The 72,089-nt window shown below is 37.8% G+C and overlaps 1 protein-coding gene across 3 annotated transcripts; it reads right to left on the bottom strand.

The window, feature by feature from the left end:
- Positions 1-16,402: 16,402 nt before the first annotated feature.
- On the bottom strand, positions 16,403-67,942 carry MTNR1A (melatonin receptor 1A). Of its 3 annotated transcripts, none has more exons than XM_061371401.1 (3): positions 67,717-67,942; positions 62,801-62,982; positions 16,403-19,897 (listed from the first exon to the last, which is right to left on the bottom strand). In XM_061371401.1, the coding sequence occupies exon 3, from the start codon at positions 19,761-19,763 to the stop codon at positions 19,029-19,031; it is 735 nt and encodes a 244-aa protein (XP_061227385.1). In that variant the 5' UTR covers positions 19,764-19,897; positions 62,801-62,982; positions 67,717-67,942; the 3' UTR covers positions 16,403-19,028. The 3 variants fall into 3 exon arrangements, 2 of the variants coding, with proteins under 2 accessions (XP_061227385.1, XP_061227389.1); XR_009728183.1 differs by lacking the exon at positions 16,403-19,897 and adding an exon at positions 57,746-57,862; XM_061371405.1 differs by lacking the exon at positions 62,801-62,982.
- Between the last annotated feature and the right edge of the window lie 4,147 nt (positions 67,943-72,089).

Genomic DNA, 72,089 nt, shown 5'->3' with positions numbered 1-72,089 from the left:
CTTATCTCAGCCCGTGGGAGTTACATTCTTGTAACTTGTCATAACTTGTCAACAGAGCTTAAACCATGACAGCCAGTTTGAGGAAGACACTTTCATTCTGAATGCATTGATATAAATAAATAAAAATTCATGGTAAACTTTATACATCCTTGAAAACAGTCTTTAAAAGGAAAGGTATTAATTCAATAATGCAAATCTAGAAAATACGTTCTATGTAAAAGTATGCTAGGTATTTCAACAGATACCAGCAGGGAAATTCTGAACTCCAATCACCTTATACAATTATACTTCCTGGATTTATTTACTTATAGAGTAAATATATATGCCCATTTTCCCAAGTGATTTCTAAGTGTCAGCATTTGAAAGGAAGCTAATAGGGTGATACAAAGGGATATGCAGGCATGAGTATACATTTACCTTGCAAGATTTTACACTTGATGCTGCAAAGCCATAGCTTTGAGCAGGGGCACTGGAAACTAACAAATTTTAAATACAAACCAATAATAAACTACAGACTAAATATGGGTATACATATCTGCAATCTCACAAATGGAAGCTGATATGATTTAATGTCCACACTTCTGTGAAGAAAAGGAAAGCAATGGCACATCTGAATCAAATTGCAATATTGATTTTTCTGAACACAGCCACAGAACTATTTTCTTAGTATTATGTCAGCTAAAGATATGACATTTGCATCTAAAGTTAATAGTTGATGTTCTAGGTATAGAGCACATCTTACAGAACGTATGTGAGAAAAATACTGCATGACCTTCAGAATGTTAATGTGCATAAACTCAAACAGTTTCTCTGCTCACGAGTGTAAACTCAGACTGAGAAGGACAAAGTAAATGATCAGCCACAACTAAGACTGAGTGATAGCCCAGGCTTACACTTGGACTTTGGAAGATCTAATGCAAGTGAACCAGAGCTTGCCCAAATTAGGCAAGACGGCTCTGCGAACCAGACTTGTCAGCAGAGAGGTAGATGTAACTCAATCTAGGTCAGCATGTAGTGGCGGGGTTTTGTAAAATGGGACAACTGATAAGGCTGATGTCTCTGATGAAGGATTAATACCCCCATAGTGTCAGGTGACAAATTTTCAAGACTGGAAAGAAATATGGCTGTCTGCTGGCACAAACCTTGAACTAAGCAGACTTGGCCTGATGGTAGCTAAGGAGAATCAAATTTGGTGCTAGAAGCAGTCCAAAGAGAGTCCTGTCTGAGCGAACACTGTATTTAAAGACTACTGTGAAGTAGCTGAGCCAGCACAAACCATGCAGGCTGTCGCCCTTATTTTTTAAGCTGTGGTGATTTTTTTTTATGAGAACAATTATTTACCTCCCACTCCTCAATGAGGTCATAATCTTCTGAGGAACTACTAAGTAGATCATAAAATGAGGAGAAACCATTAATTCTTTGGATTTAGAGTTGAAATTCCTAAGGCCTTAGAGTTTCTGGCTGAGGATTAAACCACAAATATTTTAGTTTATTTAAAAGAAAAAAAGAAAAAAAAACCTGCTAGACATCATACTTTAATTGATTCTTGTTTTTGCTAATGACATCTAACAAAGAAAGGGTATAGATCATGGTTTGCTTGATTTCTTTTTACAGGAGATTGCCAACTCACTTCCCATGTTTATAGGAAATAGTTTCAATGGAGTAATTCTGCATAATCTGCTTCAGAAAACTACCAGTCCACCTATCTTAACTGAAACTGGCAGAAGTTTAGTTAGGTTTCAAGACCATTATCCTGGTATAACAGATTGATATTTTCAACTCAATTTTGCATATAGTTGTTAATTTATTTGAGTATAGAATCTTGCTGCATTTTTTGCACATTTTAATGTATTTTACGTTTTTATAAACCTAAAATATACTGTGTGTTTCAGAGAAAGAGACAGACAAAGAGAGAGAGAAAGACAGAGAACAGTTTTCATATACCTCCTCCAGCCTGACTAAGCAAAGCGTTATTGTGGAGAAAAAGAAAGTTCTGATTCTGGAGCCACATGTCCTAGTGGAAGGTATACCATAGCATGACTTTAAAGTGGTAGAGAGATGGTGCCTTCTCTCCATCATAATTTTTCTTATCTCCTAAGTGCCATGTTTGATAAGAGTCACGCTGGTACACGGACACAAGTGATCCTGGAGTCTAATCACTCTCTAGTTAGACTTTGAATTTCAGTGAAGATTTTTTTTAGGCACCACTGATACTCATCACAAACCACTCAGCAAAGAGCATTTCCTCAAAAAGCAAGTAACAAGGCTACCTCCAGGCCTACCTAAGAAGGCAAGAGTTAATTTTTTTCTCCCAGAAAATGTTGCTGTAGTAATCTAACTTGCAGAAACTGAACCTGAGCTGACTTTCTTGAGGTAAAATGCACAACCCACACAAACCGAGGTCGTCACTGGTTTTATAACGTTTGGGGAATCTCAGCCTGGTCATTTTGAGAACTAGACCAGTGGCCAAATGTCTTGGTTCTTATTGCAGGGCAGGTGTAAAGAAGGCTGGAATCTGAGGGTGATGAAGAGGAAAGGAGGACATCGTAAAAATGACCTTGTAGAGTCTGAGAGAGAAGATAGATTTGTGACATCTTTGAAGATGGGAAGATAGGAAAATAAAATCCTGCTTTGGGTTTTGCAAGGGAAAAGGATGATCATTTAACACTATGAAATCTGTATTTGGTTCCTGCTGTCTGATTTATAAAACATGTTTTCAGTGTGATTCTCCTCCTTGGGGTGAAGAAATCAAAGCCTTTTTCATAACTCTAGTACAGAAACAGAGTGTTTAAATAAGGCAGACTGCTGGAAGCTGTCCAAAGAGCCTGTGATAACTCTGCAACAAAGACATGACTGGCTCATGAAACACAATAAAGAGCAAGAGGAATCCTAGCATTCATGGAAGCAAATCATCTCTTTTCTATTAATTTGCTTTTCATTATCTTTCAGTATATTGACAGATAAACAACCTTTGCTGTACCTTTAAGTAAAAAACAACAAAAAACACCAGAAACCCCAAAAAACCTACTCTAAGTAGCTTCCTCTTTCTAAACTACGGCAGGCAGAAAACATCCTACTGAGTATTGATTTTATTGGATGGCAGGACGAAAACCTGCTTTCTGATGGAAGTAAGGAATGTGAGCTTGCAGTCACATGCAGGGGCCATTTGACAGAATGACGCAATGGATACGTCCTGTGGTTGCTATGGTGATGGCTCATCTGCTTATATTTTCAAGAAATAGGGCTTTTCATTATTTCCTCTAAGAAGAAAAACTGCTAACTCATATTAACAAAGTGATTTGTTTTTGCACTAAAGCACAGTTAATGCAAATACTATTGCTCAGTTTTAATTTGGGCATGAAATTAATATCCTAAAGCGAATAATACAAACAAATAACTTTTGTATCCTCTACCTAGCTACTCCAGTAGCATTTTTTATCACAGAAACTGTTTACCTCTTCTGTGAACCTCCAATATATCTGCAGTAAATTGAATTTCTGGAATAACTGACACAAGGTCCCAAAATACTGTGGTAACTTTAATGAATTTTATTTCAAAGTAGGATTTAATTTGTTTGGGGTGGTTTTTTGCCCAAGTCATCCAGATCTCAGAGCTGAACAGATTTTACCGGCACTTTCTATTAATAGTATTCTGAATACTTAAGTGAATTCTGTTCAGCTGTGGCCATATTCTATTTCTATTTCCATTTATTTTCTTCAAGTACCCTCTGACCAGCCTGTGTTAGTGGGAATGTTTACAAGAAGCTCACAGAAAAAATGCACAGCTGAAACTCCTGAATATAACGTTTGTTAAAGTACAAAGGGAATATTTTTTTCAGAATTGCCTGCATTTACAATCCAGGACCAGCAACAATAACATGTGACTAACCAGCTACTTTATAGCACTTGATATTTTAACTATTTGATTTGAGATGCAAGACTATGCTTCCTTTAAGCAGTTGAAAAATCAGTAGAAGAATGTTAAACAAAAAAGCAGAGGAAATAATGTTCTCTCTGCAAGTGTTCAAAAAAAACCACCAAAAAAACAACAAACCAGCAAAATTCTGTTAAGATCCTTTGCAGATACATCAGCCATGCCATAATTAAATGTAGCTGTTGCTTCGTTTTAGTACTGCTCATGCTGTTTCAGAAATCCAGATAAAATAAATATCAAGAACAACATGACATGGAAATTGTTACTGAAATTACAGACATATCTGCAAGTCATTGAAGCCATCCTCTCATTCAACTCATTCAAAATCAGAATGCATGACCATGTAATGATATCAAATGCTGTAAGGGACTCTATGTCCTCCAAAAAGTATTTTCATAGATTAGGATATCAGTAATTGCACTGACACTTATTTCCAGATGTCCCCTTGTTAAGTATGCCAGATAGGGAAAGTAAGAAATCTGAAAATATATTTTAGGTGGCCTGCAGCCCCAAATCTGGAGGTACCTATTGTAGCATAAGCTTGTTCGCTTTGAACCAATTGTGGTATTTGTTTTGAATTTTCTCCCAGCTATATTGCATTACATAGCATATTACAAACACAAATAGTTACAGTAGTGCACAACTGTACATTTTGAATAGAGATAGTCTTCCTGGATATAACAGGCATTACTTTTTTCAAAAATAAATGAGAATGCATGAATTCTCGCAAATGCCTGTAACCATGTACCTCCTAGTCACCATCTTAAATGCATCCTTATGTGATTTCCACAGATAGTCCATTTTATTACAATGATAGTACTGAGGTTGCAAAAAAACAATGTCAGCTTTATACAATAGTGTTGACACACACAATGAAGCAAGGATTCATCGACTAGGATTTGTGGGACCAACTAAGGATATTCTTTCAGAGCCATTCCCACTGCAGGGCACCTGTGTAAATTCTGTGACATAGTAGGCTCTCCTATGTGTTGGATAGTAGCTCAATCTCTCTTCCTAGTTTATAAGTTTATATATTTAAAATAAATAATCTGTTTATAAATTTGAGGGGGTTTTGTCAAAATTTTTTCACCTCTAATTTCTAAGTGTTGGTATGTGCCTAATAATACAAGTATGCTGATTACATTTGCAGAAATAATCCAGATTGACCTCAGGTGAACTAACTGCCTTCTTTATGTTTGAGCAACTATATCTCACTCTGCAGTTCCCACCGGCTCACCCATTTCCCCTCATTAATCTAACAGCTAAATTTAGGCAAACAAATGTAAAGACTTCGAGGTCGCCTGTCATCTAAATTGTCTTTGTCATGGATGCTGACGACTGGGCCAATATAGTTCTGTACCTGATGTTCAGCAACCTTTTACATGTCATCACTCTCTAGCTAAATTTCACTTAATAATCTTGAAGCAGGGCTTCTGGTCTGGCAGGGAAGCTCTCCTAACTGCACAAAATACCTACACCCTCACCTTGGTGCTGACATTTGCAGATGAACACTAGGGACATGAAGTCCATATGCAGTATTGCTTGCCAGTGCTGAGAGATCTGTGCCTGGTTCCTGCTGGTGACATTTCTGTTTCTAATCTAGCCTCAGCTTCTGCTTTAGCAGAGGTGATGTCGGTCACAGTTGGCTAGTCAGAGTGCCTCCATGCTACAGCAGGAGCAGGTGGTCTGCTTGGCCTGACATGTTTTGCCTGAAAGAGTGTGCTGGACTTTAATTGAAAACCGCCTTCCTATTTGTCTTCCCATAACAGACTGACCTTACCCACGTTTTTCTGATCCACATTCTTGTCAAGCACCCACATGTACACCAAAGCCCACAGGAAATGTCTATAAATAAGCCATTGCCTGGCCTGTGAATTGATCAAGCTGAAACCCACTTCTTCCTGGGCTGCACTGCTCACCTGCTGCTGCTCTTCAGAAAATGCTTGTGGATACACACCATACTTTGGCTTTTGGGTAGTACGCACCTATTCGAGCACTCTGCAAAACAGCCTTGGTCTTCATTTCTAATATCCTGATATTCATCTGCTTCATGCAAACAGCACCATGCAGGAATATTTTGCAGCCGACTTGGTCAAGGTAAAAGGCAAAGTCCTAGTGCAGAATCCCGGCATTGCTAGCTGAAGCCCAAGTGTTTGATTGGATAGGGCAACCAGGAAGCTGGAGAAGTGGTGAATTACCTATGCCCGGGCAAGGTTATGTGTTCTTGCTGGCATCCACCCCCTGCTTTCTGAGGGCCTGAAGCCTCTCACAATGCTCTTTTGGCTCAGGTTGTGGTAGGAGTTGGAGCCACATAGCTAGTTCATCAGTTGCTGTCTGGAAAACAGCCCCAGAGCCAGACACCCCACAGTGGTTCACAGAAGCTCTGACACAACCTTTAAAATCCTATACACACTTGTCAACTCCCATGCTCTGCAGCTGCAGCAGTATATGTACTTACTTTAGCAGAGTATATATATTGTGGTGCATGTAATTATCTTGTGTTTCACTGTGTGAAAGTGGTGGGAGAGCTTAGTTAGATAAAGGCCAAGAGTTTATCCTCTGCTGGGGTAGTGTCCTGGGTTCAGCAGTAGCAGTGATTTTTCTCCTTCTTGGTAGCTGGTGCAGTGCTGTGTTTTGACTTTCAGGCTGGGAACAGAGCTGAAAACAATGATGTTTTGGTTTGGCCAAAGACTTGGTGAGCCTCATGCTCTGCCAGGGAGGAGGGGAAGCCGGGAGGAAGCAGAGACAGGACACCTGACCCAAACTAACCAAAGAAGTATTCCATACCATAGCACGTCATGCCCTGGATGTAACGGAGAGTTACCTGGAAGGGCTAGGTGGACTGCAGGGTTGGAGGAGGTATCAGTCAGTGCTTGGTTGGGCTGGGGGGGCGAGTTAGCGGTCACCTGGTGATGAGGTCTTGTATTCTCTTCCCTTGTTATTTCCTTTATTGGTGGCAGCAGTAGTGATCTGTGTTATACCTTAGTTACTGGACTGTTCTTATCTCATCCCATGGGAATTGCATTCTTTCTGATTCTCCTCTCCATCCCTGCAGGAGTAGGGGGAGGGCAAGGAGGGGGGGGGGGGAGTGGGTGGACAAGCTGTCTGGCTGGGGTTAAACCACGACAGGTAGAAAGAGCAGTTATCATCTACACAGTGAGTTAATTTGGTCCATGGGTCTGATTCATCATTCTGCTACCTCAGTGTTGCTTTGATGTAAAAGCAGGGGATGGTTCAAAATACCAGAGCACTCCTTCCTACTGTGTTTTATTATGGTGCTTCCTGAAGTTCCTTCATGTGCTTCACCTTATGACTGAAAGTATAGCAATAAATAAGTTTCCATGAGATCCTATCAAAGTCTGGATTCCTTCAGACAGGCAAGCTTGCCAAACCTTACTATTGTGCATATCTCAGATCCTGAAGCAAATGTATGCAGCTACAGGCAGACTGAAAATGGCAGCATTTTCTGTGGCCTCCAAGAAAAGATCTTTAACAATTTAGATGGCTGGGATCTTTCCAGTACTCTTCTGAAATTTGATGGCTGGAATTAAAAACTAATATACAGTATAATTGCTAACCATTCGGTAAAAGTGCCTCTGGAAACAAAATAACTCATCTCTAGACTGAAATAGAGTTGCATTGTTACTTCTGAGTAGCGCTTTTCATTTCTATGGTACATATACATTTGTAGGAAAAGAAAACTGAACTATTTAAACTGTTAGAAGAATTGCATCCTTTATTAGATAAATCTTAAGAAAAAAAAAGTCATTCATCTGTTCTTTATTCAAGTTTAGATAGTTTTCTTACACACTCGAACCCATAAAATTTTTAACCTTGTATTTTGAATTGAACAGGTACTTTGTCACGAAGTTTCTTACTGTAACTTAAATAATTTAAATGACAGTATATCTATTGTTGCATTAAAAATATAACTAAATCCCAATCCAAACTACATATACATTTAATTGTCTGCTGCATTCTAGTCAGTATGTCATACTGTAATGGAAATATGTGTTACGAGTTTTATAATTGCCTTCTGGCCAAAGAAAAGGAAATTTAAAAAAATTCTCTTAAATTAAAATAGGCAATAGAAAACAAATTAAATTATAATTTCATTTAATTTAAATCTCAAATATAAATTTACAAAAATTTTCTCAGCTCCAGGAAGTCAAATTTCTCTCACGGAGATGTCCCCATTCTTTTCTATACTAGGAATATTCAACTCATGCAGGCTCTATAAATTCCAGAATGCTTTAAAAAATTCATGTGCTTTCATGTAACCACAGTGGTGTTTCACTAAGTTAAATGTCTGTATTAACACTACTCAAATATAAACATGTGACAAACCTATGCCTCAGTTTTCACATGAATTGGCTTAGAATCCTGCATATGCTTGACGTTTCCCAAGAATTTAGAAAGAAAAAATCATAAATCATTCTATGACCTATTACAGTGTGATAGGATGAAAGACTGTTAATGTGTAAGCAAAAACCAAGATTGCAACAATAGCAATACTAGGTAAATAATGGGGTTTAGATTTTCATTAGTTTCTTAAAGTTTTGAGTTGAAGATGGATATCTTATATGTTAACATCTTGTGGAGAGTTACAGTTAAACATATTTTTAGATTGATGTTTCAGTAACAAAGTTTAGGCAAAGGATGTGCAAGCACCTTGGTTTAAGTAAAGTACTCTGGGGAATGCAAAAAGAAAAAAAAAACAAAAGAATAAGGGCTCTTTAGTTTTACACCAGTAGGTCTAAGAACTGCTTCCAGTTGTTGGGTTAGTTTAGAAGAGTTTAAACTTCCAAATAAGCAGATTAATTATTCCACTCCTGTATCTTGGATGTCTCCAGTGTTGATTAAGTTAATTTACAGTGCAAAGATCTTACTGAGCTCAACGTTTATCCTGTGAGTAGGTACGCATTTGCCAGGTGAAGGAATGACTGGACATGAGTCATCTAAGAATTTCATTTGCAGTTCCATACTGGAGAGGCTACAGTTACGGACTACATGCCAGAACAATTTACCTAGCATGTGGCTAACTCCCTTGTTATTTCTGGAAAGACCCTCCACAAGAACTTGGAGGCTTCTCATCTATAATATGCACAGGATTAATTATCCATGGGAATTTGAATGGATAAAATTAGTAGTTAGTGCTTCTCATAAACAAAAACAGGACTAGAGAACTTACCTGAGAGTTTGCTTAGTGCAAGAAAAAAATCATACTGGCTTTATGAATGCAGGTAGTTGCATTTAGTTCTCAAGAATCAACAAAAAATTGTATGTGTTAGGCATGTCAGACTGCCCTGATAGTAGAATTAAGTTTTGTCAAAAATAGACTAAAATTATAATTTTTATTTGAGAAGGCATGATGAGTTTGGTTTTGTGTTATTTTGTTTTGAGTTCTTGATTCACTTCTAATGAGCTCCTACATTTTTAAAGCCCTGTTTCTTTTGTATGGGTATGAAAATGTGCAGTGTTTAGGATTGCAAAGTTTAGCCAATAACTCTTATGCATATTTGAAATTACTGTTTATTATTGGGTTGTTTTGGATTTAATTTTCAAAGCAATAATTTGAAAACATCTAAATCACAAAAAATTTTAACAATGATTCCTAATCCTGGAACTGTTATGTGAGGAGGGTTCTGATAAAATTTGTCAGAAGTTGTATGTGGTTGTAAAATCCTGAATGATCTTATTAATCCAAATCCACAAGATTCTCTTATTATACTGGCACATATGTCTTCTCTACTGGTTGCTACTATGGGCTATCCCCATGTGGAATCCTCATGGTGCCCTCATGCTTCCACAGTCAGACTTTTGGATCTGCTTTTGCAGTCCGCACGCTGGAGGGAAGGGATGTCATTGAGAAGGACCTAGACAAGCTCGAGAGGTGAGCCAGCACAAACCTCATGAGGTTCAGCAAGGTCAAGTGCAAGGTCCTGCACCTGGGTCACAGGAATCCAAGCACAAATACAGGCTGGAGGGAGAATGGATTTGGAGAAGGACTTGGGGGCTTTGGTTGATGAGAAGCTCAACATGAGTCAGTAGTGTGAGCTCACAGACCAGAAATCAATCATATCCTGGGCTGCATCAAAAGAAGTATGGCCAGCAGGTTGAGGGAGATGATTCTATGATTATTCTCTTCTACTCCACTCTTGTGAGATTTCACCCTGTAGTACTGTGTTCAGCTCTGGGCCCCCCAGTAGAAGATGGGTGTGGGTCTGCTGGAGTGAGTACAGAGGGGGGCCACAAGATGATCAGGGTGCTGGAGCACTTCTCCTGTGAAGATAGGCTGAAAGAGCTAGGCTTGCTCAACCTGGGGAAAAGAAAGCTCCAGGGAGACCTTAGAGCAGCCTACAAGAAATCTACAGAGGGACTTTTTACAAGGGTGTTTAGTGACAGGACAAGGGGGGATGGCTTTAAGCTGACAGAGGGCAGATTTAGATTAGACATTAGGAAGTAATTTTTTATTATGAGGGTGGTTAAGCACTGGAACAGGGTACCCAGAGAAGCTGTGGCTACCCTATTCCTAGCAGTGTACAAGGCCAGGTTGGATGGGGCTTTGAGCAACATGATCTAATGGAAGGTGTCCCTGCCTATGGCAGCGAGGTTGGGACAAAGTGATCTTTAAAGTCGCTTCTAACCCAAACCATTCTGTGATTCTATCATTTGCAATAAGTACTTCCTGAAAGGAAATTTTGCCAGCTATCACTAATTGCTCCTCTTGATTTTTACGAATGGTTGTACAGACCTGTTTTGAGGCAAGTACATCAGTATTTTGAAGATCAAAATGTGCACATGTGCTGAATGTGATGTATGAGCTAGCTGAACCTAAACCTTTCCTCTGGGTCTTCCAATCGGCATGCACTCATGATGCCCTGCAAGCCTTATAAGATCTATAGGATCCATCACCAAAAAAAGTTAATTTTCTCGTACAATTTTCTCTATCAATTTTAATACTACAACTGTTCAGGGTGGAGAAAAAAAAATAAAAAATGAAAAGGGATTAGACATTACGTAAGGGTAAAAAAGGCCCCAAATAGTTGCAAGAATAACATCAGTATTTATTTTTAAAATATATAAAATATACCCAACACGAAGTGGAACTATTTCATTAATAGTGTTAATAGTATTTTACTAATTTTTGTTGTATTTTAATATAGAAATTTTCCTTAGTACTATATAGTAATACAGTTCTCAGTGAAGACCATACACATGCAATTCGTTTGTGACAGTTTCCTCACAACTGATCCTACCTAGGATCATTTGCAAATAAAATGAAAAGAATGACAGAGTAGAGGTATTAAAAGATAACTGAGTGATTTATCTACCCAACTGTCCACAAGCTACTTTGCATTCAAATGATAAATGAACACTGAAGTTTACTGAAGCTTCTTATGCTGTTGTGCAAGGGAGATGTACATGGAGAGTGCTTTTCCTGATTTTTATATACGTGTCTTAGAATAGGTCTTCTGATTTCAGCATGATTATAATATTTGGTGGTTTTCATCTACAGTTACAGGACAATATCGCTCTTCAGTGGAAAAGAAAAATTGTCTAGTCCTCCAGGTTTTAAGGAAAGATTGAAAGTAAGAATAGGATCACATCTTAAAGACCTGAAAATGGAAGACAAACTGAAGTATTCTATTTTTATTATTATTTGAAATCACTTCTTTTTTAAAATGCCATTCTCAGATTTTTGTGTGTTTGATTCATGTCCTTTTTAAAGAATTAGGGCTGGCAATCCCAATTTTCAAAGGGATCCACAGGACCCATTGCAGTCTATTCCTTTTAATTCTGATTAAGTCTAACACTTTTCCCCAAAAAGAAATCAAATTAATGGTGTGTATTTGAGTAGGGAGAATTTATCTTACACTATTTTCAAGTAAAAGCATATATGTATTTGATGGCTGGTTAAAGGAACAGTTTGGGCTGCCTCTGACTTGTGCTGCTTAACTGAAATATAACCATCCCAAGAGTGTAATTCCTGTTGCAGTGGAGTAGCAATGCATATCAATGTTGAACAAATTTTTAGTGCATGAAAGGAAAATATACTGGGTTAGCTCTAAAACACAGGAGGGACCTTGAAGCAGGGAGAATATAACAACTCAGGCTTGAATTTAAACACAACTTACCCATTCTTTCATTGCATGTCCATTTAAAAAAAAGACAAACAGCGATGCCCTGATGATATATTTCATCTGAATGAGACCACAGTGTCCTCCAGCCTTCCATTACAAAAATGACTGTCATGACTGGGTAAAATTCACTGGTAACACTTCAAAAGTTTACATTCAGATGTCCTGTTCAAATACCAACCAATTCAAACTTTATCTGTCAGATGTGCTGACATAGAAGTGAAATAGGAAATTTCAACAGAAGGAATGGTGTTAGATTAGTATAAATTTCTTATGTACTACTTCAGTTCATTACCAGAGCTAAAATGCTCACTTTCTAGGAGCAGCAAAGTCAGAAAATTCCAAGTTTTCATGCCTGAAAACTAAAGAAATTCTGCCAGTTAGATTCACTTTCTGTTGCTGCAAGCCCTGAAAATAAAAATTCACAGGGTCTACTCTTGCAACTGCATTAATACCTTGATTCCCGGTGTTAGCAATTGTGCTTTCGGTTGCCTAATAAAGAACTGGGGTTTGTAGGCAATAAAATGAGACAGGAGTGGCTTTTACTAGGAGGTTAGTGAGGTGCATGTTAACCACAACTTCATAAACACCAGCAAAACCTTTCAGAGTTGTTTTGCTTTTGCGCTAAGTGTTCAAGGAGTTTCTGCTAGCACCAAGCCCAACAATGTAGCACATTGGATCAGGAGGTATAGCCTGGAGTGAGAAGCTGGTTGTGCCTGCAGAGTAGCCAGTGATGGTCACTTTGCTTCTCCTCAAGCTGGCAGAAACAAGTTCGTAGAAAATCAGGCTGAGAGAGAAGGCACATGCACAACAGGGTACAGCCATTCTTTTCTGGTTTTCTACATACAGCAGTTAACAGTTCTTTTCTTACTGGTAACAATGAGCAGCCCTACTAGTTTAGTTTATAAGATATTGTTCTATCCCACCTTCATGGAGCATACATGTACACACACACACACACACACACACACACACACACACACACACATACACGCACATTTCAAGTCCACTCCCAATTTCATGTTGATATCTCCACCAGCTAGAAAGCATCAAGGTTGAATGAAATGAAGAGTAGAATAACAGGTGAAATGCTAGTCCAATAGTTCAGTATAGCTTGATTTATTAATTGGTATTGATAAAACAAACATAATACATATGATTTTCATATGTTTTAGTCATTCTCTATGGCTGTTACTTATTCTTTACTGAATGCAAACTTACTTTTCATAGCTGCCTACAATTATGTATACCCAGCTGTATTCAAACATACTTGGAATGCATTATTAGCGTTCTCCTTAAACTTTTTCTTCTTCCAAAATAGAAGGAAGAACAGAAACCACAAATGTTGCAGACAGATGCTAAATGACTGTTTTCAGTATCATGGAACACTGACCAGTTGTGATTCTGAAGAAAAAAAAAAACCAAACAAAAAAAAAAATAATGTAACTGATGAGGCTGAAACTGAACTCCTCTTCAAGAATGATTTCATGTGGCTACAGACACTGCTCTGAGTTTCCTTATTTCTACATTTCTACTATAAATGGAACTTTTTCATTCCATCTGCCCACACTATTGTCATTCTGCCCTTAAGTATGATTAGATGATTAGTTTGTGATCTCTAGTATTTGGCTCAAACATAACCCAATGACACTCTGCAGAGTTATTTAGGAGAATGCTCGACAGTCTCTTGACCTGCCTTCCTCAACATCTCATCTGTGAAAAACAGTGACAGTTGTTTTTCTGATCAGTGTATTACTGTTTATATGCAAGCAATGTCCTAAATAAGAAGAGTATGAAAAATTATTCTAATTATTTGAAAATAATTTTGGAGATTTGTTCATACTGTATTTCAAGTTTCAATACAAGTGTTTTTCAGCTGCTTCTTTGACAACAAATCAGATTATTTTACTTTGAATTCTGCTGCTGAGAAATAATTCATTAGGTAATATTATCTGTATTATGGAAACACTTAGACATTAAGGAAATATTCTGAGAAGATCTGTTGCTTTTCTGTATTAATAAACTTACTGATTAGCTAATTCTTTCAGGATACTGTCCTAATTGTTCTGAAATCAGTTTCTGACAGGAGTGAATTAATTGTGTAAGATAGATTTTGTCTTTTGATTACTGTTTTTCCAGACAACAGTTTTCTAGCAACATGTGAATCAAAAGCAAGATCTGTCTTGACGGAGTAAATCAGAAACAACAGAAGAGATGGGAAGAGTCCTATTCAGGACCAGACTGACTTACTCACTGGCCCTTAGATTCGTAATTAATTGAAGACATATGTGTAAAAGACCTTTAAGACTATTTGGGGTAACAAAATGGCTACCATGTGCCTTCATGTTCCCTGGACATCCATGACAAAAAGTACCCAGTAAACATAGAACTTTTCACCATGGTCTGTCATTGATGAGCTTCAAATTCTGCCCCCTGTAGGATGAGGGAGTGACTATTCTATTACTCCTATCGGACATGCTGTTAAGAATAAAAACAAGAGTACTATAAACAAATATACACACAGAAAAACTGCACCCATGCTGGTCCTTTCCTTCAGGCTTGGAGATTTCACTGTTTTTTTGGGTTGCAGAAAACTTTATAGCCTTTTCTTCATCTCAACAGATGTAAGCACAAAGATGACCCAGAGGTACCGTGGAAGTGTGAGTGAAAAAACAGGAAAAAGGAGTACATGCTATGATGTTTTGTTTATAAAACTATACTCAATGTGTATTCATACATGTCTTGAATCATTGCATTAGTAACAATTTTCTGTAATTGGATAGTCTGGATTTGAAGTGATATTTTAATTGTAACTGGACTAAGAATAACTTGCATTTTTTTTTTATTAGACCATTAAAGCATTTAGTCTAGCAATAAAATCTTGGTTTCATATATAAAATGGGCTCCCTTTTTCCATACCAGGCGCTTGATAGTAACATCCAGAATGATCCCTTAGTATTTGTAATTGCTGACCTTTTCCTGAAACAAGGTCTAATTTCTTTCTATAAAATCTTAGGTAGCAGACATTTTTGGCAAATGATTCAATACTTAGTGATACCTACTCTGAATCTGATTTCCCTTCCTGGCATTCACAGCTCATAGGAGATTTCAAGTGCAAGTCTTCCTCTAGTGACTAACTCCTCCCTTAGTACAGAACCTGGGTTCTTGACATGTGGATAAAAGGATGGGGACATTAATGAGTTTCATGAGCATTTAAAAGAAATTAAATTATTTTTAAGATTATATAGAAATATTATACTTAAAGAATGGAGTCCCATGGGGTTTTATTCATGTTATAAATTGTTATGCTTGTATTAAATCTTAGATTCTTGAGGATGAGTAGTACTGAAATTTGTACTTAATTTGTCTGTAAGACAGACTTTAACTGGTATCAAACTATTAAAAACACAAGTGGCCATAACAGATCACAGCAGAACGGGGACATTTCAAAGTCAAGTACATCAGAGCATGTGTTGACTGGTTTGGACAGGTGGAATAGGGACAGCCAAGCTGATAGCATGGTCACAACTGGGAACAAAAGCACATTATCTGGGGTTGGAAAGCAGAAAAAAGAAAATTGAGAAGGAGATTTACTTCTAGAAGTTGTCATGGAAAATTGCAGACCAGAAATGGATAGGAAGTAGGAAAGGGATGGGTTCCTGCAGGTATGGTAGACTGCTAAGACTCATGTTTTAGAATTAAATCCATCCAGGACTGATGACTGCTATAGTACAAGTGCACTGTTTAAAACTTCCAGACAGAACTCTAAAGAAAGCATTTGTGCCATGGTAGTCTTTCATACAAGGGAAAATTTAATGTCATGTCATGGCTCATCCACTTGCAAAGAAACAACTAATCTGGGGTAAGTTTCTAACTTTGTCTCCTTAGAGCGGTTGGAAATCACAATCATTTTCATCAGACATTTCTATGCTGACCATGAAGAGTCTGATCTTGTAAGGTGTTTACTTACACTGTCATGCTTATTGTCAATGAGCAGCTGACAAGCCTGCTGATTGTCCTACATGAATCATTTTGACCCTTTTCAAGCAAGAGAATCTGATTAAAAGAAATCATTACTGCAGGGTTAAAGATCATTATTCTTATGCAATGAGTCATTTTGCAAACCTTACCTAAATATACTTCAGAATGGCAGTAAATGCAAAATTAATTTGAAGAGGGCAGCAGGTACTACCCACATTTTTCACCATATTCATTTAAACTAAATTCTAAAGACTAAAAATCTTCCCTCCCCACAGAAAAAAAAAAAAAACACAAGACAATAATTTCTTAAAATTATTGCTTTATTTAGCAGCCCATAACATCACCAACATGCACATTTCTGTGATTAGGTTCAATACAAATATTTCAAAATATCAGCTCTGAAAAATGCTCTCCATTTCTATTACAGGCCTATGCAATAAAATATATACCTTTGGTGTAGTATGTTTTATTGTATATAGCAAACCATTTTTACCATCATCAAAAATATATTTTAGCACTTGTGAATTACAGGGGACTTTGATTCCTCAGATAACCAATAGTATTGGATACAGTATCTTGAACCGGCTCATATATATTTAGACATGTCAAATGTACACTTTCTGTTGGAAATGGCAAGTGAAAGATCTTCAGGAATTCTAAATTCTAAATTTACTAATAATTAAGCTACTTAAGCTATCTTTATGCTACTTTGTTAGATGCATCATAAGACATTATTTTCATTGAAAATATGCTTTAAATAAGGCAAGTTTTGTAAGAATTTAAACAGTGTTTTTTTGTTACATGGAAACTTTTCTTACAAAGGTGGTCAGAACTCCCTTGCTACTATGCAATCACTACGCACAAAGCAATAAAATTACAGAGCTAAGTATCCTTCAAGGATGAAATCACAGTGAAGAAAGCTGTGATATACTTTATGCTGTTAGTCATGTTGTATCATATCGCATCATATGATGATACTACAACAGAAGAGAGCTGGTTATTTACACAGTGGTTCTGTGGTAAATGTAAACAGAGATGAGTCAAGCACCTCAGCAATACATTGACTTTCTAGTTCTTTTGCAGGGTTTTACAATGTTGCTCGTTAGTTCCATTCCCAACTTGGCATGAGGCACCTGTTTTTAAGGTAAGAAACTGCTCAATTGACAAAGTGTCAATGGGGTTTTCAAGTAAATATGAATTTGTTCCCTTTTAGTTCATTATTAAGTCAAGGTATGATCCAAGAATGATGAAATGCTGATCGATTTGTGTGCAGTTTAAGGAATGAAATGACATAGAGTGACTGTTGATTTCTAAGATATATAGGCTCAGAAACATCTCTGGTAAATCAAGTAATAATTTAAACAAACGGTTTAGGTAAGGACCACATTTTAATATAGAATAACAGAAGTTCTGATGACTATTCAGAAAATCTTAGTCCAGTTGAAATGTTTGAAATTGGCTTGGAAAGCTCAAGTGTACTTGATCAGTGAAAGTATGAACACTTGAGTATTAAAAGGTACGACAGTTGGAGCATCTTTACAGAACAAATTAAGGTCAATTTGAAGGTGGATTCTGTTGTGAATCACTTTTCTCCACCAGAGCACTTCATTATAAACAGGGATATATTGTTGCAGCAGACAGCTTGTCTGGCTATTCTTCCTTACGTCACAGTATACGCTTCCCCTCAATGAAGAGGCGCCTGCTATCTGTGGAAAGTCCACTTAGCAAATCCTGTTCTAAAAGCCATGTGTTCCTCCTTGTACCAGGGTCATAAGTAGCATCTTCTCTTTTCTGCTCTTTAGAAGTGTCTAATTGTTCTAGGTTATCACACTCTGTTCATCATTGCGATAAACCCCTGATTATTATTTTGAAAAGCTTATCTGTGGCAGATTACAAAATAACCCATAGTCTCAGGCTATTCTCAGGTGTCAAAGATGTTAAATTCTCATTCTGTAAAGATTTTTCATTTCCCAAGTTTTCAAGAGGTTAAGATTCTACCAGCCAGACAAAACTATCATCCTCATGCACCATTTGTCTTAAATGCATCATTATTCTTCTTACAGAGGTTTAGAACTTCTGTACCGTACACAGGTGAGAAATAACAGTTTTTCCTTGCTTATGTTTCTAAGAGGTGTTTCCCCAGAAACTCCTCAGGGGCGCTTCCTGATTTTATGACTTACTGTCTCTCCAGAAAGAATGGTGGTTTGAATTTCTCTTCCCAACCCTCCTACACATTTTTTCATGCCCAAACAGCTTGAGCTGATGAATCATGGCTCTTTTCTTTCCTTGCTGTTTGTCCTCCTGCCCTTGTAACTTCGAAGATAATCAGTCAGGTATAATTCTCCTCCCAAAAGCTATTTTAAAACTGAAAAGTCAATTAAGAATACCATTTCTAGGAGGGATGGTAGGGTTTAATTTTCAAAAAAATTAATAATCATGTCCATGTTAGGAACAAAGCAATATAGATAGAGGTGCTTGTCAAAAATCCTAATGAATTTTCAATTACCTTGATTTCTCACTTCACATTTCCTAATCTATTTCTGATTTCATCTTTTAAAAGAAGTTCTCAGAGGTTTTAGAATCAGAACCACAACCTGGCCAGAAAGCAGCTGAAAGTGGTAGGAATAGTTTTGTGATTTCTTTTATTGAGCCAGGTGATGTGGACACTTCTGTTTCAATCTATTTCTAGCTGTTTATCTCCATTTAAGGGGGAGGAGATGGAGAAGGAAGTATCCATGCATAACTTTGTAATTCCCTCAAGGATATCATTGTGTTATTATACAAGAGATGTTCCATTGTATAACAGGATCTGCATGTCAAGTCCCTGTAACTTGAGTTTCAAAATACCATGCAAGAAATTGGATCAAAGTGCTTTCAGTGTAGGAGATATTTCACTATAATATTTAACAGTACGTCTAATAAAACAGTTCTTTATTTGAATGCTGTTGAGTGACAATAATAAGATTCCCCTTTTTACACAGAGTCCACCTTCACTTGATTGTTGTTCGTAATTAATGGAGAAGGTTTACTTTTCATCCTGTCTCCCACATCATTAGAACTATCCTGGAAAAAATTTTTTGCTGTACAAAAACTGACAATAATTCTCTTGTATTCTCTTCTGAAGTTCTGGTTCAGGAGTCCATATATTATAGCATTAAGGCAGCTGTTGAAATATGCCATGTAATAACTAGTTACAAACAACCACTCTGGAATCCTAGGGATTACAGTGGCTGGGTTGATAGCCACAGCAAGGCCTATAAAGTTCAAAGGAGCCCAGCAGACTGCAAACAGTACAAATACCACAAACATGGTTACAAAGTTTCTAAAGTCATGTGGTCTCAGCCTGGGGTTGTTATCTGGTTTAACCCTTCGCCTTACCTGAATAACAAGGATCCATATTCTCAAGTAACAGAAAGTAACAATGGCTATGGGGAGCAGGAAATGGAAAAACACAACTGCTATTGTATATGCTGAGCTCACTGATTGTGCAAATGTACATGAGTAAATCCTGGGGTCATACTGCAGTGATCCCACAAAAAGGTTGGGCACGATAGCAACAAATGTTAGGACCCAGATAAGAACAACGTAGCACAATGAATTCTTGTTGCTGTACAGCTTGTCATATTTGAGACTGTGGCAGATATAGCAGTACCGATTGATAGCGATGCCTGCAATATTGAAGATTGATCCAATGACACTTAGGCCCATCAAGAAGCCACTAATCTGGCACTGAAGGTATCCCAGATTCCATCCATTGTGAAATACAGATGTGAGCACCAGTGGATATGGGTAGATTGCTACAACCAAGTCTGCAACTGCCAGGCTTACAACAAACACATTTCCTGTAAAATAAGAGGCAAAAATTAGTTTTTCTTCTGCTCTTTTCTGTCACTTCTGCTCTCAATATGATAATGAGCAGCCTTAGTGGAACTCTTTAAATGCAATTATTGTCTATTTTCTAGATTAAAATTCATTGTCATATATCAGAAATAAGACACTCATTATTAATCTAAAGAGGAAGTAGCTTAACTTAAAGATGCATCTTTTAAAAGAAACTGTCTTTAATTACCGTGACCTAATATTTTTATAGTCTCATTTGGATTCTTCCAGTCACACAGACTCAGTATTCATATAAAATAAAAATATTCATAACTTTAAATCTTGCTTTGCTTTAAATGGTCTCTTTTGAAAAATCAGCAGAAATAATATTACTACTAATAAATTGCAACTCACATTTACCTTTAATATTTACTTTCCTTACAGTATCCCTTAACTTTTTCAGTCCTGAAATTAAAATTATTACTTTTTCCCATTTGTATTTCAAGTTTCCATTACTTTAATATGACTTTTAAAGTGACTGGTTTTGAATCTTATGGCTAGCGCTCAACTAAACTTAACTTCTAGGAGTCTAGCTGAACACAAACTAAGCTCTTTTTCCTAAATTAAGAGACACACTCTTCAGTAAAAGAAGTGATGCTGGGCAGTGACCTTAACAGTTCCCAGACAATACTGATGCCATGCTCTTCTCTGCCTCCAAACTGGAAAATTAAGCAATGACCCATTATCTTGGTTCACTTTTTAATTAAAACAAAGAAGACCATTTTAGACTGTGTTAGTTCTTGATAGAAGCCCTCTGTGCTCTTCAAAGACAGTGGAATCCATCATAACTACGTTTTGAATTTATTTTTGAGCATAGATTATATGTTCTTTTTTTTTAGTTGCTTAAATGGTAATTCATCTGAATGCCTCCCAGCCATTCTAGTTTCTAAGGCCACAGTGTACATTGATATAGCTTTTGTTCATTTCTTAAAAATAACTACTACATGTATTGGTCTAGTTATTCATGTCCATATCTACAGAAAGCTATAAATGTATATATATACATGCATGCATGTAGGGAGATAAATGTGTGCATATACATAGGTATGTGTGACTGAGATTATATTTTGGAAATCTGACATTATTCACTGAAGATGAAATACAAGCTACGATTGTCACCTGTAAGAAAATACATTGCGAGTTTCGTATCACATAGAATTTCATTATTAGTACAAAGTGAACTGTATTGCACATTTATTTTGAGCAGACAAAATACAAATAGATAAAAATAGGTTAAAAGAAAAGGTAAAAGAATGTATGGACCAATAGGACATTTTAGCTGCTATAATTCTCAAAGCTACTTTTTCAATCACAACATCTTAAAATGCATATCCTTTCACTAATCTTATACATAAAATGGCCAGGTAGAAATATTAAATCTGCAAACACTTACAGAGAAAAACATAGAAATGAATCTGGCTCAGGATGCTGCATATTTCTCTTTTGTTTAAATTTTGGTTCATGCACAAAATACCACATTTGATATTTATACTAATGTCCTGGGTTTAGCAGTGGCAGTCATCTTTCTCTTTCTTGGTAGCTGGTGCAGTGCTGCGTTTTGACTTTCAGCAAATAATAACTAATAGCAGCTGGGAAAAATAGCATCAGTTAAAAGATTACTACACTGGTTTTCATGGATTTTGTATTTATAAACCATTTTCTCTTCATAGTGTCTGCAGTTGCTTCTTCTTTTGCCTGGGAATTCACTGCTAGACTGAAATATGCTTATCCTTAAGGCTTTGGAAGATTTCAGATCATTTCAGCACAAACAGGAGAGGTTTTTTAAGCAGAAGATAACAAAGAAAAAAAAAAACATCACTTTCAGAATTTAACCTTGACACAGTGGTAAGTGACACAAGAATAAAGAGGCTAGATGAAACTCGAAGTTCTGTGTTTTGTCTTATGAATCAAGAAGTGGAGAATGAATGAAATGTTGCTGTTGGTAAGTTTTTTCCCTGTCCAGAATATTGTAGGTTTGATGACATATTTATGTCTCTGGATGGGACACAGAACCAGGACACTTATTTAAATTTAATACCAAAAAAATTCTATTTATATTTGCTAATAAATTTTCTGCTTAGCTGGAAACTGCCCATCCCAACCTTCTGTCTTTGCCATCCACTGAAATGTCTGCTGGTGCTCTCCATTAATATTGCCAATATTATTTACCCGCTTGAGCCAAGAGATTCAGCGATAAACACAAAGCTAAAAGGGTTTTTTCCCATTGCTGAAAGAAGACAGGTGGTATACTTCAGTTTTAGCAACCCTATGCTTTGGAAACAACTGAGTACAGGAGGAGTAAGCACTCTCTCTGAATCAGCCAAATTTCAGGCTACCATAAACTGGTGTGCCATGGTTGTCTCATCTCAGTTGGCTGCTGTAGAGCAACAAACTGAAAGTCTTGGAAATACAAGCTGTTTCATACGGAAATTGGAGGGTGGCAGGATACCCTGTTAGCCTGCCTTATTTAAAAAATCATGACCTTGGAAACAAAGTCTCAGGCAGCCAGCTCATGGTTAGTGTGTCAGCTGGATGACCAAAACATTGGGCTAGAAAATACCTGGAAACCAGATACCTGCTTGCAGAGAGGACTTTTAACCTGCCTTTCAGGAAGGGTTATCTTCAAACTTGAGTTCAGATACATTTTCTGTGTAAGCATAACAACTTTGCCATTAAGATAAAATAGAAAATTTAAGGAAAAATTTATCTGGGACTCGTGTGTTTGTTGTATGTTCTGAGGTTCATTGTTTCAGACTCTGGAGTCAGATGTGAAATTATGTTGAGCTTTCATATGTTATACACAATTTTAAAATATGAACCTAGATTTAGGCACCCACCATTATTGGAAAAGAGTGATATTTTATGAAATTCGCATGTATTTGATGGCATATTGTGAAATTAAACTGTTATCTTTGTGGAACACTTGGTATTGTAGAGGTGAGTACCATAAAAAAAGATATAGGAAAAAACTAATTAGTATCTTCAGGGCTGGATTTGAACAGAATTTTATAAACAAAGCCTAAAGCTCCATATTGAACCCTCTAAAAAAAAAAAAAACCCACAAAACCAAAATTAATAACTCTTCTTTGAATAAAAACTATTCATTATCTCTAGAGAGTGAAAAAAACCCATGATTTATATAACTAAATAATGCATTACTGTGCATTAACACCAGCTGGCTGAATTGAGTTTGAATTTCTTGATTTTGACAGAAGTCAAATAAACTTGGATAAATTAAAGCAGATACTGTGCTGTGTGAAAGTATTTGGGAAGAAAGATAATCTACTGGTAACCAGCTTTAGCAGGCTATGCTTTTAGATGCAGTCTAAAGTAATGTTCCATTAAATGTTTTCATCACCTTACTGAAAAAGACACCTGTCTGCTCAGCAAACACATAGCAACATCATACCTCCCTGCTGAATAAAAAACTGCACTAAAGCAACAGAAAACACACAAGTGCTCTCTGAGACAATTTGACTTTTCCAAGAACAAAATACAACATAAACTGAGTGCAAAAGTTGTGACCTTAGCAGATTATCAACAAAACGCGTATGGATTTAAGCGTCATGATATCAAAATGAATATGAGAGCATAAAATAAGAACTACATGACACAGTTGTATCAGTAGCAACTTGTAGCTGCATAACATATACAAATGACTGTGTGGGTTTTTATTCCCTAAAATTAGTGCTAGGTATGTCCTGAAGTTAACAGGAATTAGGAAATGTCCAGAAATTTCTAGCAACATGAATAAGTGCAGAATATTAATGGAAAAAAAAAAATACTTAGCTTAAGTGGTGCTGAATGCCTCCCATAAGTATAGATTGAAGGGCTGAGCACTTTGCAAGCACATCACAAAGGACTAGTTCTTTCTGCAATTTTAGGAGAACTGAGGGAAGTGTGGTCTAAAGAGCTCTTTCCTCAAGTGCTGAGACTGAAGTATTTTAAATCTTCCAAAACGTCAAGCCTGGGGAAAAAGCTATACTGTAAAAAAGCATCCATAGATATCTATGGAAGAAAATAATGCTTTAAAGCATTACGGACTCCAGCTAGAATTTTTCAGTACTAAGGAAATCTGCATGAATTTTAGAAATCTCATTTTCCTAGCAACATTGGCCAGGCTACTATTCTCCTTTTTTCCAGGATACTCCTGTACTTTTTAGTATTAGTTGCTAGGTCACTATTTCTGTTCACCTATTTCGGATTATTTCCTGTATAAATAATGAATTGGCTTCTTACAACAAATGCTTTCCAGATACCATCATGTTTTCATCATGTTGCTAGATGTTGAAGCATATAACACTTTGTTTCCTGTTTATGCATTTGTGCTCAGGTAGCACCAAATTTAGCTAAGAGAGCTTTAAAGTCTTTATACTAAATGAGATGTTTTTGCTTTTAGGTACGACTAAACAGTACACGCAGATATCATTTGAAGTCATGTATGAAGTTTTTGTTTCAGTGGTCAACAATTCAGACTTTTCATGTTTAGTTGGTAAGCATATCTTTAAGGAAGGAGGACAGTGTAAATATCTACAGTGTTGGACTAATTACTAGATCAATCTTAATTTCTAACTAGGTCTATGTTATTCTTATCTAATAATTCTTTATCACCTGTCAGATACTGCCAGATATGCTGGTCATTTCTGATTGTTTCCTAGCAAGGCTTAACAGGATGCTTTGTTATAAATTTAGATCAACTTTTCTTGAAGTCCTGATGTATTCACATATAATATTGCTAAGATTATTATGTACACAGTTTTTATATATTTAATGCCAATATTTTTTATTTACTATTTATTTAAATTACTTATTTTTGACCACTCTTCAATTATAGTTTACAGATTTTTTTTTTGGGGGGGGGGGCATTTTGAAATGTTTCCCAGAATGTTAATCTGGGTGTTTATGCTACCTAAAAACAAGACTAAGATTAGGTGCATGCAACTGGGGACCTGGAGCAGTAGAAAAATTAAATGTGGTACCTCATAGTTATAACTGAGCACAGCATCACACTTTTACATCTAGCAGAAGTGACAGCATTGACAGATGTCAAAACAGCTGGTTTAGAAAACTAATAACTTCTGTTCACAACTAAATGGTAGGAGTGACCAAGTCTCTGATTATAGAATATAAGGCATCACATGAATAAGGGCTACTTTATGAAGAAAGCAGAATTAGAAGGCTAAGCATAATGCTCAATATGATATGCTTCATTTTACCACTATAAGCTGAACTTCTTCCATAGAAAAGCATTTTCCTAGGCCTCTGCTTCTCTCATGGTTGTTTCCATGCATAAAATAGTGTCTCAATGACAAATATTAACACTATGTCATATTCCATGAACATTTTTGTCCTGAATGTTGTTCCATTAGCACTGGTATTTCGCTTGCAAAACATCAGAAAAAGAAATAAAAATTAAGGCATTAAAACTGTTTTTGTTTATGCCTTATGTAAATTGAATAAAATATCCTTCTTCTTGTATCTGGAGACAGAGTTTAACATTACAGACTCAATAACTAGTCTCCCTGGGAACTTAACGAGTCATAATGTTTCAAGAAAAAGATCTGGCTTTAGTCTTTCTAGAATTAACTTAATATTGGAAAGTTGCTGTACCTGGCAGCACAGTCTGGGATTCCACAAAGGTCCTGTGCAATCAAAATTGTTAAATGAAAATACCTGTAAGTGGAGCCAATGACCACTGTTTCTTAAGCAAAATTCCAAAGCCAAGTAAGGTTGTCTAGAGAAGCAAGCATTCAGACAATCCCAACTTCACTGTTGGCTTAAGAAACAAACAGTCCCGGGAGCTCAGCATCAAAACAGCAAAAAGCAGCTGAGCAAAAATGTAGGAATAAATATTACATAAACTCCAGTTACTCCTGGGAGCTTCATTCACTTTACAGATCATAATATCAACTCTCTAGATCTCAAAAACCTATTTTTAAACTAGAGGCACTATTTATAAACATGGCCTGAATCAAGAGGTCCATGTGCACATTAAATTTGAATATGGCATGATGGGCCTGTGGGTTTTGCTTCTCATTAGCAGATTAACCCTGACGCTGCCCGTGGTGATGCAGGGAAATTTGAATGGTGTAAAGCCCACAATGAATTTTTTAGTTCTAAGCATAAGTGGGAAAACCTTTCCTTTAAGCTGAGGAAAGATCTTGTATTATTTAATGATTATTTTAAAATCTCATCAAAACGTACACCTCTGCCACATAATAGATTTTCAGACCCTATATCATCTACTTAGGACACTAATGAAACCAGATGTTTTAATTACATACATGGCAATTACCTACAGCTGTAATGATGTCACACAGGTAGCTTGTTAGCACCAAGATACTGTAATAACCTAAATAATACCAGCTTTTAACTGTAGTTGATAGAAATTCAGGGTGCTGAATGTTACAGATCAAAAGCTGGAGAACTGCTTAACAGTATATTTGAGAGATGTGGAAGAATAGATTTGTTAAAGACCATGTTATCAGAATAGTCTATATTGTAATGCCTTATTTCAGTGTGCTACAAGCTGAAGAAAATTTGACATAATCAGCACAGCATAAAAGAATGTTTCTACTGATATGCTCTGAAAAGAAAAGGTTATACTGTATTTAGATTATAATAATTATCATACAGAAACTTTCAGTGAAGCTTGCAGCAACAATTTAATTTGAAATGCCTATGCCATCTTCTGGCCAAGAAAATTAGATGCATGAAATGGCAGTGAGGAATAATATAGCATACAGAATAAAGGAATGGAGGATTTTGGTGTCAGTTCCAAGTTGAATATAGCCAAACAATATGTGGATGTGTGTAGTTCTGCAGATATGTCAAATGGCACACAGTTTTCTGTGACTTTATCACCTACCATATTTTACTGTTGTGTCATGGTACACATGTGAGACAGCTATTGCTCTCTTAAAGTCTAAAAATACTTGTCAGTGCTATTTTTGGTGGCTCAGTCATGAAAATAAAGTGATGTGAGATTTACTGTAAGGGAGACAAAGGAATTGAATCCATATGCTGAATGAGTGGTACAGACTCGGGGATGTATCTTGCCTCTGGCAGTTTTGTATGACATTTCAGGGCTGCTTTGAAAATGTCTCTTTTGTTGAACCTCTCATGATAGAAGTACTTACTTTAGGCAGTAGATTTGATAGGTACATGGGATATTGAATATCTCAGTTCTGGTAAGACTGAGGTATTTCTGTCTATGCCAAGAAGGGCAGTGCTGGACAAATTTATGTGACATGAAATGTGAAGCACCTGGAACTCAAAGCAGCAGTAAAGAAAAGGTCTAGGATACCATTGCACGTTTAAGTATCTAATATACCTGACAGGAGTTGACTAAAGACCTTTTGTGGACCTAAACTTAAAAATCTAGAGGTGGTCAGAGTTTGGGTCTTTTTTAAGGATTTTTAAGACGTAAAGTTTTAAAAATTACTTTAGATAATAGCAGTTGGAGCTACCAGTGAACCTCAGGATACACTCATCTTTCTATTACATTACGCAATGCCATGAAATATTTTCCTTTGAGGCTCTACATAGTAGGTTCATGTCCAAGATATTCTGACTTACATGTAGCAGCAAATTGATCAAGACTTCTGTTCTTTTACAGAAACCTCTAAAATTTCAACACAGCAATATCTATCTGATACATGTTTACTTCGGTAACAAGACTGTATTAAACTGGTACAGTCATACAGTTTTGTACCTTTGTAATATAGATAGATGAGGGTGGCTATTGTTAAAAAATTAGACATGAAATTTTTCAACTCTCCAGTAGATGTGGATAAAATAAATAGCTTAATTGCTGTTTGAAAAAAGTTTTAAGTGCCATATAGAATCATAGAATCACAGAATAGTTAGGGTTGGAAAGGACCTTAAGATCACCTAGTTCCAACCCCCCTGCCATGGGCAGGGACACCTCACACAGGCAGGGACACCTCACACTAAACAATGCCATCCAAAGCTCTGCCCAACCTGGCCTTGAACACTGCCAGGGATAAAGCATTCACAACCTCACTGGGCAACCCTCACCACCCTAACAGGAAAGAATTACCCAGTCTAAACAGGAAAGAATTATCCAATCTAAACTTCCCCTGGTTAACTTTTAACCTGTTACCCCTTGTCCTGTCACTACAGTGCCTAATGAAGAGTCCCTCCCCAGCATCCCTATAGGCCCCCTTCATATACTGGAAGGCTGCTATGAGGTCTCCATGCAGCCTTCTCTTCTCCAGGCTGAACAGCCCCAACTTTCTCAGCCTGTCTTCATATGGGAGGTGCTCCAGTCCCCTGGTCATCCTCGTGGCCCTTCTCTGAACTTGTTCCAACAGTTGCATGTCCTTTTTATGTTGAGGACTCCAGAACTGCACACAATAGTCTATATGTATATTTCTGGATACTCAGAATAAATATTTCTGTAGTTATGTGCCTCACTCAGTGTGCAAATATAGGGGGATTTTTTTTTTTTCAGTTCCATAGGTGTTTTTCACTAAAATGTAAAGTCAGATGTAATTCTGTTTAAATCATTCTTAACTTACATTATGTTTGTCCACTCAGTCAAGGGTGAACTAAGACATAACATAAAATATCTAGAAAGCTTGTAATGACATTGAAATGAATCAACAAAACCTGCTGTCTTGCAGATGGAAGTTAGAAACCAGGGTAGCCAGATACAGTGGTGGATGTCACAAGTTCTGCAATCCTGGTTCTGGTTCTGGTATCTACCTGAACTGTTTTTTCTACATTTCACTGGGCAAGTGTGTTTTCAAGGTCAGGACATCTACTCCCTTTGAACATCAGCCACTTCTACTGTGATGGCAATATTTCAGAGACCAAATAGGTTTGCCTGAGTAACTTATCCACTTTTGCAGAAGGGAATTATATTCCACTTCTGATTTGATCTTTTCTATCTCTCATTTCTATGATTCATTTGAGAGGAAAAAAATCCTCCAGACAACCTGTTTTCCAACAAGGTATTGCTTAGATGTTACAGAACACTGAGGTTGTCATCACAGTTCAGCAATCTGTATGAAACCAATTAGAATAACAATACTGCTGATGTCAGAGGGTCATTCTACTGAACTGCATCACAGCAGAATCAGCATAAGAGTACTTTTCCCCCCCTTTACCTGTGTTTGCATAAGAGACTGGAAATAAATGGAAGCAGAAAAATGATACTATCATGGTTAATCACGGCTCACATAAATAAAACCAATATTACAGTTCAGAGACTAAAATAAATGAAAGGGAAAAGGCAGAGAGGGATGCTTCTGAAATATAATTATGTTTTCTATTGGTACAAAATCTCATAGATCAGTCAGAATCAGTGTCAGAAAAAGTGAAGATACAGATTATTCCCTTCTAAGTTTTAATATGTATTTTGAGAAAACAAGTAAGAGAGGAGAGTGAAGGTGCACTACATAACTTCTGAGCCCAAAGAGTAGTGGTGAATGGTGTCACATCTAGCTGGTGACCAGTGGTGTCCCCCAGGACTCACTATTGGGCCAGTGTTTTTTAATACCTTTGCTGCTAGTCTGGATGAGGAGATCAAGTGAACCCTCAGTAAACTTGCAGATGACACCAAGTTGACTGGGAGTGTTGATCTGCTGGAAAGGCTCTCCAGAGGGATCTGAACAGGCTGGATCAATGGGTTGTGGCCGATGGTATGAAGTTCAACAAGGCAAAGTGCCAGGTCCTGCACTTGGGCCAAAACAACCCCATGCAGTGCTACAGGCTTGAGAGTGAGTGGCCGGAAAGCTACTCAGAGGAAAAGGACCTGGTGGTGCTGGTTGACATCCACTGAACGTGAGACAGCCCTATGTCCAGGCAGCCAAGAAGACCAGTGGCTTCCTGGCCTGTATCAGAAACAGTGTGCCAGCAGCACTACACCAGTGATCATCCCTCTGTACTCAGCACTGCTGAGGACGTACCTCAAATACTGTGGTCAGTTCTCAGTCCCTCACTACAAGACTGACACTGAGGTTCTGAAATGGGTAAGAGAAAGGCAACAAAGCTGGCGAAGGGTCTAGAGCACAAGTCTTATGAGGAATGGCTGAAGGAACTGGGGTTGTTTAGTCTGAGAATGCCTAGGGGAAAATGTATCTCTCTCTACAACTACCTGAAAGGAGGTAGAGGTGTTGGTCTCTTCTCCCAAGTAACAAGTGATAGCACAAGAAGTATCAGCCTCCAGCTGCAACAGGGGATGTTTAGGTTGGATCATAGGAAAAAAAAATAATCACTGAAAGGGTAGTCTGCCATTGGAACAGGCTGCCCAGGGGAAGTGGTGCCATCACCATCCCTGGAAGTGTTAAAAAAACATGTAGATGAGACTCAGTGATATGGCTTAGTGGTGGTCTTGGCAGTCCTGGGATAATGGTTGGACTCAATGATCTTAAAGGTATTTTCCAACCTAGTTGATTCTATGATCCTATAGCTGACACATCACTTCTATACTGTATATAATATTGCAAACATGAAACCCCTTTCCTGAATCTCTTTGAAAGTCACAGGTTTATCTAACAGGATTTTGTGGCTGAATTTGTCTACAGAATTATTCATGGGAAGAAAAAAAAGTTTTAAACTCTCAAGAGTACAAAATAATCAATTTTCTTTCTGTTATGACTAATAGCAGTGTAAATGGTCATTCAGCCAATCCCACATTTAACTACAGAATCCACAATAGACAGTGAAGTTAATGAAATGAGTTCATAAAACAGTTCTTTCTCCTAAAATCAACAACGGTAGGACATCTGCCAGGAAAATAAAAAACAACGTTATAGAAAATATCACTTAAATATTAACATGTGTTTACTCTCCCTCTAACCATTCTCTATTTCTCCTTTCCTTTTCCTCTTTCTCTTATGTATTCAATCACCACGTCTTTTCTCTCCTTACTGCCTTACAATCCAAAACCTTTCACATATCTGACAGCTTTTCTTTCCTTCTTCACCCACCTTTCCTCTTTGTTTGTCCCAAGTTCCTTAAAAATGTGAGGCTGTCTTTATATTACACTCCCACCTTAATAGTTTCATGATTTTAGGGGACCCAGATGCCTCCAGGTCTTCCTGTCTCACTTTCATTTCTTCATTTGCTCTATTGTGCTACAGCAAAAATACAGAAGTTGAACGGTCCCAGACCACAGAGGAGTAAATGAAATGGTATCAAGTATCATAAGAAATTCACTAGAAAAAGTGTTATTTTAATTGCAATATTAGTAGGTAACTGATAGCATCAAGAACTATTGCTTTTCTAGAGCATCAGAAATGCATTTAGCACTGGAAACTAAAAGGACAAGGAAGTGGAACTAATATATATGCATGGCAGCAAGATCAAGAATCTTAATACCTGTCTTATGTTTGTGTATTCTACTTTATGAAAAGGAAATAGGAAAATAACGTTGAATTGAGAAAGTCCCCATAATGTATAGTTCCTTTCTTCTGTAAAAAAACCAGATTTCGTAAACTCTGATAAATCTACTCCAGTTTTTGCACCAGAATAGACTGGTTTAGTCCATCACTGGAACACTTACACTATCCTCCCATGTCTGTGTATATCTGCAGCCTTCCAGGATAATCCCTTTCTTAGCATGTGCCTTTGTAACTTGCTGAGCACCCACACCATGCCATGCTGGGGGGAAAATATGTACAGAAATACATATTAAACCTAAACTAGTTGCACTGTCAAGCAAATTCAAAATCTGACTATTTATTAAGAGCTCACTCACCTGGAGGCATGTAACAGCATGCTGATGAATTTCCCAAACAATTTTGTCCTTAGAAGTAGAATTCTCACTAGAAGAAATTGGCTAAAATAATGATTTAGCTACTCCACTGACTTGAGACAAGTTGAAGAAGCTTAAGTGAGCAAATAAGTGGCTCTGTGTACTGAATATATCTCATAACTTTATGCATAGAATCATAGAATAGTTAGGATTGGAAAGGACCTTAAGATCATCTAGTTCTAACCCCCCTGCCATGGGCAGGGACACCTCACACTAAACCATCTCACCCAAGGCTCTGCCCAACCTGGCCTTGAACACTGCCAGGGATGGAGCACTCACAGCTTCCCTGGGCAACCCATTCAGTGCCTCATCATCCTTACAGTAAAGAACTTCTTCCTTATATCCAATCTAAACTTCCCCTGGTTAAGTTTGAACCCGCTACCCCTTGTCCTATCACTACAGTCTCTAATGAAGAGTCCCTCCCAGGCACCCTTATAGGCTCCCTTCAGATACTGGAAGGCTGCTATGAGGTCTCCATGCAGCCTTCTCTTCTCCAGGCTGAACAGCCCCAACTTTCTCAGCCAACCTTCATATGGGAGGTGCTCCAGTCCCCTGATCATTCTCATGGCCCTCCTCTGGACTTGTTCCAACAGATCCATGTCCTTTTTATGTTGAGGACACCAGAACTGCACACAATACTCCAAATGAGGTCTCACAAGAGCAGAGTAGAAGGATCACTTCCTTCGACCTGCTGGTCACACTCCTTTTGATGCAGCCCAGGATACGGTTGGCTTTCTGGCCTCTGAGCACACACTGAATCAGGCTCATGTTCATTTTCTCATTGTCCATCACCCCCAAGTCCTTCTCCGCAGGGATGCTCTGAATCTCTTCTCTGCACAGCCTGTAGCTGTGCCTGGGATTGCTCCAGCCCAGGTGTAGGACCTTGCACCTGTCATGTTTAAACTTCATGAGGTTGGCATCAGCCCACCTCACAAGCGTGTCAAGGTCCCTCTGGATGGCATTCCTTCCCTCCAGCGTATCAACCGAACCACACAGCTTGGTGTCATTGGCAAACTTGATCAATCCCACTGTCCACGTCACCAACAAAGATGTTGAACAAGACTGGTCCAAACATCGATCCCTGAGGGACACCACTCATTACTGGTCTCCAGCTGGACATTGAGCCATTGACCACAACTCTTTGTGTGCAGTCATCCGGACAGCTCTTTATCCACCCAGTGGTCCATCTATCAAATTATTACTGAATTATTACTCCTCTTCACCTTGTTTTAGTTATTTGTCTATTCTCTGGATTTTTCTTTCATGAAAAGTGGTGTGGAATTTTTCAGAAAGCATTTTTTGTTTGTTTGTTGGGTTTTTTTGTTTTAGTCTAAACTGTTTATCACTGAATGTAGTTGAAGGACAATAAGGCTATGTCACTAGCTGATGGGAAAGTAATATATGAATGTTGTTGACTTTCAATACCTACATATGTCTTCAGAACTTACCACTTCGGGTTCTCACTTAGCCTGTAGCACCATAAAAGAATTTGTGTGGTACAATGAAATAAACTGCTGAAACCAATGCTTCTGTCAAAAGTATTGGATTTTGCATTATGGTAATTTCAGAAGGGTAGCATTTAAAAGTGGTGTCATAATATCTCCTCTGAAGTATCTGTACCCACTGATTTTTGTTATGACTCAGAAATATTCTAACTGCTCACCTTGAGAATCAAACAATTTGTAAAATCAGTTCAATGTCACCAGTGTAAAAAATGTGTGAAAACAAAATAGATTTGGAAAAGTATACTACAAATATAATCTCTGTCTCATAATATTATGTATATAATATCTTAGCTGTTGGAGCTCCTTTGCTTTTTTTAATGCTTGGGTTTTTTTTTGTCTTATAGTCCTTTGTATCTTTGCTTAAAGTTTAGTGACAATCTTAAAAAGAAAGCCTTTAAGCAAGCTGAAAAGCTATATATAGACAGCTAAAGATAGTATCCTTTTAAATATTCAGTAAAACTTCGCCTGTTCTCCCTCTGAACCTTACTGCTGAGTTCTTCATCTTTTTTTAGGTACAGGTTTTTAGTGTGCCAACATACTTCATTATTTAATAAAATTTAACAAACCAGAAGTCAACACTTCTACTGATGAGGCTAAAAATAAAGAAGGCACCCAAAGAATGGTTGCATAATTAGCATAATGAATATTAAAAAATAAAATAAAATAATCCCTATGCTGAAATATTGCCAGAAAGAAGAGATTCTGTACAATCAGTGCATGTCAAGGAAAAAGCCTGTTTATACTGTGTTGCAAAACCTGAAATGAAGTTTATTGCGAAAAGGATGGAGTGGTGAGCAACTGATGAGGCAGCCCTAGCTTCAGACAGCACTGAACAGTTGCTGAATGATTCAGGTGATTGAATCCTAAAACAAAATGAGGAGAAAAGTCTTCCATATCTCATCTAAAGTCTCATAGATTTTCCTACTTTGGTTTCAGAAACATCTATATTTAACTTTGTAGATGAAAAGATTCCTTCAACAGTTTTGAATGTGAAAGATGGCTTGAACTCCTCAGAGAGCCACTTGCTGCTTCCATGTATAAACACAAAAATGTCTGCTTTAGCAGGTTAATGTATTTTTTAAAGTAACAGCAGAAGGGCTTCCCCAAAAGGTCCAAAAATAACTCTTCACTCTTTCATAAAATATGCAAACCCAGGCTAACAGCATCCATTTATGTGAAATAAACCTGGTCAGTCCATGATGCAGAAACAGCTATTTTGGTCACACATACAAAACTTCTTCAAACTCTTATTGAAATTGTTTGTATCAGTTGCAACTACTGATGGGTAATAGCAGTATCTGCTGTCAGTATATTTATCTCCTGATAGACCTGAATTCAGGTTAAGGAAAGTCCAAGAGAATCTATTTTTTTTAATAAGTTCCAATACGTGGAATAGGACAGTTTCAGTTCTTTACAATATTTTTAAGGTATATTTTATTAACAAATCAAACTTCCTGAAATTTGTTGTGGCTGGGTGCTGAGCTAGTCAAAGCTTTAAAAGAGATTAACTAGCCTTCTCCTTACAGTGAGCTCAATGAAGAAAACCATATAAGACATGAGAATGAAAATAAACCAGTTTCTCCCTGACTCTTTTTGTACTTTCAAGGCAGATCCTTTCTTCCACAACTGATTTCAGTCAGTCCATGAACTTTGATGATCTCTTGTGGTCCTCTTTTCCCCATTTCTTAGGACTGATCTGTTTTCTGTTCTCAGCCATCTCAGTCACTTGTTCAGCTGCAAGCTCTCTTCTTCTTGATGCCTTTCTATGCCTGGTCTTCCTTTTGGCTAGTACTTGCTTTTACTGACCCCACATAGCTGCTTCTGAGGGAAAGAGTCATCTTCACTTCCTCTTGAAGGATAACCTCACCCAGATATGACTTTACTAGCAGAACATACCACACAGAGTGAGAAAAAAGGAAACACATACCTTTAGTCAGACTTAAGGGAGAGAAGAACAGTAGTTAAACTTTTCATCTTCAAGACAGGTCCTGAAAATATCTCTTTTAAGTCTGCACAGAATTAAAAACCTATACCAAACTACCTAATCAATCAGATGAAAAGACACATCCAGCCTTTTTCTTCTAGGCTAAGAAGAAACTCAGTTGTATGAGATTTTCATTAGATATATGAAAGCCAGTAGATGTACAAATCAGGAGCAGGTTCAGGTTCAGCAGTGTTGGTGAAGCATCTGGCCCAGCTTGGTCACCAGACTTTGCCTCTGGTTATTAACTGTCTGAACACTAGGCCAAATTGGAGACAATATCATTGACAAGCAAGCCTTGCTCAGAATAAGAACTTGTTCCACACTGCTGAACAAGTCCCTAAAACAGGAATAGGCAGTAAAATAGATGGTAAAAGTGACAATATGACAAAGCTCCTTATGACTGGGTACTGAGACAAATGAAAAAAACACTGGAAAATAATGAGAGTTCTAGTGTAGGGAGGAAAGATTATGTCACAGAGGAATATGTTCTTCTGGAATAAATACATTAAATTTAAATTACAGACATTAAGGGGGAAAATAATACGTCTCTGTTCCCTCATGACTGTTTCCTTTTAGTATGTCCTATCCTATAGGATATGGTACTCTTTGCTCCAAGACCTATTTGGAAAAGAAGAAAGCTGTTGAGATGCTAGCTGTTCAGTATATTTAGGCAAGCAAAACTGAGGTTAGGAATCAAATGTTAGCTTCTTACTATTTCCCTCTACCAAAGAGAGAATTTGATTGTGTTCCATGGAGACAGGACACACTAGAGTTCAGTATTTTGTACCAAAATGCAGTGGTTTCTTTAGTTTGTTTTAGTGCATAAATTTTCATGGAACTCATACTGTAGCTCCATGCTCCATACCAAGCTCTTAGTTTTCTTTGGAATAGACAAAAAGAAGAAAAATAAAGACAGAAAAATGTGAGCACCTTAACATAAATCTGACAAATTGCTCTAACTGTATTTTTCTTTTATATAAGTCATCTACTCCTTACCACATATCTATAAGGAAATGTAGCTCATCAGTTATGTACGTCTCAGGTGGGAGCAGCACGCCATTGTGCAACTTTATAATTCCTTTTCGTCCTATAAAACTGTACTCTTGCCTAGCATTTTTCTTCCTCCTGTTTTCCATATTCCTCTTTTCCAATATCTATGTATTTTTATTTATAACTGCTCTGTGGACAAAAAGTCTGTGTTCTCAGTGTTACATAGGCAATTGCATTTAACAGTACACAGTTAAGAAAAAAACCACCTTTTTTAGTTATTACTGTATTTCCATTGCTGTCATCATATAGATAGTTGACATTTAATGTACAGAAATGGGCATTTTTTTGTGACAGTGAAGGTTGTCTCCCTATTCCTGAGTGAGCAGAAAATAGGCTAAAATGTGCAAGATGCTAATCACCCAAGAATAATAAAATTATGTTATCCTGAAAGGACACAGGAATTATACTTCTGCAGTTTATAGTAAAAATCAGGATTATAATACTAATTAATTGCATGTACATTTGTTCACCATCTGGTTCACTGTTGAGAAATGCTAGAGTCCAAGCACTAGCTTCTGTCTTTTCACAGTGAACCTGGTACTTCTGCTCTATTCCTGTGGAGAGGCTTTCTAAAATGCAGCTCCCTGGGGCTGGAGGGAAGTGAAAAAGGTCTTTCTCCATCTTCCTATCACAAATGCATCCATGAGTTAAAGCTCAGCATAGTAGATTAATGTGTTTAACATGCTACTTTTTTTTAATGAATATGTACATAGAGGGTGTAAGATTTTGATCTATGTGTATTGCTTGTATCACTGTATTTTCTAACAAGAATTATTGTCTAACAAACAATAATTGATACATCTGATCAGCTATATTCATATGTAGACATGTAGTGATGGCTATAGAACAAATATGGGCCATACAAGTTGGGAAATAATTTTAGCTATATAGTGGGAAAGAAATATGCACTGCCGTGCACTAGTGGTTCAATAAATAGGGAAGTTTATTTGGAGTGACTGCTGTCTCTAATTCATACTAAAAATTTATTTTTAATGTAAATTTTATTATAGCTAGGACAAGATTTAAGATTTAAAATTCATGTTATCCACAAGTTCAAATTATAAGTCAACCTCACAGAAACTTCAGTTAGTTGTACATAGAGTATTTAAATTATGGTTTGTAGTATTAAATGAATGCATTTGTACTTTTAATAGGATAAGCCTATTGTTCATACATAAAATGATAAGCCTATTGTTCATACATAAAATGATTTGCTGAGAACACCAATTCTTATATTGTGATCTTCTAGTGTTCTCTAAACCACCTTGCTCACTGAGGCTATTAATCTGCATAAAAATGGAGACAGGGAATCCCAATCCCCAAAAAAGCCAATGACATGTCTAGTGAAATTCTCAAACCACTATGAATACATCCTCTATTTTATATTTCTCACCCTCATTATTATTGCACACAATCAAGCCCTTCAAGTAAGACAGCTGCAAATTTCCATTAGCAGTAATTATGTTATTATTTTAGTCACTTCATCCCAGTAAAAATAACTAGAGTGTAGTGACCTTAAAGCAATTATTTTCTAGAAGATGATTCTGAGAAGCAATAGAATTAAAATATAAGCAGTTTGCTGTTTAAAATGTTGCTATAGTCAACTGCTTCAGAAATTTTTAAATCAATTTCAGAAAATTTAGCATGAATGAAAAAAATTTAATGGGACTTGAATAGCTCTATTTTTCAAATCTCAATATCTTTTTAAATTTCAACATACTAATCCATTATGATGCAGTCTCCAAAATTAACACATTAAGCATAACCTGTTTCCTTGTAAAGTTAACTGTTCTGCAAATGGAATCACTTGCACTCAAGCTTGTTTAAAAGTGAATAGAAGTACACCAATATATTCACTTACATAAAGTTCTGAACAAACCTTTGAAGAAAATTCAAGGGTAAAAAAAAACCCAGATATCTCAACTCTTTAGTTTTCCTGGCAAAGATTAAACAAAATAAAACAGTGGGTTTTTTTATAGAAATTTCCCTTTCTAAACTGAACTTTTGTATGCAGAAATAAATTAAAATTCTATGTGGAAAAAACTCACACATAATACCAGAGAAATGGATGATGGAGACCTGTCCCTCAGTCTGGAAGATATGTTTCAGAAAAAATGCTGATTAAGTGCCTATTCTAAATGTCTTTTAGACACTATGTACTGTTTGCTGATGGATGGTGCTTTCCCTTGCTCTGCTGCAAAGTCAGTGCTTGCCGTAGAACTTCATCTAGTTTTCACAGTTCATTTTCTGAGCAGAGGTATTATTTTTTTAAAAAACTCATGATTATTAGGTTGGCTCAAGAGGCTAATTAAAAAAATCCAAACAGCACAGCCAACTTTGTATCTTGTAGATTTTGCTAAAAGGTGAGATTCCAACTCAACACAAGAGGAAAACTTTTTACAGTGAGAACAATCAGAATGGTGGCTTTCATAAGGAAAGAGCTGTAACAAATTCTGGGCTTCCAGTAATCTTAAGAGAGTTGTAGTGTGGTCATGTTCAGCCTGACCTGAGCCAGCAGAAAATATTGAAGATATATCACTTCTGCAGACAGTAAATTAATGGATTGTTTCCAAAAACGTGATGGTGACGTTTTTCATCCTCCTGCTTTCTTCTCTTTTCTTTGATTTTTTTCTCCCCTTTTAGTCCAGCAGTTTGAGTCACAAGTAGTGGAAAACATATTAGCTCTAGAAGATAAACTCTGCTTCTAGTGCACAGATATTCCAAAAACAAAAGGAATGAGGCATTTGGAGACAACTTAATTGCACTAGGACCAGTGCTCTTGCTTCCTTTCTTTCCCTTACTGATAAATTACTGGTGGATGGTATATGGGAAAGACACCCTCTGAAGAAAAATATTTCATACTCCCTAGTCCAGTAGATATGTTAAAGGATATCACTGAGTGATGGACAGCTTTTTGTCCTGAAGTTCTTATGTCATGCAGTTAAGAAAAAATAGGTGCTTTTGCCAATGGAATGTGTCAAGATAAGTTTGCTTGTATTTCTTATATAGCTGCTGTAAATCTTCAGAAACGATGATATAAATAACCTGTAGTGGTGATCTTGACATTGTAAACACACGGCAATGTCTCATGGAGGTTGTACTAGAATTGCCATAAAAATATTCTTATTAAATATTTGAAAAAGTAAAAAGAAACCCTATGCTCTCTAACAAAAGTTTACCATTAAACCTCCTTCCAGTCTTTCAGACAACTTTTGGTTCTAACTGGCAACTTTGTATGTCATTCTCTTGTAAAGTTAACTGTTTTGTGCCTAGAATTTACTTAGTTGCTCTCATCTGCATTCAAGAACTAACACAACACAGTAGATTCACTAATCTGAGAAACTCCTCCAGTTATAGTCATTTATTCTTATGGGACAGACCAGCCATAAAAGAAAATAAAAAGCAAAAGAGATGGTCTGTGCTAATATGCATTCATGTTACCATCTCTAAAATGGCTTCATGTTAGAGAGGAATTGTAAGTGTGGTGATCACTGCAGGAAAACTACTGCTATGGGCTAAGTGTTCACCCTCTGGTACATTCAAGACAAACAGATGTGGTTCTGTTACATGCCACTTCTGTGTATTATCTTACCATTGTAGAGAGGAAAACTTTCAGGTCCAATTGGGTTTTCTTGAGTTAATCAACATAATGACAGTAACTCTGAGGAAACCATACAGGTTTATAGGGACCAAGAATAAAGATATTTTGCAGTTTCTCAAATTTAAAGTTGCATACATTTGACAATGTGACCTTACCAAGGCCTAAAATCAATCATTATTATACTGATAGACCTTCCAAACAACAGATAGATATGTTATGCTTTTATTATATTGAAATCTATCCTATTATTTAGCATAATGCACGTGTGAAAATGGAAACTCTTATTAAAATTTATGTTCCTTGACAAGTTTAACTTTAAACTTTTTTTTAACAAACAAAATGAGTTTTAATATCAAACAGTTAACAGGCATTTTTTAGATCCATATATGTTGCATTTTCAGAATGCATTTTAGATACATACATTTTAGATACATACATGTTGCATTTTCAGAAAGTCAGGAGAATTTACATAATCCACTAGTTGTATAGCCTATTCCTCATCTGCATTATTCTTTGTACGTGCAGACACCAGGTGAGAACGTTTTTTAAGTCCCCTCATCTATCATGGTATGAGATACCCACATTTCTTGGTCCATGACCATTTAAGAACAGTATACGCAAACAAGAAAGAACTCAAAAATGAAGCATGTGTAATTCTCAATTCATAATGACCTATACTACCTACTGTAATAAGTATAACATCTGAGCTTGCAGTGTTTCACCATAGGAACAAATTTCTCTTCTATAACCTGAACAGATGTTCATTTTATGAAAGATTGAGTTTTTAAAGGTCTATTTCTTTCTAGTACTCACAAATTCTATACTACTGGGAGCTGCAGCAGTTGAGCATATTTCTGGCCAGTTGTTTGAGCTACAGGTCTGGGAAGTAATTATTATTCATTATATTTGCCACACACATAAAAATACTATAGCAATTCAGAGGATATTATATTTGTGACAGTGGTTGGAATCCTGTTTGTTAGCAACATTTTATTTTGACTCAGATCTTGCTCTGCATGTTTAAATTAAAATAGTTTTTTAAAAAGAGACTGATCACTTACATTATAATTTAGGAAAAATCTTTATTTTCTTAGCAGTTAGCCATTATTGCTAATACAGAGTACTTTTCTTGCTAGATGTCTGTGAACTGGAACAGAGTTATAAATGGAAAATAATAAACAGTCCTTGTAGTCAACTAAATCTGAATGATTCAGTGTAAGAAGATCTGCATGGTGGGAAGAGATACACAATACAGTTAAGTTGGTTAGGATCCTCCCAGTGTATCTATTAGCCACAGCATGTCTAAATATTTGGTATAGACAGGGATTAAGACTGGAGGAATTTTAGTTAACCTAAACCCTTTCCTTCTCCATTAAGCTAGAAAGTGTACCGATAAAGGCTTTGGTTCAGGTCCAGATCATATGCAAAATATGTCTCTGGAATTACATCCAAGAGATACTAACTCCTCAGGATCCTCAGTTAGTTCTTCTGATCAAATCAGTCTGAATTTGCATATTTGGTAGCAGAATTCTGTCCACTGATTTTTTGAGAGCTAGTAGAATACTACTTGTGAAAGACTCTGCAAAGAGCCAGCCAGAGTGATCATTAGAAATGTGTTTTGTTTAATTCAAGGATACCATTAATTCAGTGAATAATTTTCCATGAAGATTTCTGTTGCTTCATGAAATTTAAATTTACATTTGTGATATGTTTTTTAAATATTCTAGATAGCTTTCAAATGTAGATTAAAATATATGGGAAGACCTTATTCTGGCACTTCTTTTCTCATGCAATAAATTACACATAGTATTTTACATACCCGACAAGCCCCACTCATTTCAAATGTGACTAATAACCAGCACGCTCCCAAAATTTAATGCTAAAAGAAAAGACATAAAGTAATGATGATCTCTAAAAAAAACCACTTTGTTGGAAAAACAGGTGGGTGTCCAAGTTGAAGTCATGAATCTTTTCTGAACCAATACTCTGTATATTTAAATATGCATCCGTGAATGAGTCCCCCAAAAATATTGTAATGAAGTAGTAACTTAATGCATGGAACACAGTTCAGTTCTTGTAATACTTGTGTCTCTAGTCTAAATGCATTCTGTCTTCAAAAGATCACAGTCAGGAAAGATGACTTGTGAATATGCAGAAGTAAGTCAATGTAAGTACAAAGATTCCACTCCCCCCCAGTAAATTACTGTGGAAGACTATTAGTATTCCAAAACTGACCAAATAGGTGTAAAAGCAGCAACCCAGTGTAAGGTAGCACTGAATTGTTGCCATTACTTTTTAAACTAAGATATTGTGAAAGCTGTGTGTAATATTCAGCAGTGCTCAGTTTGCTGTTTTAAGGAGCAAGCAAACATGATTTCTGCACTGTGAGCTGCAATGGAAAAATGGCTATACATCTTCTATAAAAGAAGTACTCTCCAACCTGTTTGCTAGTCAGGACAGAAACACCGCTATGATTCTTACTAGTCTGTGGGGAACTGGCTGAAACAGAGTCTGCAGTCAATTTAGCTGCACTTGAAAAGACTTTAGCTTACAATACAGACCTCAGAAAGGACCATCTAGCTGTGCTAAGAATATGAATAATGTAGGCTTTAATTCTGTACGTACAGAACCAATTGTATAGGCTGGCTACACAACCAACATATAACATTTGCAGGGTGGGTTTAGTAATGATTTGACAGTAAAGGCAACAAGGATAAGGAGTTTCAAAAGATTAAATCATAGCCCTTTTTATAACTTTAGTTCAGATTTTGAAAGCTGCATTTAATGTTTCAACTCACGTTGTCTATCATTTTTAACTGTAATTGGCCATCTAGCAGATTGAAGTTGCTTTACAAGTATTGCCCATCAATTACTATTTTATTCTACAGTAGCTTGTGTTAAACTCCTGTAGCTGCTATATTAGACACTATCCTGAAACTGCTGGGTTAGAACCAAAATGACAGTGCAAGAAAAAGAGGAAAAACATTCCCCCACCTATGTGAAAAAAGTAAAGTAGAACATTTCTGGAAAATGTTCATATTTTATGCCTGTTCATAGTCTTGCTCTACAGACTATGGTGAAAACCAAGATGAGGTAAAATTTACTGACAATCCATAAGTGTGCAAGCAATCTGTATTTCTTGAGTGCATTGAAGACAACTTCCTGGCTTAATTCATTCAACTTCAGTAATTCTGTGGTTGTGTGAATTTTTGTTACTTAACAGAAAAGCATTATCTTCTTGATAATGAACACTCAGAAAACTGATAGGAGGTTGTCTTCATTTCCTTAAACACAGGGATCTCGTGTCATTCGTAAGACCCTAGTGTGTCCTAACTAGGCCTGTGTGGACATCTGTCTTACATATCATATGGCACCTCAGATGGCACCTAGGTTTAACTACCTCATGTGTAAATACCTTAAAAAAGTAAGATGAACGTCCAATCACATCCAGGAACAGAGAGCAAGAAGAAAAATTAATAATTTAGAGAAAGGAATGAAATCTTTCTTTTTTATGTTCTTAATTGTCAGAAAATTAGTGTCTTGATTTGTCTGAGATAGCTTAAAGAAGTATGCCCCAAAAACACTGAAAAAATAATAAAGAACTAGGATCTTAGCAACCAAGTGGGTTTGTGCTATATCTACTCAAAGGTGAGACTTTCTTGGAAAAATGAGATTGACTAGACTCAAACTTTCTCAAAATAGCAAGAAACGGCCACATTTGTAGAAAGTATTTAAAATGGACAGAGAGAATTTATATTTCTCCATAAAGTATGTATGTCCAATTACTGCATCAGAAAAGAAAGGAACATGGTAGTAGCAAAATGAAGAAACTAAGACTATGACAGATCTTTCATTTATGCTTCTGTACGGATTCTCAGATACTGTACTACTAATTCTCTCAGTAACATTTTGTACCATGAAGGTTAATATGTAGTACTATGAAAAAGGAGGCCTTACCCCGAGTACAGCAGAGTTCAATTTTGTGGAATGCAGGTTAATCCAGTTTGAATTGTACTTAATCTTTGTTAGCAGATTAAGAAAATATATTTTCTTCTTCTACATTACATGTAAATGCTTGTAGAGATTAAGAACTGACATAGCTCAGAGCTCAATAATAAAAGCTTTACTGGTGAATTTCAGCACTGAAAGAACATTGCAGTTGACAAGCTCTCAGGAAACAGGTGGTGGGAAAAAATCAGGAGCCACTGAACAAAATTAAGGTTTTCCTGGATACATATCATAATTTCCATATGGACCTCTCTTTGTTCCCTTCTAGGTTAATGAATTTGCAAGTTCTATGTATAATTATGCAACTGCAGGAGAAAAAGCTAAATCTTCAACTATACCTACATACAGAATTATGCTTACGTATACATACACAGGTTCCTAAAGCCAAATTGTCTCTGGTATAAATATAGCACAAGAAATAAAATGCAGTTAGCTGTGATAGATACCTTTATGACTATCAGAGAAGATCAAGTCAATATCAGATTTATGGCAGAAACCTGACTCTGTTACAAACCAAGTTGAACTCTGTTCATTTTTTCAGGTGCATTTACTTGATCATAGCCCGTAAAATGGTCAAAGTTGTTAAATATTAATGTTAGAAAACATGATAGAATAGTACAAAATTAAGCTATTTAACATATTCAGAAATCTCAGTGACATGTCTTATTCATTAGGGATATATTTTCCCCTTGTTGAGCATACATCAGACTCACTAATATTAACTGGAGTGATTTATGCATGTTTAAAATTGAAGATGACATTTAATAACTGCATCAGCAATTGCATGGGTATGTCTTCAGTTAAGCCTACTATTTGCTTCTGGAAATCGTTGTCTGGAACATTTCAGCCTTGCTATACATTATGTATGAAGCTGTCCAAAACACATGAAGTGCTCCCTTTTATATATAATTCCACTACAGATATAATACTTCTATTAGATATATTACTTTTACATACGTGGTGCCTTGTTTTATCTAACTAGTTACACATTTTGACTAATAATTAAGCCTTTCATAAGAATCACTGGAATTTTATTGCTAAGAGAGTTGTCAGAAAAATCTCTATAATGCTATATTTGTAAAAGGATAAATACAAATCATAAATCTTACCAATTATTAAAAGTGGCTGCATAAAATCCTCTCTAAACTTTGTATTTGGCTATCTCTATACAAAATTATTTACTTCCAGATGACTTAATCTGGTCTGTTTGTAGAGTTCTTTTCCTTCATGTTCTGATACATTTACACTTCAGAATATAACCTCATCAAGAATTTGGGGACTTCAGGGAATCTTGCCATTCTTTCCTTTTGATATTTCCTCTTTAAAAAACCCTAAACAAACACAAATCTTTTTGGGGAAAGGTGTCAGTCTTTTGCCTATTATGATTATATTTATCAGCCGCCAGAGCCTGCAAATGTAGTTGCATCTTTGTCTTCTTACTGACCAAATGAGAACCAAACCAAAGTTCATCTTTTATCACCTGATAGAACCAGCACAGCATCATCTCTCACTGTACTGTAGCACTCAGACTAGGCGTAACCAATTAGACTGAGTAATCCTCCTAGCTGATGCTTCTATTTATCTCTTCTCCTTTTTACTCTGTTGCTTGCATCTATCAATATGAAAAACAGATTAACATGCATCTCTGCCCTACATTAAATAATCCTACACCTTTTCCTGAAACTAACCCACTGAGATGGTGTCAATATAAGCAAAGAAATCAAAGTAGTATGATAGCAGATACCTTCATAGGAGAACCATGGACTGAGGTTCTAAAATGGGCATAGCCATTTTATGGACATGGATACCCGGATCACACTCAAATTCAGTGGGAGCCAGAAATCTACTTTCTTTTGGCTTCTTTAACAATCTCAATGACATTTTACAGCAGTACAAACAGCAGGTTGTATTCAGTAATTGCAACAGAAGCAACCATAAGGACAGTATACAAAACTGTGGCAATTGTAAGGAACGAGCAAGGAAATGACTAACAACTATGACTAAAATATTTTGCTTCTGAAAACTCTGGAGATATCTGAATTTTAACATACAGCACATAGAGAAAGAGAGCAAATAACATCCCATGGCTTTTAACACTCTCTCATAAGCCATGTGCCTTTTGCATTAGAGACATTCCAACACCTCTGTTAAGGTGCTTTTTGGTTTATTTTGAGGAGTACACTTGCACACATCTGTTGTGCTCCCTGTTACCCACAACTCTTGCACACTTCTGCTTTGTGCACCTGTTTGGAAGAAAACACAACTGAATTTTCTAAACTCTTCAGATTATTCTAAAGAAAATGTATTTGGATATATATTTGGATATAAATACTTGGATTCTGCAAAGTCCCTAGTACACCAAATCTCCATTTTTTCTTGCTCTTTTTTTTTCCTTGGTGGAAAAGAAGAACATAGAAAGTATGGAATTCAAGAAAAAAAATGGGGGACTTGCTCAGAGAAAGACAAGCACAAAGATGAAAAAATTCTTTGTGTTCATGAAAATTAAGGTACGCTTTCTGGCAAAGTTGAACCACAGTTTCTGTGAATGAAGATGAACCTATTAAATACTCATGAGAATTTAATTTGAAAATGAACCAGCTACTGTCACCTGGGCAAAATTGTTACTGTATTTTAATCCTTCTGAAAGATTTAAAAATTCAGACCATATCACAACAATACCAGCTGACTGATGTTATGAATCCTATGTTCCCTTAGATCTGAGTGCTAATTCAATAACAATATTACTACAGTGTAACTAATCACTTTCTACAACTATAAAGTCTTCAAGAAATGTTATTATAAGCAACTGCATTCTTATTCTGAGAAGTGACGCATAAAATGGAATCCATCACAGTTTGGTTTGCATTTTAGTGTTATAAAACACAGAACATTTTTCCCCTCTAGTGTCAGGTACTGGAAATTACAACTAGTTTAATGCATTTTTGAATAATTACAATATCTCAGTTAATTTATAAAGTGCTTTTTAATTATGAACATCTTAAAGTCTTTTTTGGAACTAATGGGTTATTTTGAAATAATTTATTTGTGAAAAATTAATATCAGACCAAATCCTTATACTGAAATCAAGGAAAGCTTTACTGTTGATATCAAAGAGCTTTAAATTCTTCATTAAAATGAGAAACTGGGGAAAAGACATATCTTCAGAAATTTTGGATGAGTAAAAGTAACATCATACTACTGATTTAGAAGCAATTATAGCATATAGAGATTGGAACTCACATTGAAAATGTGGATATTTAGGTCTTAGAAAAGTTCTGCACCTTCGGATTATCAGTATTGTTTGCACCAGTAAAAAATGGTTTCTAGGAATAGCCAACATGTGTTAACTAGCAGTAGGAGCCTGATCTGCCCCATCCGTTTATAAACCCTTTATAGACTCTATAAATTTAATAGTGTGGAACTGTAGATTGATACTGGCACTTACGAGAGCAACTAAATTAGAGAAATTAAGAAATGCAATTCAAAGGTACTGCTATCTATATCCATCATATCCAAGTCCTATAGAATTAACAGAAACAAGCAGGCATGTAGTCTAGGAACTTACAGTATATGATTTGCATATGGCATTTTCCTGTCTCTTTAGGGCACTTTGGACAATAGATGGTCAGAACCATTAGTTTTCGCTTTGAATGTCACTGTAGTGACCAGATTTTCTCTGCTCACTGGATAGGCCCAGTAAATGGTAAATCTTACTAAAAAGAAATCAGACTAACGATTTTTAACCTTCCAGCAGTTTCTAACCTTCTGCATGGAACATACATTTCCACAGATTTTACAATCTATTTTATAATTACATTAAACTAAAAGCTTTTCTGTGTAAATGGGACTTAGCCTGGATTTTGATGCTTCCTCTCAATGATTCAGGTATGTCATGTGTTTCTAAGAATGAGTAGTTATTCCAGTTAGAAAACTAAAAAACAGAAATAGTTACTAGTGGAATGGAGTTAATAGCAGCCAGATCTTTTATTTAACGAGAAAAAAAAATGAATCTCAGAAAAGTCATAATGGTGCTCACTATAATCAGCCATCTGTAAGGCACTCTTATGAACATCTGAGGCTTTATGCAAAATCTTGATGAGAATTTTGTCTCAGCTAACCAGCTTTCTTGAGGTCTTTATACCAATTTTATAGAGGCCTCTGATACTGTACTCCTAACTGAGGTGCTCCAGTTATAGCAGAAGGCTTGAATGACACCTCAAAAAAGAGAGCAACTATGGTATAAATCATAGCTACATGAAAATAAGAATGCAAAATACTACCCATCCTTGTCTAAGAAGTAGAGATACGAGTTTAAAATTCATTATAAATGAACAAATAAAACCAGTAAACAAAGTTTAAGATAAGATTCCTACATTGCTGTTTAATCTCCCAAACATATTACTCCAATGTCAGAAGTCTGTAGCTGCCACATATCTGTAGACTTCTTAGTGCCTAGCCCTTTGATACAACACTGTATTTTCCCTGTTCAGGCAATTGTGTAAGGATTTTCTGGACTAAAAAGTAGTTGTGGAGGAGGATACACTCAGAAGAAAGAACGCCTACATACGACAGATTGTTTTATTATGAGTCTCCTATGAAGGCAAGAAGGTGTACAATTTTTAGAGACATTTTATAAATAAACTTAAATTCAATACTGAAGTCCATTAATGTTTAAAACGTTTGGCATTCTACCTAAGAATGAAATCAAATAGCTAGTTTTCAGTTAAAGAGGATCTTGGTCATCACGGAGGCATTCTTACAAAAGTGTACTAGGCTTAACAAAACTGAAGAAATTGTATTCTAAGAGAAGAAAGTTTCAGTGCCCTTTAGCAATTTCAGAAAAATATGTTTTATGTACATCAAGTAATTAGCGTCTCTTACAGAACTTGCAAATTGAAAGATGCTGCAACTTGTTACTTTTAGTGTCCTTTAATGAAAATAATTTCCCTACAAGGAAAAAAGTTCTGAACATTTTGAAACAATAAATATACAAGATTTCTATTATGGTATTTACTCACTGCTAAAAATCACTACTAATGGAATAATAGCAAAATCTTGATAAGCAAACATTCCTAAAAAGCTTGTGTTAGCTGCAAAAATCTGACATTTGTTGAACCTTTGGCTAGACAGTGCCAAAGGAAGTATAAATCAAATACTTCGCCTGAAATGTCTCTTTAACAAAATCCCTCAGAGTTTCCTGTAGATGAATTAACAAGCAATTGGTTGCAGAGGGAGACCTCTGTAGATGGGAAGGTAATGAATTCTGACAGGTTGAATGGTGCAAAGCTAATGGGTTGAGATGTCCATTGACTGTAAAGCAGAAGCTGATTAGTATTAAGTTTTTAGGAAAATACCCCAACAAGACTGGATCAAAATGAACAACTTATTTGATTTAGAGTTGAAATACAGGGGATCAATTTCTTTACCAAAGATTGATGTGTTAGTCCACTTTGAGCATCTTAAGTTTTACACTGGTATCATGACATGCTATGTAATTCATAGTTGTTCTATTATTACCATTCACTCATCCTTTCCAAATATGAAGGGTCACACAGAAATTACTTCATCATCTTAATAGTGTTTTTGAAATAATTTCAGATTCAATTATATATAAAGAATTATTAATGCAAAATCTGTTGGAAAACTTTTTCAAAATAGAATACCTGAAATCATGTTTGAGGAGATGAAGCAAGATTAAATAATAGTAGGAGTTGTCTACCAAAGAAAGTCTCATATGAAAAAATTCAAAGATGGGGTAAATTGGATACTAAAACTGTAGAATGAAGTCACCTAGAAATTAACTTTAAAACAACAAAGGCAAACACCAGAAAATTTAGCACTGAAAGCTTCTTCTGAACTCTGGATTGCAATTGAATAGAACAGCTTTGGCCTATCAGTACTCAAAGAACAGCATCACAAACTTTATTTTGATGAAAAGCAGCTGCCTCTATTAATACGACTTTTGTGACAATTCAGGCAGTTAAGGATAAGCCAAAGGGGAATGTGGTGTGTTGGAACAGATTTTGATTTTAGATAAAACCATGGATTTGACTGACTGAAACATGGAAATACTGGGCATATAAATACAGTGACATAAGAAATCTTCCAGTTACCATTACTAAAAACATGTCTTCAGACCTTCATTTTAAATACTTTGTTTAGTAGAAGAGTTGGTGAGTCATTTGAGCAGAAACTGTCTTGAGCATCTGGATAGAAAATAAAATACGTTTGTCTCTGCTTCTCAAGTGTAACTGGAACTGAAGCTATCTTTTTTCCCCTTAGTTTTTTAATACATCAATCATGCTCTGCTTCTGTGGAGGTGTTGCAATAAGATGAAGACAGAACTATATGAAGTAACTGAAATATTCTTGTGAGTTGCTGCAAGTTCAGTGGCAGCATTTTGTGTCTGAATATTAGAATATTATCTGCTCTCAAAAACTTTTGGATCCTAAGTCCAGTTTAGATGAGGGGGAAAAAAAAAAAAAAGAAGAAGAAAAGGAAGCAAAAAAGTCTTTAGAATGTCTTTAGTTCCAGGCATTCCAATAGTAACATACACAGCTGACTGCAAGACCTACAATACTTTAAACATAAATCAGCTTTAGGAATAAGCGTTGCTCAACTGAGGCATTCACATCATTGAAATGTTGGCATTGAAATGGAACTGCACAGGAAAAGAAGACTGTATGAAGAAACAACAACAAAACAATCAGGACTGACCACCTTCTCCCTTCTTCACTTGTGTAAAACAGGTCATGTGAAAAAAAGATACTTCAGCAGATTCCCCTGTGAGGTGACTATTTGAAAAACAATAGAAACCAAGTTTCTAAAAAGGTCCTTAGCAAACTGCAAAGCCTTACTAACATACCCTGATTTTGTTGAAGTGAACAGAATGGACTGTTTCCTAATCAGCCGTATCCACAACACAAAAAAAATACCTCCATCTCAGGGAGGGAAAATGAAGACATTCACTAACAATCTTCAGAATTAGATCTTCAGAACAACACACATGCGCAAAACAGAGATATGTGGATCACACACCCTTCAGCTGGAAAGTTTATCTCAAGGATACTCCTGTAGAGCTCAACTGTTGTGCCATTCTCTCCACTTGGCAGTTGAGGTAGAGAAGCTGGCACTTGCTTTCCACCTCCCAGTTCTTCTGAACTGAAGAGTCCTGGTGTGTTAGGGACTTTAATAAGGGAATGGAGAGAATAGAAGGTAATGCATAGCATGCACATGGATAACACATGGGTAATTGCAAAGCTGCAGTTTCTGGTACACAACTTGGTGTTTTAACTGTAGCAGTTTCTCATGAGCATATCTTACTATGGGTGGTTCTCATCCACCCTTGACAGCTTGCAGCTGTAAACGAAGATGTCTGGAGGATTACTTGGGCAATCCCAGTGTCTTCTCTGAAGCCCCTACAATGATGTAAAGCACACTAAAAAGCATGTAAGGAGCTTTAAATGGTATTATATGGAAAAGCTGGAAATACTTTTTGAAGGGAGGCCACTTAATCTACCTGATAGTATTACATCAAGTTCTGCTTTGGCTTGTGTAGACAGATGTCTTCTTAAATAAGAAAATACCATAGCTTCTTATTGAAATTGAATTTAAATAGGCAAAAATCATTACAGGCGTGGTTCATCAGCTGCAGCTCACTGAGAACATTAACATCAGTTAAAGATCTGTTTGTTTGATTTAAAGTACATTAAGCAGAAAACTATCTGTGGTGGCACAGATGCCCCATGTTCACACAACAAACTGTGGGCAATGCCACTGCTATCAAAATCTATTATGAAACTCTCAATCCAATGTAAAAAATCAGCATAGCTGTATTCAGTGGGCCAGATGGCTCTGAATTTTCTTAGAATCATAGAATGGCTTGGGTTGGAAAGGACCTTAAGACTACCTAGTTCCAACCTCATGCAGGTAGGGATGCCTCCCACTAGGCCAGGTTGCTCAAGGCCCCATCCAGCCTGGCCTTGAACACTGTCAGGGATGGAGCACTTACCACTTCTTTGGGCAACCTGTTCCAGAGCCTCACCAACCTCACAGTTAAGAACTTCTTTCTTATATCTAACCTGAACTCCCGCTGTTTAAGCTTAAACCCATTACTCCTTGTCCTTTTGCTGCAGTCCCTGATGAAGAGTCCTCAGGTATCCTTGTAGGCCCCCTTCAGATACTGGAAAGCTGCTATGAGGTCTCCATGCAGCTTCTTTTCTCCAGGCTGAACAATTTTCTTAGCCTGCCTTCATATGCTAGATAAAATATGCCACTGAAGTGACAGGAACAGTTTGAGATACTCAGTTCATTTGAAATTTATTTAGAAGACACATATATCAGTACATGTATTCTTACATACTGACAGCACAGAAAAGCTAAACATCTGCAGTCAAAGGTTTGCAAGATGCAGGTGTGACCTAAACATGAAATCAGTATTATATTGGGTGCTGCTCCAGGCAGTATAAAAGATGTGATGTAACAGGGATATATATTTCCCATAATACATGATATGCATAGTATATATACATAGGTATATACACTAAACAGGATTTCAGTCTGCCACATCTCTTACCCAACCGTCATATAACTTATAGCTATGACATACATCTGGAATGAATGATCAGCAGAGAATTCCAGAATACTGCTGTAATCAGACCTCAGGTAATAAATAATTACATGAACCCAATTCCTAATTATTTGACTATTCCTTTTAACAGTGAGCTCTTTTTGGCAGTTTTGCAATGTTTATTACATAGAAGCTCAATCCATTACAGTGGCAGTATAGATAAGCATGAAATTGGTAAATATTCTTCCTATTGCTATGTAATTTAATTTCTGTTGTCATACACATAAGTCTCTTTCATCTTTTTCCTATGGTGTAGAAAATACTTTTTCAAATTAGTAGATAAGACTCACAGAATGAAAACAAGAGACTGTTTCCAAATTTGTTCTTCCTCCTTATACTGGTCATGATAGTTTCAATATTTAAACCATTGCATAACAACAGAGGAACCACTCTAAATGCTTTTTAGAAAATCTGTTTACAATTTACATCTGTATTAACAAATCTCTGAGTCATGTCAGCAGCTTGATTTTTGGTTTACCCTCATGTGAGCTCAGCCTTTCTATCCAGTTTCTTCAGGGACAAGATTTCTTCAGCAGTCTGTTTTGGTGCTGTTTCTATGAGAGAGAATATTTGGCTGCTTATAGTATTATAATGTAAGAAGTGTTTTAATTCTATGATCATAACGCTTTTAAGTCAAAGTCACTTGTTGTCTCTTAAAATTAACATCAATGTGGTAAACAAGTGTCAGCAGAACAGAAACTTTTGAGAAAGTTTTGATGTTTGCAATTTATATGGCAAGCACCATACACATAGTAGCAAGCATTCCTAACTTTTCTTGTAGTGATTTTAATGCTGTGTCATGCCTCTATTTTGTGACTACTCTGCAGCTGTCTGTAGAATTTTCAAACATGTATAGTCATTGTCGGCTGGTATTTCAACTTGTTTACAAGGACATAAACAATTTTATTAGAAGTTTAAAAATTCACAAGCTAAAGGAGACCTGAATTTCTTACTGTAAATTTATTCATAGATAACCTTCAGCCTTCTGAACACGGTCATCAGACATTCTGGTCTTAGGAGAAAACAGACAAAGCTGCCTGTAAGAAGCACTGTAGGCTTTCTCAGCAAGCACAGCAAAGTGGTTTTGGCCAAACAGAGGGGATGATCACTGATTTCACACAGGTATACTTTAAAACAATGCTAACTGCATTGATGTGAGCAATCTCAGGAAGGAGAAAAAAGCAACTCAAGCCAATATCTACTTTCAGCAGAGTCCAGTATTTTCTGTAAAGTTTCTGATTTCAAGAAGCTATGGAAATGTGGTGGAAGAGATGACAAAACTTATTTCACCTAGTAAAACAGATTTTAGGGCCAGCTCTGTGAGAAACATCATGACCTTTAGGAACTTGTGCAAGAAGTGAGAGAAGATTCATGCAGGGGCATATTAGATATTGTTTGAACTGTCATTTGAGTAGAGACATCCAAAAGCTGTATTTTCACTGAAACTAGCCAGTAGAAGACAGAAAAGTCAATTAAACAGCATGGCTAAAAGAATTCACATGAACTTTGTGCCACTAGTGACTAACTCGTGTTTAATTCAATGTGATCTTCATGATATACCTAGTTCAAAAGATATGTAAATGGAGATAAGAGTTTTAAATGGAATTATAAAGAAATGTTGGAAATAAAGAATTCTTGAAGGGAGGCCACTTGTCTACTTGGTAGTATCCAATACCTGTAATCCAGTAACAAATGTTTAGTTACAGTTCTACTGAAAAGACTACGCTTTAGTGGAACCCAGCAGATCAGGTGAATTACAGTCTCATGAACTCCACTGCTGTTGCCATTTAACTGACGGTATGTTCTGGAAAAATTCCAGAAAAAATAAACCAAACATCTTTTAATGCTTATCTTCACTGTATCATCTCATCCAAAAACAGATGTGAAAACTTAAGTAGGAAATTGATCACGAAAGATATAATTACACAGCTCATTTCAAGGTAAATTTTGAAGGTGTATTGAACATATTCTCTAAATAAAACACTTGTGATCAATAGATGTTTAAAAGGAAGGATATTTGGAGAAGAAGTCAAGTGCTTTTGCTACATCTAAATTTGCTGAACTAGGCATTTTCTGAACAAATGCACCCATCACTGAAATAAATCTAATTGTGTGGTGTCTGAAACTCTTTGAGGGGATAGGAGTTTTCCTGAGCCTTGTACATTTGTAATGGTTCATATACTCCTTTAAAATACACAAGTTTCAGAAAAATTGACTTAGGTCAAGAGATTCAGAGATACACACAGAAAGGGAAGAATCATAACTAGTTTGAATTTGTCATGACAAAGGTTAACAGCACAGTTCTAAGGCACCCTTCCAACTACAATTTGTATTGAAGATTCTAACCCAGCTATTAATAAATAAGAAAAGCCTGTGCACTTAATCAAGTATTTAAGATAAAATAATAAAATAGGTGGTGAAAACAGATTAACTATTCTGGATAAGGAAGACGGATATTGCCAGAAAAAGTTGAAGAATCAGCTAAAATGGGGACACCAGAAACATGGTATTACACATTTTTTCATATTCATTTGGGGATAAATTTAGCTGTGGGACAATGGAACACTGACGAAAGACCTAAGAGACTAATTCATGGGCATTATAGGCCTCCCTGCAATAGCTAAGGACATGATACAAACTCACAGAGAATGTGAGGACGCACTGCAGAAAGCAGTGACAGAGAATAGCAAGTTGCATCAGGTAACATCAAGGACACAATGAAAGAAATCAAGTGCATTAACTATATGTTCTCTCCCTGGAAAACTAATCCAATTGACAGAAAAGCTGCAGTCATAATCTGGTACAAAGCTCCTACATGACCCAGAAGTGCTGTGGGAGGTTAAATTCCCTGCACAGTTATTCCCAATGAAGAATCACTGACTGACCTGCTGAGACAAAAGACTGTTCCAGAATGAAGCTGGGAAATGTACATGATAACGTAACAAAGTATTGCAAAAAGTAAATTCATCAGCAAGACTGGGATGCTGCACACAAGCCAGTATCATTCAAATAATGTAGACCAAAAATAGCTTGGAAACTGGCCTTTTACAAGACTACAACAGTAGGTGTAATGGGAGACAGACAGTTGTAACAGAAGAAAGAGATTCTCAGCTTAGAAATTACTTATCATTGCATATGCTTCAAAGAAATGTCAACATGTATATAAATAATTGGTCAAAACACAACAGACTGTTCTAAATTCCAGATGATACCTAATTTTCTTGGAAAATTATTGGTCAGAAGCCTGGTGGCATCAAGATGTCTTGAACAAAAGAGCAGTTTCTTCTGGAAAGCCTACTTGTGATAAGTATTATGATGGGGTCTAGCACCATGCATAACCACCTCTCATGGGCAGTGCAGAGGTATCCTTGAGTAATTGTGCTGTTCTGCATGATGGCTTAGGAGAATTCCAAGTTGGAGCTAAAAACTAAATTAAATAATTAATTTCAGGGCAAATAAGTCAGGGTATTTATCAAAATCAGGATACTTATCAAATGACACTAACTGCCAAAAAAAATCAACCCAAATGTTCTAGCCTCTCAGGGGTCCAATTTCTTTTCCAGAAGCAAGAGAAATAAGAGAAAGCAAGAGAGAGAACAGCACCATTTTGAGGCTGCTAGCTGAATGGCACCCTTTGGACTAAAATCACCTTGAATGACTGAAAGTTTGCAGTGGGGCCTTTTCTGTCCACCATGAGTACTGTAATTACTGCAGCTGTAATCACTGGGTGGGGTCTGGGGCTTTTAATCCTGAAAATGGTGTCCAGTAAGACACTCCAACCTGAAGTAAACTTGTAGGTACACATGCAAAGAGAGTAGCTTACTTCTAATAACTAACTTCCCACATCTGTGAAAGGAAGGTTGCTTTTAGGATTACTGCATAATTCATGCCCTAACATAGCTGACATAAATCTAACTTTTCCAGTTATAACTGTATTCCTCACTTGTCAGCTCATGTGACTCTTTTCTTACCTAAGTAGAAAGTCAAAGTTTCTGAATATAGAAGGCATAATATTATTTGAATTTACAGATAAACATTAGTCAGTCCTTTATTTCCAGTAACATTCCAATGTACTAAAAATATCCATATTCTAGGGTTTCTAGAAAAAAGTACTTGGTCACATACTATATTTGTACTTATTAGATGAACATGTAGAAATGCTCCTACAAATTAATTTATTGAAATAATATTAATAAATATCTTCAGAATGCATTTTAGATGAAACATACACTGGAACTTCTACTGGAAACTCCATTTAATTCATTGGAATACATGTATAAGGAAGTAGACGAAAAAACGACACAAACAAATTAATGTTTTGGAGGTTTATTTCCAACAAGCAAGTTTCATGTTTTGGAGTAACGGAAGCAAACATTCTCTCCATCACAAGGAATGGGCAGCAATTGAAAAGACAGAAACAAGTGAAATCTCTATGACATTTCAATGTCATCAAGAAAGTTTTCTAAGTAAATATGGGAACAGGAGATAATACAAATAAGATCTTAGAAATCAATTCACTGCTTTGGTGGTAGTCTATGAAGCCATCTGCACAAAAAAGATGCTTTTGGGCACCTAGACTCCAGTAAGCACTCCAGCAGCAAAGCCCTGTCATCACTGCAACAGCTTGAGAAAAGTAAAAAAGAAGACCCACTAGAAAAGCTTACAATGAAGGGATGCATCACCATTGTGAAAAATGGGATACCCTGGTACAAAACAAGCACCAACAACAAGCAGACTGCAAATTCTGTGTCCACTACGTTACTCCAACTTACCTTATTTGCTTCTTGGTTTTTTTTCTGTTTGTATTTCTCCATTTACATGTTTGTCAGATTCTGTCAAATATTCAGAGCATGTTTTAGATACTGATTGTTGCAAGCAGCATTAATAAGGTACAAGTGCAAGCTTTGTACAACTGTATAATCTCCCCTAGATTGTCACTAAGTATGCATTAGAAATTCTTACCAGGAATAACTTCAGAAGCAGCACTCAATCTCCTTTTAAAATTCCAGTATTAATGCCCATAAGAACAGTGCAGCATCTCAGTATTCTATTATTACAGAGTGTATAAAAAAAGCTTTCACAGAATATGTAATGGATCCCGTAAGGGAAAGACCCAAGTCAATAACAACTCTAAAACAAGAGCCTTTCTGACAAAACCTGACAGATGCACCCTCAATGGAAAAAAAAAGAAAAAAACAAAACCAAATCCAAACAACTTCTGCAGAAAACAGTTTAACAAGGATAGTGCCGTTATTCTTCAATACAGGAGTGTCCATCTTCATGCCATCTTCAGCATAACACCCAGTGTGTATGGATCATCCAAAGAAAAAGTGCAAATGTACGATGAACAGAAGCACAACAGATTCCTAGGAACACCCAAAAATAATTGAACAAAAATGGGGTTGTTAGGTAGATACAAAATACAGTTGGAGGAGAGTATCTGTGAACAAGTACTATGCCTTAAAAACTATGAAAATCAAGGCAGGTTTCCAGCAACCAACAAATTGTTCACAGTTGACAATCTTATCAAGCACTGCAGAGATTCCCAGTAGTGGGATACACTGAATGCATAAGATAGAAATCAGCATAGCTGCAAAAAAACAAGAGTTTACAAAATTGTAAAAGAAGCTGCAAAAGAAATGCCCATTATTTGCCAAAAGCTGCATTCAAAAACCTTTGCTGCAAAAAAAGTGCAAGAAAATCTCACTGCATTTTGAGTGCTACATTACGTATTTAATATACGCTAAGACACAAACTTGGTTCTGCTTTCTTCTCCGTACTTACCAGTATACAGAGGAGATTAAAAGCTGTTTTACTGAGCTTGATGAGGATTACAGTATTAACTCCATAGGCCTGGATGCTTACATACAGAATAGTTAGAATGAACTTGGCCAGTGAAATCTGTGTTAACATTTTGTATCAGTGTTAACTCACTGATACAAAAACCCCTGTAGAAGCTGTCCCAATAAACATGAATTACAGAAACACTGAAACAGTTCTTATTTATACCATGAACTAAACCCACCACCTGTGTCTAGCTGGAGGAAAGACATGGAAACATTACTGTCCTTCCTTCATGTCAGAGATACTGAATGTTGTTTTCTTACATATGATGTATTTCACAACAGACAATGAGGATATAGCAGCAAAAACAAAATTCAGAAATTTATTCTTCTTAATGAATGTATTACAGAACTATGAGTTCCTAGAAAACAGGAGAGGACAAAGATAACGGATAAGGACAAGGATAAACTGATGTGATCTGGGCAGACTACTCTAGTACAAGAAACTGTCCTTGACCTAAGTAAAATAATTTCCATTTTTTAAACAAGCAAACAAAATATACAGAGGACAGCACTGCAGTACCACATGGTCTCTTGTGTTTTCTTTATTCCCAGTGGTGTTACTGAAGCATCAATTTTCAGACTTAATAGCTTGCATACACATTATATGTAAAAATCTATGTAACTTTCCCATGATGTCCTCACCTCAGGACATACAGATCAGGCACTTATGACCCTCATCTGTAGTCAGCTTATATTGCAAGGCTACCAGTGATCCAACAAAAATCCTGTTCTGACTCCAAAGTTATGGCAGACTTCTCTGCTTACCGCACATTAGGTTTAAGGTTGTCAGCAGTACAGCAGTCTTCTCACTCTTGGGCAAGCACTGCAGCCAAAAAAAAAAGTGAAAGGACACAAGGACTGACCTTGGTAAGAGGTTTGCTACTGATTTCAGTAAAACCAGGATTTTGCTTTTAGGGAAGGTATTCCCAGAGATGAGGCAGACCCTTGGGGGTACTGCACTTCCACAGAAGGGGAAAGGTTATTCTGTAAATAGACTAATAAAATTTGATGTCCACCTATTCTGGACTAGCAAAATGAGCACCAAGAGGTGACGTTTTTATTCTCACTCATTACAAGAATAGAGACATGCCAAGTAATGTTAAGTAACATCGATACTAGCAAAACTGGCAATAGCAACAGCGTTTAAACTGACAGAAAACACTTTCAGTCAGTGAGAATACCCTTCCTGAGTTGGAATAAGGAGAAAAAGGTGTAACCCTAAGGTGAAAGGTGATTCTGAAAGGATTTATACAAACACCTACTACACCTGGAAATTGGATTTGATGACTAAGAAGGTCCCTTTCAATCCTTTGTTCTAAGTGAGAATTAATTCAGTAACAGACATTAAGGAAAGGTTTGGAGGTGCAAGATGGCATAATGGAAATGTGGTAAGTTGCAATTATGCGAACTTGCACATTAGGTGCAGGCATTATGGTACACTGCAATGCTCAAATTACTGAAGGCAGACCCCAGAGTTACACAGCCACAGATAATCTGGAGACATATTTTTAAGGTAAATAAATATTAAAAAATAACATATTAATGCAAAATAGGCATAAGCTGTCAATAAAAACAGGTGGGAGGGGTTATTTATAGGCCATTAATTCTTCATCTAAAATGAAACAAAAATACAACTGAAGTAACTAATTTTCATTTATAAAAACTTCAATTCTTCATAAGATGTAAGTCCCATAATTTCAACAATATACAGTCTCAATATAAGTCTGTGGATGCTATCACTTAATTAAAAAACACCAAAAGAATGATGAAGGAGGATAAAAAGGCATTGTAATTCTTAATTTTACAAGTGACTTTGTGATGTCTTACTGAAGGAGCAAATAGTGGCTGTTACTGAGGAAAATTCACATAAAAAGGTACCTTCGTTCCAATATCTCTAAAGCAAAAATGTTATACCCGAACTGTATTGGGCTGGAAAAATATTCTTTCACCTCTGAAAATGAAATAACTTCTTTTCTCACAAACACAGAGAGGGAGATGAATGTGCCCTTAAAAACCAAGTATGACTAAGGAGTAGAAAACTGTTCATCACTCAGTCTGGAAAACAGGAACATCAAATTAAACCCATAGCTACTACCAGAGGGAAAGAAAATTCATGACTCTTCCACAGAACACTCACAAAGATAGGTATCTGCTGAAACTTCTCTACGGTGTGATTGGGTACCAGTTTTCAAAGCTGATCCCTATTCATCACTTTGGCCAATGGCTATAGATTTGGCCATCTTGTCTGGCTAAACAACATAGTACTAGCAGTTGCACTATAATCACACTAGGCTAATACTGGGGTGCAGCTGAAACAGACAACTACGAAAAGCAGTATTACTGACTGACCTCACACAATACCAAGCAGCAAGGGAGGAGATGACCTCTGTCAGCACAGGGGCAGAGTACCTTTGCTTGGTAACCTATCCATGAAGACTAATTACTTTTGCTAGCCTTGCATCTGCACCCCAAATTCAAGGTGATGCAATATAAATACACCTTATATTTCAGCATCACACATACACATCATGTAGAATGGGGTTTCTCTAGGCCTACATGGGAAAGTTCCATATCCTGCCTCACTTACACAAACATAGCTAAATATTCTGCTTAAAGGTGTGGACAGAAAAATAGAATATTATTAACCTGAAATAATCCATAAAATTTTCCAGGTGATTAGTATATATTTGAATAGAGAACTCCAGTGCTTAGTCATACAGAACACAGTTTGAACTCAGTTGCTTCTATTCTCTCCTGTTTCAGTGAGCATGAGACCTTGGGAGTTAGCTGAGATTGCAGTCTGAGTGAAGCATTGAAGGACTTTCTTAGAACTCGAGCAGCGGAGAAGATGAGGAGTCCTCCATGATACAGAAAATCTACCCCAATCCCCTCTCCAAAACCCAGACAACCTAATTCAAGTCCTTAACTCAAATAAAAGACTCTATGCAATAATCAAGAGCTGCATTTTCATGATCATCCATAAGGCAATAACTACTCTTCAAAAATCCTATCTAACTGTATGACCTGATACTATATTCAATCATTTATACAATGAAATGAATGAGCTGAAAAGTCTTTTACTTTTGGTGTCAATGTCTTTCTTCAAGGAAGAGGTATAAGTCTGCATTCTCTTTATGGATAACAAATTTAATAAAAAAAAACTTTAGGACATGAAACTTTGAACATTTACTGGTCAGTTATTACAACAAAACTACATAACTACAGAAGTCACTATGTAAAAGCTGTAAATAGACTTAGTGATTGTACCTTAGTTTCTGCTCTACTCTCTAAAACAAAAGATTAACAAGTTTGCAGGATGCTTATCATCTGAATTAACAGGTATCGGCAAAGTTTTCTTGTATATTCTACCCATTCTTAAAATGAAGATAATCAGCCCTTTATTCTGTCATCTAAGCTAGGAACCTCGATTATTCTGCAGAACTGTAATACTGTCCATCTTTGTGACTTCAGGAGGGCTATATTTTTAAAAAGAACTTATTTAGTAGCAACATTTGTATTATAGTCCCAAACATTACTTAATTACACCTTAAATACATGTTTATTTGTTCATTAAGTAAGCAAATATTAAAGCATTAACAAATTGTGGTGTTATCCTGAAGAATTCTTAGTAAGACTTGTCCTCCTGAAACAGAGATTGGTAACTGTTTCTCATGAGTGGAAAGTGTGCAATTTAAGGCAGTTGACAGATGTAAGTAAAAGAAAAACTGCCAACAGCTAGTGCTTATTGGAATTGCAAAATGAAACTATGATGCATAACATTGAATTGACACTGCAACATTTTCATTACCCTGGGAAAGCAAGCCTTGTTGCACAAACAGAACAGACATTGTCAGATCAGCACTGGATGCCTATTGTTGGTAGCATTTTCTGTGACTAAAATAGACTTGCTGATGATGTCTTATACTAGAAAGACATGAAGAATCTATGTTATAACATGACAGAAAAGTGGATGGTGTAAAAAGAAACAGAAAAAAGAGAAGAAGCAGATCAGAAATTGCTAATGAAAATATTGAAGAGAGAAAAAAAATCTTAATGAGAAAGGGAGAACCCCTCCAAAAAAGGATAACCTAAAAGAGACAGCAAATAGTGTAAGAGTATCAGTAACATTGTCTGCTGGCACCAGCCAACTAGAAAAAGTAGTGCCTCTAAACTTCAGAATGCAAAATCTTTCAGTAAGAATAAATAGATGAGTTTGACAGACATATTAGTAAGAATAGAGTATTAGTTATTTGAAATACCCACCTCTGTCTTTGGTCACTGACAGCATAGTACACTTAACAGATTTATGAAGTAAACCTTTGATTCAGTAAAGTATTCAATCAAAACCAGTCTGAGGAACAGCTTTATTGAAACCATAAATTTATGTTCAGTTCTGTTCAACATTTGGCAAAATTCAGCATCTCCACTACACATTTTCCCTCCTCCCAAATGGCTTACCATTTTTAATATTGGAAGTTTTTCATGTCTGAAATAATGTTCATTGCCATCAACATCTCAGTTTTCATCAGAACCCTGAATCTGTGCTACAACTTAGTCTTCTACAAGTTATCTCCCTTGAGTCAAATATGTGTCGGGCTACCCATTGTCTCTCAGGGCACAACAGGATGTCCGGGGATCACCTGTGACAAAAACAATGATTCCATTAGTCTGAATTCACAACAGGAGATTTGTTTATTAGATAAAACAATCTTTCATACAGCATTTAACATTATCATTGTAAAACTTTAAAAAAACCCACAAAACCAAAACATCATCAAGAACAACCTTTTCCTGAAAGCACTGATGAGAGCTCTAATCCAATAATCAAGATACAGATTTTTTTATAATATAAATTTAAAATACAAGAATAGAACTGAGAGAGGAACACTCTTCAACTGGATCTTTATACTGCTCAAACCAAAACCAAAACCCAGGGCCAGTTTGAAAAGCCTCCAAAATAAAATTGTTACTGACAGATCCCATCCCCCAGTTCTGCAATGGGTGTACTATTAACAAATATTGGATTAAAAAAAAAAAAAAAAGTCACATAGCTGTGTTCCTTAGTTCTTCCATACATGATCTCCCTGATCTTACAAATTTTGGTCACAGATTATTCTTGAGTTCATTATTCTTTTGAACACTCACAGAGCTGTCTTTACAGAACTGTCCGGACCTAATGCAGCAGAGGCAGACTTAGTATACAAAAAGGCTTTTCCCTTTTTCACTGCCATCTCATTCAGAGTAGATAACACACATACTTAAGTTTGAGCATGTGTGCAGTGCCAGTGAATGCAATTGTATGTTGCTGTTCTAAGACCTTGGGGCCTCAGCAATATCTGACTTCTCTGGTTTCTTCACTAGTAAGAAAAAAAAGTGTTTTAGCAACAAAACATTTGGGCCAAGGACATCCGAAACTGGGAAAATGTACAAAACCCCAAATACATCTAGCACAGAACAGAGATGGGCAAGAAGCTGAATGCAGCTTTCTGCCCTGATGTAGTAGGTGTTAGTTACTAGCTTAGCACCAGTCCATGTGTTATCCCAACTCATGTCAGGTGGTAGCAGACAGGACAGGCACAGAAGAATGAGGGTGAGACTGCTGGAGGCTCCCTTCCAGCACAGGGGTCTGTACTCGGGACACCTTTGGGCCTCAGTACATAGAAAGCCCAGAAAAAAAGGAGCCCACCAGGCCAAGAGAACAGTTGCAAAAGGAAGAGAAAGAGCAAGAGGTGTCATAGCACTCAGTAGAGCTTTCTTTATTGACCTTAAGAATGCTCCAGTCCTACAATCACTGAGTACCCAAATCCCCCTGTCAAAGTGGCAGGTGCATGTTAACTGAGATTAGTTTACTGCTCGTAACATTAAAATGTCAGTTAGCATGCACCTGTCACTTTGACAGGGGGATTTGCAACCTCACCTTGTTCTTGATGCATTGTTTTTCTTAATGTGGGTAACAACAAAGGCATAAGGATACTAGCAGTCACTGAATTTGTGTGTAATATCACATAAATCACATTACATGATTTCTTCAGATTTCTGAGATTCTCCAGCGTTCGTAGTTTCAAGTAAAAACTCCACTTGTTGCAAAAAGTACCAGTAATCTTTAATCCACCTTCCCCAAGAGTAGTTATTTCATCTTTATAGAGTGGAACTATTGAATGACCTTTTTTCTGATCAATGAAAGTTAGTGATGGAAAATGAGACACATTAGAGCAACTCATGCCAAACTTCTTCTAAAGTGAGCTCTTCTAATTCTTTTTAAAATTAATTATTAAAGAAAGCACATCAGTTTAAAGTTCAAGCTGCATGAATGTGCTACCAAAATACGGGCATTACAATCCTTATGCCTTGAATGTTTCCCTTGAACTTTGTTTCAAAGTTAAAAGATCACAGACATCATAAACCAAATTCAGTCTTTGTGTAGGCCAGCATTAAATTGCAGCTGTTCCCATCAGGACTGAATTGGTCTCAGGCACCTGTTAAGCCACCATAAAAATAAACCAAACCAAAACAGACCAGAACTATGAAACTTATTACAAGTCAAGTACATTAAATAAAAGAGGATCCTACCAGTTGTATCATCAGCTTCTGTGTCTAGAAGAGCATCTACTGAAGCCATGCTTGTGACTATGAAGGAGTCTGTAGTATCAGACACTCCTCGCTTGCTGAGACAAACTTCTTTGAGATACTGATTTCTCTGCTTTGATCAGTGTCTTTAACTAACCTCCTGACTGTCAGGAAGGTTACACCACTTGTTGAGAAGATTTCCTAGGCCTTCCTACTATTCCTCAGTGCACTTTATTTAATCAAAAGTCCACAGGTTCAGTTTGTAGTTATCTTCAAAAAATATTTATATAATAGAGAGTGGGACAGAGATGCAAGATGTTTTCCCCCACCAAATCCACCTTTTTGGAAAACTGTTAAATACTCCTTATTTCTGATAGTCCTCTCTTGCAAAGAAGGAAGGAAGTCTTCAGTGAGATACATTTTCTTCAGGAGGTATCTTCTGTTCCTCCCTGACCTTTTTCCAGTGGAATTTTCATCCTGTGTTCTTTTTCCTCAATAAATGTGCCAGCAAAATACTTAATATAGGTTGCTGTAAATTCAGAAGTTTTTTTTCTTATTACAGTTCTGTAAAAAGCTGCAACTGTCTTTATAAATAGTAAGTTACAAATTAGTTGTATGTATAAATCAGATTTTTTTCAATGTACACTCTTCCTGTATAATCTGAGTTAGTGTAAACAAGGCTTAGTAAACTTTCTTCTGCATAGTCAAAAATATTAGGCTAGGGTTTCCTAAATACTTATGCCTTGTCATAAATTTACTTGCCTGAGTGACCCCTTCTTAATTCAATGACATATTTAGTAGTGGTGCTACATAAGTTATGCCCAGACACAGGTTTTTACAGGATTAGTCAAAAACACTTTGCACATCTTTTTGTAGCTTATTAATGATGCTCTTCTCAAAGTTACCTTTTATCCATGGACTACATAAAATTTACTTTGAGAAAGCCTTTAAAACTTTTTCCTTTTTTTTCTTCCTAAAGCAGGCTACAATCTATTTCCTATCTTGTACCAAGTATCTCCTTGTTTTAAGTAAGCCTTAATTTCAGAGGGTAAGTCAGTATCTAATTCATTTGCCAGTCTAAAATAATTTCTGTTCAGAAGAATGCTCTATTCTCCTAGCTGTAGGAGATAACTGTTGCCAGTTTGCTGCAGTTCTTAACAGCCGCTATGACAGAAAAGGTAAGAACAAGAAATTCAGTAACAGTGAGCCAGTGAGCATGTGTCAGGATTCAAGAGGGATTACGTGAGATCTACAGCAGAGAATATGCACATGCATAGTGCCCAATGATTCCCTTATGTTTCCAGAAAACAGAAACCATGTTTATTTCAGACATACTACCAGACACGTCTGTATTGCAAACTCTGCAGAGAAGTGCTGAGGTATATATTTAGTAATTAAGGCCTACGAGAGTATCACCCTTTCCCCCAGAGTAACCCCAGTAATATGCCTATCTCAATCCTTTCTCCCTCCATCTGAAAACCTTCCAGGGAACAAGGGCAGGCAAATGCTGGGTTGGATTTAGGGAGTCTGATTCTCCTCTCCAGTACATAACATTGCAGTGTGTAAGCCTGTAGCTCCAGTGAATGAAATTTCTGTCAATGAAAGGAGGGAGAGAATACAGCTTTTAGAATTGACATAGGAAAGAAAAAAATATCATCTGTTAGTCTTTGTTTCTGTGTGTTGGCATGCCACTATGGCTGAATAAAACTGAAACATATAATCCATTTGCATTACCTGACTTCTTAACCTTAGGAAGTTAAGCATGCCACTGTTTGCCAGAGTCCAATACCAGCTACCTTTACTATGCTAACTTACATCAAAGCCACAGCTCAAGTTCCTCCTCAGATGAATTTTAAACCACTAGCTAGTGAACTTAGTGGAGTTGTTGTAACGAAGAGCTTGACAGCCAGTTATGGAAAAAAAAAAATAAATAAAAGACAGCATCTCAGTCATCATGGAGTAAAATTCTGCTTTCATTATGAATGCAGCTCCCCTCACATGCTCCTGTAGTTTTGTCAATGAAAGATGCACAGGCCTTTCACAGCACAGATTTGGTACACGTGCGCAGCAGCTGGTCTGACATGATAAAGCAGAATGAATCTGAAGAAGTTCCTGCCTGTCTGACCAATAATCCATAAACTAAGAGGGATTTACTCAATAGACCATCAAAGATTCTATGCTGTCAAAATTAGAGATTTCATTTTTTAAGAATGTACCTAAATCTGTTTTCTGACAGATGTTTCCCATTCCCCAAAGACCTAGATAGCAAGTGGAGGTGAACATAGAAAATTAAATGTCTTGAGTTTTGGGGGAATTTTTTTTTTTTTTTAATGAATCCTGCAACGTCTGTAACTTCATATTTACTTGATTTGAATCTCCAACCATAATACTGATTACTAGAGACATTTCTGTAGCTCAGAGAAAATGAATCAGAGAAACAGCATCCAGCATGTGCAGGCACACACTGTATGCCGCAGCAGCATCCCCAGTACCGTGTCTAAATCTCATTCTTAAGTAAGGTTTACTTGTCTGTTTTGCCAGGTGGGAAACTGTCGGGAGCTAAAAATAGCATCACGATTCGGTGGCGGGTGCTAAAAATACACTTACCGGCTCGATCACCGACTCGGAATGAAAGCTACAGCCCTTGGCACCTGTCACAGCCCATAACCGCTGGCTGGGAATGGAGACAAAGCGCGCCCAGCCCTGGAGTTCCGCGCCCGGGCAAAGTTTCACTGGCAGCCAAAGAGTCCCCAGCGCTGCACCCCACTACCACGGTCCCCGTCCCCCGATCCCCCACCGCCCCTTACCCGCGTTCCTCAGCTTCTTGTTGCGGTAGACGGAGATAATGACCAGGAGGTTGCCCAACAGGTCCACCACGATGGTGAAGATGAGGATGGCAGCCAAGGTGGAGGTCACCCACGGCGGGCGGCGCGGGGCGCCCTCGGACGGAGGGTCCCGCGGGAGGACGGAGCTGTTCAGATCGCTCTCGTTCACTCTCATCCTGCTGCTGCACCACCGCCTCCCAGAGCAGGGCCGGGGCAGGTCGGGGCGGGGGTCGGGGCGGGGATCCCGGAGGGGACCCCGGCCGCAGCGCCCGCCCAACCTATGGCGAAGCGAGGCTGTCGGTAGCAGGCGCTCGCCCCTCGGCCATGGCCACGGCCGCGGCTGCGCCTCGGAAGTTCCAGTTCCGCGGGGGGACACTTTTATAGCCTGCCCGCGCCTCCCGCCCCGCCCGCCGCCGCCACCGCTGCCGCCAGGTGACACTGGCCCGGCACGTGCGCGGCCGGGGGTTCCAGCTGCCGCCCGGCGGCGGAGGCGCAGCGCCACAGCGCCCCTCCGTGGCGCCCGCCCGGCGCGGCGGCCCCGTTCCATTCACAGGTCTGCTCTGCTTCTTCCCTCCATTCACGCTGCCGGCGCCCATTCACGCCGGCCGCTCCATTCAAGGCGGGGCCGCGGGAGACATCGATGGGCTCTGCTGTCTGCGGTTATGTGGTTCACAGCGGTTGGGGCTATTTTTAGCTCGCCCAGTTAATGCCATATCTTAATTAGGTTCTGCAGAATTCTGCTCCCCCCTTTCCCCGTCTTTATTTAACACCGCACTCGCACGGGAACGTGAGCTGGGAGAAGCCCCCGCCGGGCAGCGGAGCGCGGCTGCTATAAAAAGCTCCTCTCGAAGCCGCGCTAGCCGCGGGAAGGGGGCAGCTGAGGACTCGTGTCCCGGGAGCGCCACGTGCTGCCGCTGCAAGAGGGGGAAATGGGGGAACACGCCACGCCGGTACCCCCGCCCTTTCTCCACCCGCTTGGCAGAGTGGGGGAGCCGACAGCCGCATCTTGAGAGCCCGGTGAGGTCTGGCTCCACCGTTCACCCAAAAGCAGTGCGGAGGGAATAGGGAGCTGTTGCCCGGCAGTGGGGAGGGACCGGCTGAGGGAGTGAGGAGTACCCCTTCACCCCCTCGGACGGTGGGTATTCCGGTAAAAAAAACCAAAGGCACTTTCTTCTGATTGTGATAACGTCACTGAATCTTCTCGCTGGTGTAGAGCCGTTTGAAACATCTGAGCAAACTGGGCGTAGGGATTCTCTCCCATTCAGGAAAGCGGGCTGCCAGCGCAGACGGCAATCCCCACTGTACTCAGCTACGCGCGAGGCTGTGGCAGCCACGGGCCGCCCTTCCGAAACGCTGATTGGGATACTGCGGCTGGGGGTATCCGAAACCCCCGCGGCGGTGGGGGCTTCAGGCATTCCACAGTAGGAGCACAGGGCTCCTCCTGGGGCGGTGCAGGGCTCCTCCTAGGGCTGTGCAGGTTCCGAGGGGCGCTGCGGAACGCGGGACGGGAGAGGCTCCTGCTGCTGCCCCCGCCAAGTCGCGCTCCGCAGCCTGCGCTGAACTGCTCGGAGGCTGCGGTTCGTACTTGTAATGGCAGTCCTAGATGATGGATAATTAAAGCCTCCGTTATGAGCGCTTAAAAAACGTAATGACTAACGGTGATTCCACCGGTCACGTTACGAAGCGGCGGCGGGCGTGTAAAGAAAACCTGCGGCCGTTGACCCCGCGGCCGAGTCCGGTCCTTACTGAGGAGACCTCGGCAAAAGCCGCAGCGAGAACTCGTTCCCCGAAGTGCTACCGATGGGCGCGCTTTCCTCCACAGGACTGTAACCCCTCTTCGCGCCCTGCCCCCCCCCTCCCGGGAGCAGCTGACCCGCCACAGCCGTCAGCGCGGGTGCGGAGAGGCGAGGAGTCCCAGCCCACACGGCGCGGCTGTGCTGGGCTGTAAAGGCTGTAGGTGTCAGCGAAATCCCGAGCTCCCGGTTCAGCCTTTTTCCTTGTACCAGCGCAGGCAGCGGAGCACGGAGCGCAGCGGCTCAGCCTCCTGCTGCTGCGTGAGAGTGGTTTTTTCACGGGGTAGAGCTGGATTACTCGATCGCTTATTGCTTCCCTCCTGCCACGATAAACGGCAGACCCGGAGATATGTGTCCGCATTACCGAGCAGTCTCTAACCTCGGAGAGCAGCAGCCCGCTGGTGTGTAATAGGTGCCCCCACATTGCTGCCCCTGGGTCCCTGGGGACACGGTGGTGAGCACACCCTGTCACTTACAGACTTAGACCACATACACACAAACACGCACACACACACACACACAAACACACACACACACACACACCCTTCCAGGTGATCCTTCAGTGCACCTTGTAGGTGCATAATCAATAGGTTATTGATCAATGGGCAAAGATTAAAATTAGGGGTAGTCAGTAGAAGGGGCCATCAGATCAAGGGTAGACACACGTGGAGACAGGTAGAACTGCGTGGTCTTCAGTAGACCTCAACGGGTGTTTCACTGAACAGGGAGAGTTGCATTGTTCCACAAGGTTAGGTAGTTTTAATCGGAAGGTAGAACAGTGATTAGGATAAGCCCAGGATTTTGCTTCAAAGAAAGGGAATCTGGTCCATTTGGGGACAGCTGTCATTTGTCTCATCGTTGAGATGTTCAGCAACGTTTGCAGTTTAGGCCCACAGGGAAACTGAGACATCGCTCAGTCTCATTTGTGTCTTTATGCCAAGCATGTATACTGAGCATAAAGGCTGCTTATGCTGATGAGAGCAATGCTTAGGGAAGGGAATGCTTCCTAAAAAGGGAACTGGACAGGTCCTATCAGAAAGCCCTATGAGAGCTAAGTGACCCAGGCACCAACAAGGACAAAGATATATTGAGAAACCTGTGCTGTTGCTCTGTGTGCTGACATTGCTTCCTGAGGAGTGGGTGCTGAGAATCAATATGTGGGTTGGGCTCCAGCCAGGACTATCTTCCTGTTCCCCCCTCTCATCCCCTCTCACCTAAACAGAGACACTTCATCTGGAAAAACTGCTCTCATGAGGTGTTTACTCATATTTTGGAGCATTAGAGAGTTTAATACGCTACCCAAATAAGGCTGTGAAAACTGCAGAGGAGCAGAACTAACAAGATCAGGCTAGTTCACACCAATCAGTATTCAGAGTCAGTCAGACAGTCTTAGAGGCAGTTTGGTACTTTCTGTTATATCCTCTGGGGCCAGTCTTTCTTTCCTCACATTTTCTGCGTTTATTTTTTTTTTTTACATATGCATTTTTAAAGTATAAGTAAGTGAAGTTAAATTATGCTTCACTTGAAAGCAGCATAAAAGTCATCAAGGCACAAAAACAAGTAAATCACTAAGGCCAGTCACCCTCTATTGTAATAATTTAGATCAGGATTGACTTCACTGTAATCAACAAAGTTAGCAGAGATCCGAATCAGCTTATGGTGAATTTACTTTATTACATGAAGAAAGAACTTGCCTGGTCTGTCTTAGAAAAGCCCTCATTTGTCTTTGAATTACACTGGGGGTGTGCCTGTTGTTAGCCTGATCTCTAGCCTTGTTTCCCTGCTGATCTTGGACTGATGCTGTGGTCTTGATATTGATCCTGTTGACCCTGCTAGGGCTTTCTGGGTGGATGCTGGGCTTGTGACATCTATTTTCCATGCCTGGGGCTATAAGTTGAGGGACACCAGAAGATTGTGGAGAGGTAATGTATCCACACTTTTCATCTGAAGAGATAGGTGGAAATGTAGAAAGCATTAGGAGAAATTAGCAATTGAACTGTTTGTCAGAGTGAGAGAATGGAGGCTGCCTGGCAGGTGGGACTGTGACGGTCAGTAACTGAACCAAGTGCTGAGAGTGTGTGGGTATGGTTACCGGGCAGGAAATGGTAGTGAGAGAGCAAAAGGCATAACGCTTGTCTCCATGTGGAGAAATCTTCACCAGGGTGCTGCATGTTTTCTTCCATCAAGGGGAATAGCTGGGGAGGCTAATGACAGATAGCATACCTTGGAAGGGTTTGACTTGGGCACAGATCCTGGAGGAAGGCCTTGGAGGGCCATACTGGGATAAGAGAGTAGATAAGTTGTGGTGTCTGTGGCAGTGAAGCGGCAGCTTCTGATGTCCTTTATATTCTCATGCCTTTCTCTTTTGCAGAGAAGCCCAGGAGCAGCATGAAATAAATAAAAGCAGATTTTGTTCTGCTCAATCCCAATAGGCATTTCTGCAGTGAAATGTAGAATCTATCTTTGAGCTGAGGGGGAAAGGAATGAGGTAAATGAAATGGTAGTGTGTTTCTGTGGCAGGCAGTAGCACGGAGAGTAGGAGCAGTTTCTCATTTGCATGCT

The sequence above is a fragment of the Neopsephotus bourkii genome, unplaced genomic scaffold (assembly GCF_033783945.1).
Source record: "Neopsephotus bourkii isolate Nb327-2 ecotype Australia unplaced genomic scaffold, CSIRO-AGI_Nbou_v1 NB_168, whole genome shotgun sequence".
In the NCBI taxonomy this organism is placed as follows: domain Eukaryota; kingdom Metazoa; phylum Chordata; class Aves; order Psittaciformes; family Psittacidae; genus Neopsephotus; species Neopsephotus bourkii.
Note: the sequence above shows the minus strand (reverse complement) of the source record. Positions and strands in the feature narration are given on the sequence as shown.

Excerpts from the sequence above, each read along its gene's own strand:
- MTNR1A (XM_061371405.1), bottom strand. The coding sequence starts at position 67,909 with ATGAGAGTGAACGAGAGCGATCTGAACAGCTCCGTCCTCCCGCGGGAC. Across the intron at positions 19,898-67,716 it reads CAAGAAGCTGAGGAACGCGG|GAAATGTGTTTGTTGTAAGC; the intron begins GTAAGGGGCGGT and ends CTTATTTTACAG.